The sequence below is a fragment of the Primulina huaijiensis genome, chromosome 5, assembly GCF_012295235.1.
Source record: "Primulina huaijiensis isolate GDHJ02 chromosome 5, ASM1229523v2, whole genome shotgun sequence".
In the NCBI taxonomy this organism is placed as follows: Eukaryota; Viridiplantae; Streptophyta; class Magnoliopsida; order Lamiales; family Gesneriaceae; genus Primulina; species Primulina huaijiensis.
In genome coordinates this window covers 17,300,827-17,372,915 of record NC_133310.1, presented here as the reverse complement: position 1 = coordinate 17,372,915, position 72,089 = coordinate 17,300,827, and the positions used below count along the sequence as shown (strand labels likewise).

Genomic DNA, 72,089 nt, shown 5'->3' with positions numbered 1-72,089 from the left:
TTTAATATATTTTATACACTAATTAACTACTAACTAGGCTTTGGCCTATTAAGCCAATTAAATTAAGCCCGTTAGTCTAATTAGGTTTTAAATAAAATATTAACAAGCTTTTGGTAAAAATAAATTTTTGAATTTATTAGCCGGATTGCTAAAAAGCTCGTATTTTATTTGAAAACCAATAACGATAAAATTTACGTCTCGGCGTATAAAATCACCTCAAAACCCCATATTTTCAAAAATACTAAAAAGCAACACTCATATTTTAAAGAATTAAAAACAATTATTTAATAAAAACATTTTACGTTTTTCAGCCTTCGGTCCCCGTTCCTCGATCGTCACTTGAATAATCCTTAAAAATTAAATTTTTATGCATGATGATAATAAAATCATAATTAGCATATAAGCATGCATGACACATAATTAATTAAGCAATTAAAATAATTAATTACTCATTTTTCCTATTTCCTAGATTCGCATGCAGTTGGATTACGTCGTCTTAATTTTTGGACCTTACAATTCCTCCCCCCCTTAAACAAAATTCCGTCCTCGAAATTAGAACTTACCGAATAGTTCTGGATAGCGACCCTTCAAGTCCCTCTCGGTTTCCCAAGTAGCTTCCTCTTCCGAGTGATTTAGCCACTTGACCTTGACCATTGGAATGACTTTGTTTCGCAACACTCTATAAGCTAGTGTACCAATCCTCTCAAACGGACCAATAAATCTTGGACTAAGCTTGCCTTTCTTGTCAAAGCGCATAACACCCTTTATAGGTGCTATTTTCTCAAATACATGGTTGCCCACTGCAAACTCCAAGTCCCTTCGTCGTTTGTCTGCATAACTCTTTTGTCGGCTCTGTGCCGTCTTCATTCTATTGCGAATTTTGACTATAAGCTCGGTAGTCTCTTCAATCACGTCTGGGCCAATCTCTCTTCTTTCACCAACTTCGTCCCAATGAATAGGAGATCTACATTTCCTTCCGTAAAATGCCTCAAAAGGAGCCATCCTGATTGATGATTGATAGCTATTATTGTAAGTGAACTCTACTAGAGGTAATTTTGGTTCCCATCTGCCTTGGAAATCAATAACACATGCTCGAAGTAGATCTTCCAAAATCTGTATAACTCTTTCTGACTGTCCATCGGTTTGAGGATGAAATGCTGTACTGAATAATAACTTGGTCCCCATCGCTGCATATAGACTTTTCCAGAAAGATGACGTGAACCTCGGATCTCTGTCAGAAACAATGGATACAGGAATTCCATGCAGACGAACTATCTCTCGAATATACAACTCGGCGTATTGAATCATGATGAAAGTCGTCTTGATAGGTAGAAAATGCGCTGATTTAGTAAGACGATCGACTATCACCCATATAGCATTGAATCCCTTAACTGTCTTTAGCAATCCAACAAAAAAGTCCATGGTGACATTTTCCCATTTCCGCTCGGGAATAGGGAATGGCTTCAATTTCCTTGCTGGTCTTTGATGCTCTGCTTTCACTTGTTGGCAAGTCAAACACTCAGATACAAACTTCAGAATGTCTCTCTTCATGCCTGGCCACCAATATAGCAACTGCAAATCTTTGTACATTTTCGTGCTCCCCGGGTGAATGGAATAAGGTGTGTTATGAGCTTCTTTCATAATAAGGCCTCTCAAAGAATCGTCACTAGGAACCCATAACCGATTTCGATAACGAACTATACCATCCACCTCTGAATATAATTTCCGACCCTTGGCTTCATCTCTAGCTCTCCACTTTGTAACTGTTCATCAGTGGACTGCCCATCATGAATTCTATCTCTCAAGTTCGACTGTACCGATAATGTGGCAAGATTAGGGGCCTCGCCCCTAGCGTACACTGTCAGCTCAAACCGCTGTATCTCGGACTGCAACGGTCTTTAGAGTGATAGATGAGTGATAACTGCTGCTTTTCTACTCAGTGCGTCTGCCACTACATTAGCTTTTCCCGGATGGTAGCTAATGTCACAATCATAATCTTTTACTAGCTCAAGCCATCTGCGTTGTCTCATATTCAGCTCCTTTTGGGTGAAGAAGTATTTCAAACTTTTATGATCGGTGAATATCTTACATTTCTCCCCATAAAGGTAATGTCTCCAAATTTTCAAAGCAAAAACTACTGCTGCAAGCTCAAGATCATGAGTGGGGTAGTTTTTCTCGTGAGTCTTCAACTGTCTCGACGCATAGGCTATAACTCGGTCATTTTGCATCAGAACTGCGCCCAATCCAAGTTTAGAAGCGTCGGTATAAAGAACATAATCCCCTTGCCCCGACGGCATAGATAACACTGGTGCTGAAATCAAGGCTTGCTTTAACTTGTCAAAACTGTCTTGACACTCGGATCCCCAAATAAATTTTGCATTCTTCTTAGTCAAGGATGTCAATGGTACTGCAATGGATGAGAATCCCTTGATGAATTTGCGATAATAGCCGGCAAGTCCCAATAACTGCGAATCTCGGTGACACTCTTCGGTACTGGCCACTCTTTTACTGCCTCGACTTTGCTTGGATCAACTTCAACGCCATTACGAGAAATGATGTGGCCTAAGAATGCCACTCTATCGAGTCAAAACTCGCACTTGTTGAATTTTGCATATAGCTTCCTGTCTTGTAGTACTTGCAGTGCTGTCCTCAAATGCCGACTATGCTCCTCTTTGTTCTTCGAATAAATCAATATATCATCAATGAAGACAATAATAAACTGATCCAGATACGACTGAAATACGCGATTCATGAGATCCATGAAGATCGCTGGTGCATTAGTCAGACCGAATGGCATGACCATAAACTCGTAGTGCCCATATATAGTAAGGAATGCTGTCTTGTGCACATCAGACTCTTTCACTTTTAATTGATGGTATCCAGATCGCAGGTCAATCTTAGAAAATATCGATGCTCCTTGCAACTGATCAAATAAATCTTCGATTCTTGTCAGTGGATACTTATTTTTTATGGTAACCCGATTAAGCTCACGATAATCGATACAAAGACGCATACTACCATCTTTCTTTTTCACAAATAATACCGGAGCGCCCCATGGAGAGTAACTAGGGCGAATGAAACCCTTGTCTAGCAATTCTTGGATTGATCTTTTAGCTCTTTCATTTCGGCGGGTGGTAGACGATAAGGTGCTTCAGATATAGGAACAGTGCCCGACATAAGATCAATAGAAAATTCCACTTCACGATCAGGCGGGATGCCAGAAACGTCCTCGGGAAAGACGCTAGGGAAATCTCTCACAACATCAACATCTTCTAACTTTTGACTGGTAGATGCATGCATAGTAGTGACACATGCTAGATAAGCTTGGCATCCACGCTTAATAAGCTTCCTCGCACATAGACAAGAGATAACGTTCGGCATTTTCTTGTTTCTCGCCGCCTCAAAGACAAAAGATTTACCACTAGGTGGTCTAATAGATACTGATCGCTGACGAAAATCAATCGAAGCTCCATTCGCTGATAACCAATCCATCCCAAGTATAATATCACATTCGGGCATAGGAAGGACAATAAGATATGCCCGGACAACATTTTTGAATAAACGAAGCTCCAGATTCTTGACAATCTTGGACGTGAGCATTTGATCATCGGATGGAATTGAAACTTTGAAACCCAGACCCATATCTTGAGGAATAATATTCAGTCTTTTGATGAAGGTTTCAGATATGAATGAATGTGTAGCTCCCAAGTCTAAAAGTGCATAGGTTGCTACGCCTTGAATGATAATCCTCCCTGCTGCGAAAATGTCCTTTAAATCTTTTCATGTTGAAGCTTAAGGGTTTACTATCATTAATTTCCCAAAGGTATAAGAAGATTACGCGTTGAACTTAAGAATTTCTGGAAAAATTGCATTTTAGCCCTCCAATTTCTCGAAATTTGCATATTAAACCCCAAAATTTTCGGATATTTGCCTTAAGGCCCTTATATTTTCGAATTATTGTAATTAATTCCTTATTTTATTGCGAAAATTCTGATTTAGTCCTTTAGAGTTTCGAAAATTTCATTTTGGTCCTTAAGAATTTGGTAATTGCATTAAAGCCTCTTCTCTTTTGGTTAATTGCGTTTTGGTCCCTTAATTATCGAAAATTACAATTTAGTTCTCAATTTTCGAAAATTTGCCCAATTAGCCCCAATAGATTCGATACCTTCATTCAACCCCTTAGTTATGATTTCCTTAAATTTTTGGCCCTAGAACTTTTTATTTGGAATTCTTTCGTCCTTCACATAAAATAAGGCACAAAATTCAAGTCATTTTCTATGGTTTCTAAAATTATAACTTAAGTCCAACTAAATAGAACATGCAACCTAAATTTCACTAGGTTAATTCTTGTTCTCTAATCAGTTCTAATAACCAATTTAACATTTCATGCAATAGTAAGCAATATAAAAATGTTAAATGACTAGGTTACCCGTGATGCATGTAGTGTCTGCCTCTTCCTCAGCTTCCTCGGCATTCATAACATAAGCTCGGGCCGTAGTAGCTGCTTTCCTCTTTGGGCAATCATTGGCTTTGTGTCCATCCTCCTTGCAGTAGAAGCATTTAAATGATCCCCATTCACATTTGCCAAGATGTAGGCGGTTGCACTGTTTGCATAGTTGCCTCTCAGCAGGCTTTGGTGCTCCAGGATTTTGTGGCTTTGGTGGCACTGGCTTCTTGACTTGACCTTGGGGCTTTTGGGGCCCTTGAGGTCTAGGAGGACCAGTATTCGGCTTCTTGTTGGGTTGATTGTTATTCTGATAGTGCTGCCTCTTTCGCTGAATCTCAAAGTCAATGTCTTTCAAGGACTGCTCAGCCTGATATGCATAAGTAACTGCCATAGCATAATTCTCCGGACTCATCATCATAACTTTATCCCGAATGGTAGGTCGTAGGCCATCCATGAAATGCCTAAGCTTTTCTTCCACGTCCCCGGCAATAAGGGGTACAAAGTGGGCAACCCCTATCAAACTTCTTCACAAAATCAGCAACAGGTATGTCTCCTTGACGGAGCGTCATAAATTCCCTCTTTTCCGGCCTCTGACATCAGCAGTCAAGTATTTTTCATAGAATTTTGTCTTGAACTATGCCCAAGTGAGTGTAGTAAGGTCAACACCATGCTCGGCTCTTTACCACCATAAAGAAGCGTCGTCCCTAAGTAGATAAGTAGTACACCTCACCCGGTCAGCATCTCCCATGTCCAGATAGCGAAAATGTACCTCGAGTGAACGAATCCAACCCTCAGCAGCAAATGGATCGGTGGTGCCAGAAAACTCCTTCGGCCCTAGCCTCCGGAACTGCTCATAAACATCCTGCTGTGGCCTAGGTGGCTGCTGTAGCTGCTGTTGCTGCATCTGCTGTAACTGCTGCTGTTGTAACTGCTGCTGCTGTAACTGTTGCTCGAAGAGACGAGCCATACCCTCTAATGCACGAGTAGCAGGATCTCCCGGTGGGGGTTGTGGTGCATTTCCTTGAGTATTCCCTCGGCGATTAACATTGTTCTCTTCCTGATTCTCAATAACGGGTGCACGTCTAGGAGGCATTATATCTGAATGTTTTCCAAATTCTAACGTAACCAACATGCATTTAAATCTAAGTTCTCTAATCATGTGACTTATCCTAACTTAATTAGCATTTTAAGCATGAAAAGCAATAATACTCAAAAAGCTAATAAACATGTAGCATAAACATAATATTCATAACGTCATGCAGGTAACATCATACTGAATCACATAAAGCATGTAAAACTTACAACTTTGAGGCTTGACGACTGATCTTCCAGCGCTGATGGTGGCACAACCCTTTACAGGACCTTTGCTCTGATACCAACTGAAACGTCCTGCCCTTTTTATTGCTTTAAAAGTACTAGGAAATTTTTTTTTTTTTATAAACACTCAATTTTCGGCCATGTACTCAAACCTCATGAAAATATTAAAATACTTTACACTTTTAAAAATAAAATACCAACCACCTAGTATTTTAAAAATCAAGTGCAATAGTCATAAAATGAAATCGTCGCATGTTTACCAAACCTAAAAGCAATAAGTTTGAAAAGTATAGCCCATACTAAACCTCTAAAAAATCTCTCAAAAGCATAAGTAAATAGTCTTAAAAATCTTTAATCGTAAATCATGAGTCAAAAGTCATATTGCGGAATAATAGAAGCGTTGGTCCTCGGGTTGTGTGCACCGACAGTCCAGTAGAATCACCCGTCGAGACCTCCCTCATACCCACCTGCATCCATCACACCTAGTGAGTCTAAAGACTCAACACACCATAATCTGGATAACAAATAATACATATAAAATCGCATGCAACAGTGAAAATACTTTTAGGTAAAAATAACATTTCATGATATGCATAAATAAACCTTAACCTTTTTCCTTATCCTGACATAAAATATTTTAACGTGATCATAAACATTTTCCTTTTTCCTTTGTTGAATTCAAATCGTTAATTGTGACTTTCCTCAAACCTCAAAAGTCGATGGATCCATCTACATGTAACCATAGTACTGGGCGGCGGGGGACACCAGCGACACTCTCACCGGTCAACTGGGCCCTGACCTATCATGATCGAATAGAAATACGATCGTCAGGGCTCCCTCTAGGGCCTTCTCCCATAAATGCGCTCCCTCTGGGGGCTTCTCACCTCACGATATTCTCATCCTTACCTCAAACCTCATATCCTCATAACCTCATATTCGCCATAATGGAAACACGATCGTCAGGCTCCCACTGGGACCATCACCCTCACGACATCGCCATCATTAACGAATTAGTCACAATTACTTCACTTCCTTCAATGTTGTACATTTTCATCACTTTATAAAATCATACATAACATAACATTTTGATTTGTGAAACCAAGCATGCAACATATCTTTTAAATGTCAACTTTAAATCATAAAAATCCATTGGACATTTAAAAAAAATCATAACTTAATCCTGAACATTTCATAAACAATTAAAAATATTCATAATATCGTAAAAACAGCATTTAGGGTACTGCCATGACGCTTACTAATTTCTCTGTGTAAAAAGATCGTTTTACCCCTAGACGTAAAATTCCTCGATTTTGACTTTTTCTTGAATTCATTGACTCTAACATGTCCCAAATAATTATTTAAGCCTAAATTAATTTTCCCATAATTTTATTTAGTTTAAATATTAGACTTTTTTATTTATCATTAATTAATTGTTTTGACGGTGTTTTAATCTCGAAAAATCTCAAACTTTAATATAAAATTCCTAAATTCTAAATTTAGTCTTTTTATATTATTTTAGCCCTTATGGACCATGACTCGACCCCCGTGAGCCGTTTTCCAATTTTTTTGTTAGTTAAAAACCCGATTTTGACACTTAAACTTCGACCCCGAGCCAACTTTCGATTTTCACGAGTTGCCCCCGAACCATGTTGATCCAAAAGTTGACTAACATCCTAAAGTACCCTACTGGAATCTTAAACCACTAAGAACTCATGCCAAAACCCAAAACGTGAGCCCCCTTCCCAGACCCATAAGCTGGCCTAGAGTCCAGCTGTGCATGGACTCTAAGTTTCGGTGCTTGTGGCCCTAACCGGCGCTCCAGACCCTGAACCCCCATCAAGTACACCTACCTAGGACCCTAAGGACTCACCCTAGCCCAGCCCCTGAGCCCTGGACCGAGCCCTTCCCTCCCAGCAAGCTGCGCACCCCTGCACACAATCTGCCAAGATTCTCGGTAGAGTCCTAGCATGGCTAGGACTCTTTTCCCAGCCCGTAACTCGAGTCCTAGCTTGGCTAGGACTCTCCCCCTGACCCATGACTGACCCTAGCCGAGCCCTAACCCAAGCCAAGACCAAGCCAACCCCTTATCCATTGAACCCGATCACCCCAAACCCTTGACAGCAACTTACAGTTTTCGCATTGCTTATTTCCTTCGACTTTCTGGTGGTTTAGGCGTGTATGTGTGACTTTAAAACATTGAAAAACCTCTCTTGATCTTACCTTAGGTCATGGGAGCCCCTTAACCAATTAATATACAAGTTTTTGGATTCAAAAATCATGTTTCCTCATGTGTGCATGCAATATTTCGAAAATACTGAAAAATAAATCATGTTCTTCATGCATCCAATAATTAAAACATTAATATGATATGATGGATGAGAAAAGGAGATGTATGGCGTGCTTTTGCGTTAAATACACTCGAATATCCGTTGACGACGAAGAACGGAGGGACACCTTGGCTAGCTTTCTACGTGAAACTTGAAAAAACCCTCTTGGAAGCTATGTATGTGTGCCGTGTGTGTAGGGTGGTGAGGAGAGAATTTTCAGATTTTGAAATAGGGTGGCCGATTGTTTGTGGTGAGTAGGGTAGGGTTTAATATATTTTATACACTAATTAACTACTAACTAGGCTTTGGCCTATTAAGCCAATTAAATTAAGCCCATTAGTCTAATTAGGTTTTAAATAAAATATTAACAAGGTTTTGGTAAAAATAAATTTGTGAATTTATTAGCCTGATTGCTAAAAAGCTAGTATTTTATTTGAAAACCAATACCGATAAAATTTATGTCCCAGCGTATAAAATCACCTCAAAACCCCATATTTTCAAAAATACTAAAAAGCAACACTCATATTTTAAAGAATTAAAAACAATTATTTAATAAAAACATTTTACGTTTTTTAGCCTTCGGTCCCCGTTCCTCGATCGTCACTTGAATAATCCTTAAAAATTACATTTTTATGCATGATGATAATAAAATCATAATTAGCATATAAGCATGCATGACACATAATTAATTAAGCAATTAAAATAATTAATTACTCATTTTTCCTATTTTCTAGATTCACATGCAGTTGGATTACGTCGTCTTAATTTTTGGACCTTACACATCTCATCGTTATCAAATGCATATGCAACACTAGATATACCGATGGTTACATATTCAATCGATACATTTAAGATGAAGGGACTGTATTGTACTCTAACCGCAATCTAATGGTTCTTGCAGACAATACCAGTGATACATAGGTATTTATGAGCGATGCTACTAGGCGCTCTCACCATGATTCGTTAAGTGTAATCAGAAATGAATTCTGACATTCTTATGATCAATGATTTGATGCATAAAATGGTGGTCATTATAGTAAGCTCATATAAGAGGCACATATTTTCTCAAATCACATGATTTGTGAACTTACAATTAGTTGTATCTCTGAACTATCGAGGATCACATATGTATTGGTTTTTGTGTTCTCGTTGAGATAGTCTGAATTTGATAATTGAAGTTTGATGGAGATCAAATGTTTGGTTTGTAAAAGAATTTATAAGTGAATTTCATATTCGAAAGTTTTGAGAGTTAGAACGACTTTTATAACTTCGAAGGGAGTGAAATTGCATGAATTTTGTAAAAATGTTCCAAAATTGACAGCTACCAAAATTTGAGTCAGTTGATAGTTGACTTTGATTAAGTTTTCTTTTGATTGGTAAAAGATTGATTAAGTTTTCTTTTGATTGGTTGACTTTTACCAGTTAACTTTGGATAATTGACTATGACCAATTTTCTTTTGAGGTTTCGACAAGTTGTTCTCTACATCATTATAACAAGCTATTTACATTTTTCACATCGATGATATCTGATATTTGACCGGGATTGTGATGGAACCACGATCATGGATTGTTTGATTAATAGGCTTGGTGTATCCTATTGAACAATGAGACTTATTGCAACTACTTTGTATTCGTTCTCTTCTGTGAAATTGGTTAACACAAGTTGCTATAAAAACCCATTATATTCCATTATAAACTTCTAATTTTATTCACGTGGAATGTGGTATCACAATCATCCTTCATTCAGAACAAGTCGTCCTCATCTTGGTCTACCCCTTGATCCACCAGAACTGAAAATCAAGATATGACTAATGTCCATTCAAATCTTAGGTTGAATCAAAGATATTTTTTGATACTTTATAGTTGTACATTATGCTTTAATTCTTGTACATAATAGAATTCCATGAAGTTATTAAAACTCTGTAGATATTTTGAATACATCTAGGACCTAGGAGTATATCCTTTAGCCACTAGTCTAGCTTTTAAGATCAATACATTCTCATCCACCCCAAGTTTTTTCTTGTAGATAAAATTTGAATCATATCGGAACGATTCCCTCAGGTGGATCCACTAAGGTCCAAACTTGGTTTGAATACATAAAGTCTATCTCAGACTATATGGCTTCAAGCCATTTTGACGAACCAACATGAGATATTTCTTCTTCTAAGTTCATTGGATCACATCTAGGGTCAGGCTCATTATTGGCTTCTTCAAGAAGCAAACCATACCCAAAGATGATCTCGAGTTTCTCTCAGATCTTCTAGGAGCTTGTACCTCTTCAAGTGGAAGTTGGTGTGTGAGTTCTACAATCTCAGTTGTGGTATATCATTGCCTTCTTCAAGAAGCAAACCATACCCCAATATAAACTTTTTCTCCAAAAAATTAGCTTTTATTGAAACAAATTCTTTTGTTTCCTAGGAATTATAGAAAGAGTATCCAATAGATTTTTTTAGATATCCCACAAAGTAATACAAAATGGATCTACTATCCAATTTGTCTCTCTTTGTCTGCTTCACATAAGCAGGGCATACCATATGCTTAGATAAGAAAATTTTGGAAATTTTCACATACGTATCTCATGTAGTGTTTTATTCACTGCTTTTGGGTGAACATTGTTCAACAACATTGGCATCGTTTCAGGTTCATATCACTAAAAAGATAGATGCAGTTCAGTGAATTTAATCATAGATCAAACTATATCAATCAATGTTCGATTACGGGTTTCTGACATACCATTCAGTTATGGTGTGGTGAGAGAAGTTCACTGTGAGAGAATCTCGTTCTCTTTTAGATAGTCTTGGAATTCAGTACTTAAATGTTGCCCACCTCGATCAGATTGAAGTGGCTTGATACTTTTTCTCAATTGTTTCTTTACTTTATCCCTGAATTCTTTGAACCTTTCAAAGACTTCAGACTCGTATTTAATCAAATGCGCATACTCATACCTCGAGTAGTTATCAGTAAAGGTATTGAAGTAGAGTGTCCATATCTTGTGCTAACATTTAACGGTTCACACACATCAGTATGAATCAAATCCAATAGTTCATGTAAATGTTCCACTTTCCTTAGAAATGGACCTTGGTCATTTTTCCTTTCAAACATAACTCGCAATTAGTTAGATATTTTATGTTTGATAAGTCAAGCATGTCATATTCTCCTAGCTTGTGCATCCTTATTTAAGAAATCTGACATAGTCTAACGAGCCATACGTGTTCTTGTTTAAGAATATCTTGTTTTATTTTACTCGTTAATTATTATGTTTGGGCATTCACTAACAATATCTAGAACACTTTTGGCCCTGATACTTCTCCAACATCCAAGTTGATTGCAGTTCAAACATTTTGTCAAATTTGGTTGACTTTTTATTGGGCTTTTTTTCTTCATATGTAAAACACTTCTTTCCATTGCCATTGGGGATTTTCTTCGACCTAGAAGACGAGCCCACATGAAAACATGTATTTCCATCTTGTGGTGGCTTTATATGTTGCAAGAAAGTTGGTCAACTCTTTGAGGTTAGCTTCAAGCTTGTTCACATGAAAGTTCAACAAAAATTCGTCGAACGAGGAAGAAGTGACATCAAGATGATTTTAACATGGAACTCGTGCAGAATCACAAATTTCAAAGCCCACCACCATCTCAATAACAGGTACGTCATGCTCATGGATCGAGGCTCCATCTAGCATACGTGTAGTCATGAGCTCCTTTATAGTAGTTACTGTACGAGTTTGAACATCATACAACTCTTGCATGTGAAAATGAATGTTAGCAACATGAATTATTTCCTCAAACCATCTTTGCAATTTTTTTGACAAAGAAACTAGTACATAAAACTTAGCTTGCAGATTATGATCTCACCATCTCCCAAGCTTCGCCAATTCATCAGGACCAACATTTCAAGCACCTCTTTCGGAAGATACTTTAGTAAGTTTGTGACATCCATTTCTGATACCATAACAACCTTCAGATTTTTTAGCCAGCAATTATAGTTAGGTCTGGTTAGTTTGTTTTGGTTGACAATCGTGGATAATGGATTACAAGATATATATACATATACATACATACATATATATATATATATATATATTGAGTATGAAATAATAAATATTACTAACTTTTTTTAAAAAAATATATATTTTATTAAACATAAAATACAATATTTAATGTTATGAATTTATCTCCCACTATTTTGACATTTTCACAATTTTATGATGAAAACGAAAAATCTTATTTTGACGTCGTTTATCTTTACGTGTCAAACCGACCGACTTATGTCGAACCATAACGGACAGCCTTCACGAGTTTTTCCAATAATATGAGCCGAAGACATGATAGTTCTACCCAATTCACATAACTTTTGTAAGTGGAAGTCACAGTTTTCCAGCGTCCAGACCCTCTAATGATATGAGTCAGACACTGACAGGAGGTACCATTCATTATCCAATTACTATCAAAGGAAGGAAGAAAAATTTAAACGAATTATAATTTTTCTTCAATAGCTTGATATAAATTTTGAATCATATTCGAAAAGAAAGATTTTAATTTTAAAATGTGTCTCAATATTTAATTTAAAAATCACGTCATGTTTGTCTGTATGTTTCTCAGATTCATTAAATTTGTTATAATAATAATAATAATAATAAGAAAACGCACATACTGATGAGGTTTAATTTACTTTACAAAATAATGATGAGCTAGAGAAGAAAACGTAAATAAAAATACGTAAAAATAAAAAAGTAAAACTGGGATTTATGAAATATTGGAAAAGAACGATTCAAAAATTAAATTTAAAAGGATTATTTTAAGTCACTGAAAAGAAAATGGACTAATTTAGAAATTATCTGAAACTATGAGGGCCAAATCAGGTATTATTCTTTCGAATTGTATCCAAAAATCATAAATCAATAATGTTTTACGGTTCACATGTTTTAAGTATGCCCTCGCATGGAATTATCCCACTAGAGTAATCAAAAACGAGAAATTTTCATTTGAAAGCTTTCAATTTTTTTTCCCCCTTTCATCGCACTTTCTTTATTAATATATTTTTTTGAAGCTTTTAGAATATTAAAAAATGTGAAAAAATTATTTTTAAATTCAAAATGATATTTATAACTTCACAAAAGCTCCTGTGAAACGGTCTCATGGGTCAATTTTGTGAAACATATATTCTATATCACGAAAAAGTATTACTTTTTATGTCAAATATATTAATTTTTATTGTAAATATGGACATGATTGATATGTCTCACGAATAAAGATCCGTGAGACCATTTTATGAAAGACCTACTCTTATAACTTTAAGGATTCTCACCTCATTCCAAATTTATTATATGTATTATATCTACCTTTCATGATCTAAAAATAACATCTCATTTACCGGATTTTGGGCCTTCTTCAGTACGCGAGTTGGAGAGAGGCCCATCAGTTATTAGGAAGTAGGTTCGTTAATCCAAATGCAGTTGGCCCAAACATTTTTAACCTTAGAATTCCCGCAAGATTTGATGTAATAACCTGTCAATAAAATTATAATATTTTTAGAATTAATTTCATATTTCCAGGAATTTAAAAGAAAATTTCATTTAGTTTCTCATATAAATATTTATATATATAATTGAGTAAAATGTCAAACAAAGCCCATCTCTATGTTGCTTTAAAAAAAAAATTATTATTACATCAAACTCGTTTTAGTACCGAAAGGTAGAAGGCAAAAACTTGTGTGAGACGGTCTCACGGGTCGTATTTTGTGAGACATGTTTCTTATTTGGATCATCCATGAAAAAGTATTACTTTTTATGCTAAGAGTATTACTTTTTATTGTGAATATCGGTAGGGTTGACCCGTCTCATAGATAAAGATTCGTGAGACCGTCTCATCTCACAAGAGACCTACTCAAGGTAGAAAGCTGGTAAGTTACATTATTTACCTCGAAAGAAGGGAAGAACATTACAAGATTATTATTAATTACCTTTATACTTGACTTGTTTTGGGGTTAAAGACACCAAAAAAGTAACACTAATCTCACTATACATTAATTAGTGAATAGTGGTACCTTAAACGCTAATTAAATCACGAGGTCATATAATAATAATAATAATAATAATAATAATAATAATGTAATGTGGGAATTAATATATAATACGTATTATTAAAACTCCTTGTCTTAAAAGCTAAAGTTTACCAAAAGAGTCATAAATAATATATAGTTTATATTTTAATATTTTTTTATAAAAAAAATTAAAAGTAAAGCAATCTGTTTTGGAGTCTTTAATATAATGCATAATGACGTGTAATTAGATTATATAATGTAACGTACCGTACCGAAAATTACGGTATAAGCAATTTCATACCTATAGCATACCGATTATATCGAAATTGTACGGTATACCGAGATTTTGGTATGATATTGATATATACCGTTTTATGTCGAAAAAAATTTCATTTTTAAAATTTTATAAATTTATTGTTTTAAAATATTATATATTTTAAAAATCTATATATTTTTTCGGTATTCCGGCATATATACCGAAATTTTCAAATTGCATATCGTTATGGTACCGAAAAATTAAGTATTGTTACCGTACTGTATCGAAATATTTGATATATCGAAAATTCGGTATTTTTTTCGGTACGATAATATCAGTATACCGAAAATTCGTATTTTTTCTCACCCTTAAATTAGATGATTTAAAAGTGATACTAAAATTACTGTAAGTGACAGAAGGTGAGTCACCAGCATTTGTGAATCGGTTTCATTTGGTAAATGTTATAAATAATATCAAAATGTAGCAAAGAACTTGAAATAAAAAAAAATTAGCAATGAATTTTAGTAATTATTTGATGAAAGTATTAGCAATTTTAGATTCTTATACATGTTAACCATGTCATATTAGATTAAACTATTATTTTTTATTAAGTTTATATAAAGCCATTGGTTATTTAATTTCAAGGACAATTTTTCCGTTCTCAATGTCTGACTATCTGCGATTTCAATCCGTTGTTTTGAAATTTTAGATCTTTTTAAAATAAACCAACACTAAAGATCGAAGTTTCGATTTTTCATTAACTTATCGGCGATTCGTTTCTTTATAATATGAATTAATCCCTAAATTTTTTTAATACATTTTCAACTATGTTTTGTTTGTTATTTATTCAATTTTCATGTAACTATCTTTAAGCTTTTCAAGAGAATATGAACTTGCATGCACTGTTGAAGTCAAAAATGTTATCGGGGGGTTCTAAATATTTATTATATTCCATGTTAAATTAATTTCTCTGGGTGACAATAATTTAATGCTATCTTTATTGATGCACTTATCTCTTCATTTCTTTTCAACCAAGAAATAATCAATGCATACACTTTAATATTCCACCCAATTCTATTTTTAAATTCTGTGGCCAACCATAGTGTTTTGTGGCGAAGAACATGAAGACAAGGCCTTTCTCTTGAAATTTTGCAAAATATTTTTTATTTTATATAAAATAAAAACAACATATTTTTGTTCTTTATAATTTATATATAAAAAATCAATTTTTCAATTTCGTCCTACTATTTAGTTTTTCCAATCCCAAATCCATCACGAATTTGGTTATCAAAAAAAACTATAGCCTCCGTCAAAAACAATTAATTGGATAGAAATAATGACTTACTCAAACATTATTATTTGGTATTTAATGTGAGATGCAATGTCAGAAAATGTGTGTTAGTGCGAACAAACGAATATCATTAAAATTTGTTTAAAATGAACGGAGGAAATTAAATTTTTTGTCTTGTAACTTGCAATTTTTCTATTTTTTGTCATATTGTCGTTAAATATAAGGTTTTATTCCATTAATTTGTATTTTTTTTTAATTTTCGGATTTTTTCATGAGAGTGCCGATGTGGAACAGTAAAATGATGACGAGTGGATCTCAAGTGAAACCGTCTCATGGATTTTAATCTGTGAGACGGGTCAACCCTATCGATATTCAAAATAAAAAACAATACTCTTAGCATAAAGTAATACTTTTTCATGGATGATCCAAATAAGATATCTGTCTCACAAAATACGATCCGTGAAACCGTCTCACACAAGTTTTTGCTGATGATGACTTGACATCGAACATTGCTGATATTGTCTTATGCCATATCAATACTGTTGAATAAGTGTCACCGATACAAAAAAGATTACTAATGTGCAGCAACCATGTGAAAGTATCTTGGAAGAACACTGGTTGTTAATGACAGTTGGCAAGGGTTGTTATGTTAGTTCTAGAAAACAACTAGAACGGTTGGAACATTTATTAAAGGAAGCTTTCTGGAGATCAAGGGCAAAGGCTATACATGTTAGAGTTCATTTAGCCTTGGAAATACAAGTGTGAACAAATGAGATAATAGAGTTGCTTTGAGGAGAGTCGAGAATTTATTTCTCTGTTTTGTACTTGAAAAGCTTTGTGATTGTTCACTTGGTGAATCAATAATATTGGTTGTGTTTCTCCCGTGAATGTAGGTCGATTGACTGAATCACGTAATTCGTTCTTGTTGCTTCGTTTGTGTATTTCTGAGTTTTGCTTGCATATTGTTTCTTGAAAATCTTAATTGGATCCATTGCTTGATTAATCAAGTGGCGCTATATGTGGGAAACACGAATTACGCTAAATGGGTTCAATGTAGTATGATGTGGAAAATTTTATTGGCAAAAATGATTTCTATTTGTGGAGAATCAAGATACAAGCCATTCTGTTGCAACAAAGGTTGATCAAAGCAATGCAAACGAAGGAAGAAAGGTCAGGTACAATCAAAGATGATATCCTCGCAAAAGCTCAGAGTGCTATCAGCTTGTGCCTCGATGACAAACCATTGAGAGAAGTGGCCAAGGAGAATATTTCACAAGTATGTGGTTGAAACTCGATGAAGGATCGTGTGTACACCTGCGAAGGTGCTTCAAACATAATATTCTCCGTGTGCTTCAATAGCTCGTGTTCTAAGAATGTTTGCGTCGATATTAATCGAGTTTGATTAATAATCAAGCGGAAAATACTCGAAGTAATCCTTCGTTAAGAAAAACTGATATATTTTATATACTGTGCAACTGAATAACCGAAGATTATATAGGATCAGTTCTGGCACATAGCAGCTACATCAACCCTTCTACCTCATCGGGTAGGATACACTAGAAGACTTTGATTTATACAACACCTTGTATAAACTCATTCAGCTTAGGACTTACTCTACTGCCTTAACTGAACTCCTAGTCTAGACTAGAGCCAGCACCTTTCAGTCAACACTTGTTTAACGTTTGTGTGTCAAAGACTACATACACAAGTTTATTGTCTTTGTGCAAGACTCACTCAGCTTTTCAATAAGCTCAACTCTCAGATATATGTGAGTGATTGTGTGTGTGTGTGTGTGTGTGAGAACTGAACAATGAATACCGCACGAAGGTGTTCTCACACACTGAGGGAAATAAGCTTCTAAACTAAGCCGCTATAGCTTTGTAGTGATCCCTCTGGCCTTGAATGCTTCTAGTAAGTTGATATGAATTCAGCGTGCCCTTTTTTCTTCACACACTTATGTTCTTGATTATATTGGTCTTCACTGATCTTCTTATTTATAGGCGGGAAACTGATAGTACAGTGAGACTCACTAATTGTATCCGTTGCAGCTTGAATTTGTTCATTGAAATATGTGTCTCGACTTTTCCGACATCTATGCTGGAACATTTTGTCTTTAAGTGTTGCTGCAACGTCCATTATTGTACCTTGATAGTACAGTTGCTTTTGTATCATTGTACGTAGCTGGAATCCACTGAGGTAAGCTTGTCTTGATCTGCAACTGATTGATTCCTAACTGATGCACCTAACTGGTCATCTGAACTGATATTCAGTTGGGCTGGTGAAATCAGTTGACTCGTCAGTTGAATTGATTTCACTCTTTCAGTTGAACTGGTCAGCTGAGCTCTTTATCAGTTGAGTATTTCATCAGCTGACCGGGCTTTTGAAGGTCTTCTGCTAAACTGCCTGTCAGCTGGACAATCAGTTGAACTGGTCTTTGATACTTCAGTTTGACGGATTCAGTTTGGGCAATCAGTTGGCACTTTCAGTTTGCGTCTCGATAGCTTCAGGTTTGGCTAGGTAACTGATCAGTTCGAAGCTTGATCAGTTTCAGCATCCTGCGCACTTCAATAAATCATTAGCAACAAAATGACAAGTTTTGTTAACATCAAAATCAAGATTGCGAACATGAAATGTTTCAACACTCGAGAACTTGTACATGACATAGTCTCTAGCCAATCGTCTATATATGAAGCAACTATTATACTCATTCAAGATCAGGGAAGACAAAAATATTGGAGATCAAATTGATGAGTTCATCAAGATTCTTGATGATCTTGAAAATCTTGAGGTTAAATTGGACGATGAGGACAAGGCACTGATTTTATTGAATGCTCTACTGAAAACCCTTGAGAATTTCAAGGATGCACTGTTGTATGGAAGAGAACATCCAATCACCTTGGAAGAAGTCTGGTCTGCCATCAATGCCAAATAACTTTAGAAAAAGCTTCAAAGTGAAGAGACTCACGACGTAGGATTAACTGCTCAAGGAGACAAGAGAAAATAAACCAAAAGAATAATTGTAAGAGCGGGTCTCAATCCAAAATCCAAGGGAAATACAAGTAAGGACATTTAAGAGAAGGGTCCTAAAAGAAATAACTAACCACAGGAAAAACCAAAAGGTAATGGAAAGGCTACAATAGCACTTGATTACTATGATGTAGTCAAAGCCTTGGCTGTTGCAAACCATGATTCAGGTAATGAATGGATCTTAGACTCCAGTTGATCATTTCATATGTGTCCTACATGATCATGGTTTGAAAATTTCATTGAGTCAGATTATGGCTAGTTCATTTGGGCAGTAATAAATCTTGTAAGGTTAAAGGAATTGGCTCTATAAGATTGAGGATGTTTGATGGGGCAAACAAAATTTTACATCAAGTAAGATTGGTAACTGAACTCAAAGGAAACTAAATATCATTAGGTACTCTTGAAATACAAGGCTACACTTTCAAATATGATACAGAGTATAAAAGTCTCAAAGGGGAAGTGCGTAATAATAAATACAATAAGGAAGACTTTTTTGTACATCTTTTTAGGTAACACAATAATAAGAGCATCATCTGTTGTTCAAAGAGGTGGTGACTCAACAAAATTGTGGCATATGAGGTTAGGTCACGTGGGAAAAAAATGTTTAATTGAATTAGCAAAACAAAACCTCTTATGTGATAATAGAATCCAATCTTTGGACTAATGTGAATTATGTATTCTTGGCAAGTCAAAGATTGTACATTTTGATGTTGGAAAACATACCACTGGTAAGCCTTTCGAGTAAGTCCATTATGATATTTGGCGGCCGTCAAGAACTCTGACACATGGGCAGGTATTTTATGAGTATCATAAATAATCGTACCAGAATACTTTGGGTATTTGTGTTAAATTCTAAGGATGAAGCTTTCCAAAGGTTCAAAGAATTGCTTCAACAAGTGAAAATCATATTAGATAAGAAGCTCAAGTACTTAAGAACAGGTAATGGATTGGAATATCTTTCATACCAATTCAATCACTTATGCAAAAGCAAAGGCATCACAAGACATAATAGAGTCCTTGGAACCCCACAAGAAAATGGGACAGTTGAAATGATGAACCGCACTCTACTTGAAAGTGTAGGCCTGCTAAAGTCATTCTGGAGAGAATCTGCAGTGACAACTGCCTATCTCATTAATAGATGCCTTTCAAGCGTCCTAAGTCACAAAAATCCAATAGAGTTGTGGAATGGAACTTCATCAGATTATTCAAATATAAGAGTCTTTGGTTGTTTAGCTTATGCACACGTAAAGCAAGATAAGTTTGAACCTAGGGCCCAAGATGTATTTTCATAGGATAACCTGATGGAGTATAGGGGTATAAAGTTTGGAACCTTCAAGCCAGTGGACCAACATGTTTCAATACAAGAGATATCACATTTGAATAATTAAAGATGGGATATGACTTGAAGAAGTGAGCCTCTGAGAATAATGGTAATCCAATTCTCAGTTCACAAGTTGAGGTGGAGTATCAAAATGAAACTCTAAATTAAAGAAAGCATGGTACAGATCAAGTCACATATGAGACTGAAGAATCTAAGGACACCAGAACATATATGATTGCCACAGACAGGGAAAGAAGAATTATAATGGTACATGGCAGCTAGTCAATAAACCTCATCGACGTAAAATTGTGGGATGGAAATGGATATTTAAAATAAAAAAGAACAATTTTGATGATCTTGTCCCTAAATTCAAGGCAAGACTAGTTGCCAAAAGATTCACACAAGTAGAGGGAGTTTATTTTCATGAAATCTACTCACATGTTTTTAAACACACCTCCATAAGATTGATGTTGGCTCTAGTGGCTCAGTTTGATATGAACTAGAGAAATTTGATGTTAAATCCATCTTTCTCCATGGTGGGCTTGAGGAAACCATATTCATGGACCAGCCCCAAGGTTTTATAAAATCAAAAAAGGAGGACAAAATTTTTTTATTGAAAAGTCTCTCTATGGCCTAAAAAAAGTCCTCGACAATGGTGCAAAAGACTTGACTTGTTCATAGAAAAGATAAACTTTGCTAGGAATCTCTTTCATAGTTGTGTCTATATGAAGAAGATAGGAGATGAAGTCACTGCATTCTTGTTATTGTACGTTGATGATATACGGATAAAAAGCATAAAAAACAAGGAGCTTCAAGTTCTCAAGAAGATGTTAAATTCTGAATTTGATATGAAAGAACTATGGGAAGCGATACTAGTAATGGAAATAATCATGGACATGAAGTTTAAAAGGTTGTTATTGGATCAAAGATATATCAGAAAATTTTTGGAATGTTTTAGAATGCATGAATCCAAACAAGTTAATATACCAATAGGAGAACACTTCAAGATGTCAAATGACCAGTCTCCTGTCAGTTTTGAATAATAGAAATTCATGATAAACATGCCCTATGATAATGTGATAGGAAATGTGATATATGAAATGGTGTGTAGACGACCAGGACTTTCCCATTCCATGAGTGTGGTGTCAAGATTCATGGCTAATCTTGGAAGGGTTCAATGTTAAGAATTGAAGTGGAGCTTGAGGTATTTGAAGAGAACAATTGAGTTAGGCTTGATGTTTGAAAAACAAGGAGAAGTAAGATAGTCATTGAGAGGTTTTGTAGGAAATTATGTTGGGAACTTGGACACAAGAAAGTCCTTCACAGGTTATGTTTTTACCTTGTTTGGGACTGTTATGTTGGAACATCTCATGTTCTCAATCTTGATTTTGATGTTAACAAAACTTGTTGTTTTTTCCTAACGAATTTACCTAAGTGCGCAGAAAGCTGAAACTGATCAGTTACTGAACCAAAACTGAAGTTATCGAAATGCAAACTGAAAGTGCCAACTGATTGCTCAAATTGAACCAGTCCAACTGATATATCAAAGACCAGTTCAACTGGTTGTTCAGCTAATAGGTGGTTCAGCAGAATACCTTCAGAAGTCCGACCAGCTGAATGAAGAGTTCAACTGATGAAGAGCCCAGCTAACCAGTTCAACTGAATCAGTGAAATTAGTTCAGTTGACGAGCCAACTGATTTCACCATACCAGCTCAAGACCAGTTCAGAGCATCAGTTATAACTGATCAGTTTGCACATCAAGACAAGCTTATATAATGGAATTCAGCTAAGCACAGAAGTACAAGCTACTTCGCAGACGAAGGTACAATAATGAACATTGCAGCAGAGCTTAAAGTCAATACGTTCCAGAATTGCTGTCAGAAAGTACAAGACACAAATTTCGAGGAACGGATTTAAACTGCAACGAACATATTTGATGAGTCTTGATATATGGTTACATTGCCCCTATATATACAAGATCAAGACCATCAACAAACAAGAGAGAAAAAATAAATGTGTGGAATAAGATAGGGCACACTCAACTCATATCAGCTTACAAGAAGCAACCAGTCCAGATTTGAGGGACATTTCATAGTGTTATCAGCTTAGATAAGAAGCATAATTCTCTCAGTATGTGAGAACACTTTTGATTTGTATTCATAGATCAGTTCTCACACACGCACACACAATCACTCACATATATACATAGAATTGAGCTTATTGAGTAGCTGAATGAGTCTTGCACAAAGACATTAAACTTGTGTATATAAGTCTTGCACAAAGACGTTAAACTTGTGTATGTTGTCTTTGCATGTGAAACGTTAAACAATGTGCTGACTGAGAGGTGCGGCCTTCAGTCTATTAGTATATCCTACCCTTGAGGTAAAAATGGTGACGTAGGAGCAGTTGAAGTATCCGGACATTCATAAATATATCTTGTGTCTTTAACTATTTAACTATTGTTTTGAAACTGATTTGATCAGTTAAGCTGATATCAATTCAGTTCTCACCATAAATGAACTGATACAAGCTCGAACTGATCCCCCTTATTTCAGTTATTCAGTTTACACGTTAAAACTTTAAACTGATCAGCTTTCTTAACGAAGGATTATTTCGAGTATATTTTGCTTGATTTGAAAACCAAACTCGATTTAATTCATCAGTGTCTACATTCTTCGGGCTATCGCAGCTCATTGAGTGTATTGTGTTTGAAACACCCTTGCAGGTGTTTCAAAACCGATCCCATCATGTTATTAGTTGAAATTCTTCACAACAATTAGTGGTTGCTTTGTCTACTACAGAAGCAGAATACATAGCTCTCACAGAAGCTATTAAAGAGGCAATGTGGCTCAAAGGTGTATTGACAGAATTTGGTATAAAGTAGAAGCTAGTGGTGGTGCACTGTGACAATCAAAATGTCATACACCTTAAAAAACATCAGGTGTTTAATGAGAGATGCAAGCACATCGATGTTAAGTTGCATTTTGTGAGAGAGATAATTTCAAGAGGAGAAGTTGAAGTTCATAAAATCTCTACAAACGAAAATCCTGCATACCATGAACCAAGTTTAGGCATTGCTTAAACTTGGTGAACAATACAGAAAGGAGATAAGCCTCCTTTGGGAGGGAAATGGAGAAGCGGCCAATGGTTTTTTGTTTACAGACAAGGTGGAGATTGTTGAATAAGTGTTACCGATACAAAAAAGATTACTAATGTGCAGCAGTCGTGTGAAAGTATCTTAGAAGACAACCAGTTGTTAATGACAATTGGCAAGAGTTGGTATGCTAGTTCAAGAAAACAACTAGAACAGTTGGAACACTAATTAATGGAAGCTTTTTGGAGATCAAGGGCATAGGCTATATATGTTAGAGTTCATTCGGTGATCACGCTCTGATTAATTTAGTTCTCTTAGCCTTGGAAATACAAGTGTGAACAAAGGAGTGAATAGAGTTGCTCTGAAGAGAGTGGTCAATCTCTTTCTCTGTTTTGTACTTGAAAAGCTTTGTAATTGTACACTTGGTGAATCAATAATATTGGTTGTGTTTCTCCCGTGGATGTAGGTAGATCGACCGAACCCCGTAATTTGTTCTTGTTGCTTCCTTTGTGTATTTCTGAGTCTTGCTTGCATATTGTTTCTTGAAAATCTTAATTGAATTCATTGCTTGATTCGACAAACACTATATATGGCGAAAAAGAATACAACTGAAAAAAAATTGTAATTGATCAATAGATAAAAAAAAAATGGAAAACCTGCAAGTTGGATGACAAAAAATGTAATTTTACAAATAAAATACCAAAAGCGTGTTCAAATTGATGTTGAAACTCCAAATTTTTTTTATAAATATTTTACGATTTTTTTTGTACACATTTAGATTAATTTATACTTATCATGGATCAATAAGGATTATATAAGACCGATGTGAGCACATTCACAATGCACTTCATAAAATAGAGAACTTTCTTAGTCCAAAGGTAGAGTGGTTTGTTCAAAGGGTACTTTTCAATAAAGCACACGAATTACATTATAGTTTTTTTTAGTTAATGATCAATTATTTTCTGGAGATGTATATCTTTTCTCTACCTGAGAAGTCACAAAGGTGATAGATATTATACAAACATTGTTTCGTACTTTCATCAATCATATCAAATTTTGTAGTGAGCTTATTTTCACATTTATGTGAGAAACATTAGTTTATAATTAAAAATACAAATGAGTCATCTACGCACGTATATAAGACGTACCAATACTTGATTTTTTTTAGTGTGCTTATATTCTCACTTATAATCGTCCCGAGAACCTTGTTAGGGGTCGCCATTTTTCAAAATTGCTCTAAATCAATCACGATATCCAGGAGGTCACTCATCTCCGAATTTTTCCCCTTCACCTATAACTCTGCTAGAAGCCGCTCTTTGTCCGTGCTACCACTTGACACCGGCTAGTACTCCCCCTCCAGCCAGCCACGGGCATCACACAATGTACTTATGTAAAAAACACCACATACAAATCATGTGAGTGTGTAGATAAATTAAGGTTCAAATATATCATAACAATATCAAAGCATAGCAGTGATTAAAACAAAAAACTTTTTCTTGTCTTGAATTTACAAAATTATAAGTTAGAGCATAGTTGCTTTTATTAAACAAAACCAAACTTTTGTGTCCCTCCAAATCTTGACACAAGAAATTTCAACAAGTGATAGGAAAGAAAGATTTGATCATATGAAAAAAAAATCAAGTACTTGTCACAAATAGCTAACTAGTAGGAGAGATACCAAAATCTATGGTTAAAATTATAAAGATGTAAACAATTAATGTGCATATTTGGAAACAATCCCTTATCGAGTGAGGACAAATCTGGAATAAATGGAAGGGAAATAACAGAGTTAAGAAAAATAAAATAAAAAAATGTGCAGTGGTAGTATTTAATTATACACATGAATGATCATGTGGGTGCTCTCGCACATGCATACTTTTTCATAACCTGCACTCAAATGGTTCTGTTTCTGAAACTTTACGTATATTAATTAATTTGGATGAAAAGAAGTGAGTCCGAATGGGATATGTAAGGGTCAGAAAATTTATATTAGTTGATTTCACTTCGTGTTTAGGTTTCAATATTTGGGTTTTTAATTATCATATGAAAAAGTTCGAACATTTTCTTCGGTATGATTATTTTTCGTGCGATCGAATATGTCGAACAAATGAATATACGTGTTTTTGTTTTGGGATTATTTTGTTCATAAATTTACCAGTGTAATTTGTGTTGTACAACTAACTATAAAAGTCCTTAATTTGTTTAGGGTGTTTGATATTTGAGCATAACTCATAGGTTTGTTTGATTTTTATTTTTTATTTTTAAATCAAGATTGGTTTGATTGTATGTTCAATAAATCACAAAATTAATTTTTTTTTTCCTATTGCTTTTTTTTTTTTATGATCGAAAATCCGAAATGATTGGCAAAACAACCATAACTAAGATATGTCTGTTTCTTTTTATAATATGGCATACGTAAAATAAAATATTTTTAAAAACATAAAACGAAAACAAAAAAAACTCTTTCACACACAAACTTTGTCCGTGCTGCTAAGCATGAGTTAAAGTAGAAAATTATGAATGTATGTTACAAAGTCTGTATATTTATACGCGCGCACATACATACATACATATTTTAAAGAAAATTATATATGTATAAATTTTTTTGAGCGAGAAATTTAAATTTTCTCCACTTCCTGATTAAATAATGATTAGGAATGACACAAAAACTCTTTTGAGACGGTCTCATTAAGTCAATTTTGTGAGATAAAATAGATCTTCTATTTAGATCACCCATGAAAAATATTAATTTTTATATCAATAGCATGACTTTAATTATAAATATAAATATGGTTGGCTCGTCTCACGAATAAATATTCGTGGGATCGTCTAACAAGAGACTTATTATAAAAATAATGCATATGAATTATATATTTTTTTTTGTTTTATCAAGTTACGATCTTCTTCGATAATAAATATTATGACATGCGTGGTATATATTGTTAATAATCAATACATGTGTATGGATTCCCACGATGAATTCTGTTATAATATTTGTGAACTTGCCCATTCTTTCTTGTTCCATGTATATAATTTGCAAGTGAAACCCCATCAAACATTATTACTCGTGCTTCGTTTCCTAATCCATATTCCTGTAACATATTCTAAATTAAATTATATGATTTCAATTGCATGCCAAAGTCACGAGACAATCAAATTTAAATGATCCTGCATGTGGGTCGAATCTACATAGTTTTTTCAATTAACGTTTAATTTCTCTCAATTTTTAATATGTATATATAATATAGTGAGGTTTATATATATATATATAAAGAAGGTAATTAAAAAAGGTAATTAAATTTGTACTATTTATGATAATTTTTTAACTCATTAAAAGCCTAAGACAAGTCCAAATGATTCTCTAACACAGCTTGTTGTCACGCGACATCACGTGATTCTTGGACATTTAAACATGGGTGACGGTAATGTTATTTTGTGGACTTTATTGTGCCTCACAGTTAAGTCAAAATGGGCATTTCATTTCTCATTTTAGGGGGAAAAATAATAGATGATTACTCGATTAATTTTATATATTATCGTAGATCTAGATTTGGATCTAGATCCAAACTTAAGTTTGTACTTTTTACCATGCCTATTACACTAAATTATTCCCTACAATTTATTATGTCAAATTAAATCGTCGCTATATATATATATATATATATATAAAATTCTCTTGTTGCTATTATCTCCAACTTAATTTAGATCATTAATGACCAAGATTAGGGCTCGAAAGTTTACCTGAAAGCTCAAGAAATATACTTTTTCTGCTTTAATTTTACTTGACCTAGAGTTCGAGTTCGAGTTCGAGTTTGAGTCCGATTAATTTTGTCATCAGTTGTTAGAGTTTGTACACTCATGAGCTACAAGAAGATATAGGTATATTAGGAGTAAGACGAAAAACTGAATATGGTTACAACTACTAGCACTATTTATAGGCTTGTGTTTACACCTAGAAGCGCTAATACGCTTTCTGATTTTAATATTCTCAACATCCCCCCTTCAAGGTTGCAACTAAACTGACAAAGCAACCTTGAAAGAAAGGAAAGAAAACAATCACAAAACAAACAGTACATTAACTACTACTTCTAGATTGATGAAGATCACGCACACCAACTTTGGATACCAAATAAGAATGTTGTGGACTTCCAAGTGCTTTAGTAAAGATGTCACCCAGTTGCTCGGTGGAAGGAATTTGTGAAGTGACTATTGTTCCATCTTTAATTCTCTCACGCACCAAATGACAATCAATTTCAATGTGCTTTGTACGTTCATGATACATTGGGTTCGCCGCAATGTGTATAGCAGCCGTGTTGTCACAATAAAGGGTCTTTGGAACTGATAATTTCAGACCCATATCTTCTAATAATCCTGAAATCCACACAACCTCACAGGTAGTTGAAGCCATTGAACAATATCCAGCTTCTGCCGAAGACCTGGAAACGGTGTGTTGCTTTTGGTCTTCCAAGATAACAAAGAGTCCCCTAATTTGACACAATAGCCTGTGAGAGAACGACGTGTCATCGGGCATGAGGACCAATCTGAATCACAATAAGCAGAAAGAGATGAGAATGCATTCACAAATAACATGACACCTAAACCAGGCGATTTCTTGAGGTATTTGACTATACGAATGGCTGCATCCATATGTGACTATTTCTGTGCGTGCATAAATTGCGTTAAATGTTGTACCGCATAACAAATATCCGGTCTTGTAATTGTCAGATATAACAGTCTGCCTACTAATCGTTTATATACACTTGCATCCTCCAACAATACATCTTTAGAACTATCACTACCAGATTTATGCATGATAATATCCAATTCATGACTTGTGAACTTCTTATTCTTCTCCATCGGAGTATCATACGGCCGAGCTCCTGCTACCCCTGTTTCCGCAATTAGTTCCAGCATACTTGCGTTGATTTAAGTAAATTCCTTCCTTGGATCTTGCAACTTCAATTCCCAAAAAATATCTCAGATTGCCAAGATCTTTAATTTGCAGCTTGGAGTGCAGAAAACATTGAAGGTCTTGAATTGCCTTTGAACTACTTCCAGTGATGATGATATCATCTACATAAACAAGAAGAAGAGTGATACAGCTTGGTTCATCTTTGACAAATAATGAATAATCATGCTGAGATTGACGGAAGCCTGCTTCAAACATAACAGCCCCAAACTTAGTATTCCATTGTCGAGAGGCTTGTCGTAATCCATACAAGGACTTTCTTAGCTTGCAAACTTTGTGCTTTCCTTGCACTTTGTATCCTTCTAGAAGAGTCATATATATATCTTCGTCCAAGGCCCCTTGTAAGAATGCATTAGTGACATCCATCTGTAACAGTGGCCAACGATTGATGGCTGCCACTTTTAAGAAACATCTAATAGTCACAATCTTTGCCGTTGACGAATATGTGTCATGAAAATCGATTCCTGGCTGCGTATAGCCCTTAGCCACAAGTCTTGCCTTTAATCGATCCACCGTCCCATCAGACTTAAATTTAATTTTATACACTCATCTACATCCAATAGGTTTGACAGCCAATGACAAATCAACCACATCCCAAGTATGATTCTATTCCAATGCTGCCAATTCTAGGTTCATAGCATCTTGCCACCTAGGATCTGTGATAGCCTCATGATAAGAGTTTGGCTCTGTAACTGAAGACATAGCAGCAAGATAGTCTTGATACGAGGGAGAAAAGTTAGCATATGTCAAGTACTTAGATATGGGGTAAGAACAAACAGTTGAATTGGCTTTGGGTAGTTGTGAACAAGTTAAATCCTTTAACCAAGTAGGAGGAGCAGTGGTCCTTGAAGACCTTCGTAATGGTGGATCAGTAGAAGTCTCAAAACGAGTGATAGGAGCTGAAGCAACAACTTCAGTATTGACAGAAGTAGAGCCATCTTCCATGAAAGGAGTAGTACACGGAAAAATTGGAGCTTGTGAATGTTCAGTCAAAAAAAGGAATACATTATCAAGGAATGTCACATCCTTAGAAACAAATACTCGTTTGGTCTGCAAGTCTAGAACTTTATATCCCTTTTGTACATTCGAATAACCCAAGAAAGCACAACGAGCAGCTCTAGGAGCAAAATTGTGTCCTACTGGTAGGATAGACACATAACATAAACATCCAAATGTCCGTAGATGCTCAAATGCAGGGGGCTTATGAAAAAGTACTTCAAATGGTGTCTTATGGTTCAAAATAGGGGTAGGAGTTCGATTGATAAGATAAACCGCTGTCAAAACACAGTCTCCCCAGTATTTTAATGGAATGGAGGACTGAAATTTCAATGATCTAACCACATTAAGAATGTGTCTATGTTTTCTCTGTACCAATCCATTTTGCTGAGGAGTGTATGGACAAGAGCTTTGGTGCACTGTCCCAAGAGATTGAAAAAGGTTTTTGCAACCAGAGTTGAAGAAATCTGTTGCATTACCATTCATAATGATTTTAATCGTGGTCGAAAATTGAGTGTCAACCATGGCAAGAAAAAAACGAATCATTTCCAGTGTATCTAGTTTAGAATGCATAAGGAACACCCATGTTCCTCTAGAGAATTCATCCACAATGGTCAAGAAGCATTTTTCTCCATTATATGTGAGAGTGTTGAATGGACCCCATATATCCATGTGCACTAACTGAAATACCCAAGAAGTTTGAGTGTGACTTTCAGATGGTAAACTTAGCCTAGATTGCTTACATAGGACAAACAGAACAATGTGGCAATGCATCAAAATTGGATATAAATGGCAGTAGTTTCATTCTAAGAAAAGACATATGACCCAATCGTTTATGCCAATCATGCAAACTAACAGAAGATTGTGCAATAAAAGGCTTGTCTACTGTCAAAGTATTACATCTTGTTTCAAAAGGTGTTTAAAAAAAACCTAGTTTCTGTGTTGGTAGACAATTTGGAGCAAAATGATATAGTCCACCCTCTTCTCTACCAATCCCCATTATCATCCCAGATTTGAGGTCCTGAAACAAACAAAAACAGGGATAAAAGGTAACAAAGCAGTGGTGATGCTTGGTGAATTTGGAAATGGACAAGAGATTGAATCTGAAATTGAGAATATAAAGCACATTATCGAGTGTAAGGGCATTGGTTATAGGTACTTTCCCTATCTTGCTTATGTATGCTTGACTACCATTTGGCATTCTCACATATTTTGTGGAATCTGCTATGTACTTTGAATTTTGCAACAAAGAGATATCTCCAAACATGTGCTCATTTGCTCCTGTATCCACCATCCAAGCATGTGAAACATGATGTAAATGTGAGTTGTTACTTGCCATATTCACCACTGGCTGTGTGTTCGATTAAAGACTCGAACTCTGAAGATTCGAACTTCCAAGAAATTTCATGATTTCTACATATTGTGCAGCTGTAAAAATTTGGCCACCAATTGGTGTGCTTGATTGTGGTGATTCAGCAAATCCTTCCTCCACCAAATTGACTTCTCTCTGCACCTTTTTTGACTTTGGAAGGTCTCTTCCAAACTTCATAGTGTAAGACTTCCCTTGCTGAGGTTTATACAATTTATGCCCCGGTGGATAACCATTGAGACGAAAGCAGTAATCTATCGTGTGTCCAGTCTAGTGACAATATTCACATTTCATATCTCTTTTGGACTCGGAATTCTTATCCTTATTTTGCATTGAATAAAAAACTAATGTTTGAGTTTCATTCGATGTAAGCGATCGATGCAATTCTTCTTGTGACATCATGGAAAATGCCTGCCCAACAGATGGTAAATGATTCATCATAAGTATTTGGCTCCTAATGTGGGCATGGCTTTCATTCAGTCCCATCAAAAACTGAAGTAAACGTTGTTGTTGATCATGCTCAACATATTGCCTCGCCGTAGCACATTCACAAGATGGCAGAGTGACTAGTGACGCATATTCATCCCACAAATGTTTCAATTTGCAGTAATAAGCCGAGACAGTGTTACTACCTTGTACCAACCGACCTATATCACGATGTAGTACAAAAATTCTGTAACCATTCACCTTATCAAATTGATCCTTAAGATCTATCCACACAACCGAAGCCTCGGTGGAATACACTATCCCGCCAAAAATCTCATTCGATACTGAATTCATAATCCAGGACAACACTAATGCATTGCAACGTTCCCATTGTTGCAACGTGAGATTCCTTGTAACTGGAACCTTACATGTACCATCAATGAACGCAACTTTGTTCTTCGCACGCAATGCAATTAGCATAGCCCTACTCCAAATGCCGTAATTCTCAACTCCAGTTAATTGCTCATTAATTAAATTCAAACCTGGAGTGTCCGAAGCATGAATTGTCATCGGATCGTTGAAATTGTTAGCATTTGCCATGTCTGTATGAGCAGAGCAGAGAAATCAGCGTGAATCTTCAAATCGAATCCTCAATTGCAGCTCAGAAAAGAAACGCGATCTATGGCAATCACCAGTAACGTGAAATTCAGCTGGATCTCTAGCTCAAACTCCTTGCTCTGATACCATGTTAGAGTTTGTACACTGAGCTACCAGAAGATATAGGTATATTAGGAGTAAGATGAAAAACTGAATATGGTTACAACTACTAGCACTATTTATAGGCTTGTGTTTACACCTAGAAGCGCTAATACGCTTTCTGATTCTAATATTCTCAACAGTTTCTATTAATTAAGTTTATGCCCATACTTTTTGAATAAGATTGTGTGATCATATATATGTTCAACTATTGATCTAGTTTTTTTTGGGAGATGAAATGCTACCCTTAGAATATATTATCTAAAGTATATCTAAGAGTGAATATTTATGAATGCATGTTAATTGATAGATATAATGCGGGATCATGGATCCGCCGCATAGTATCCATAGAGAGAATAATCCGATTATTTTTTAATTTTTACATAGTTTCATATAAATTTTTATTTATTTTTTAATTTTAATCTCAATTCATCATGTAAATTAAACTTTTTAATTCGATGACAATTAGTTGGGTGGCTTGTGACATTAATTACAATTCACGTCCGCGTAAAACGTTCACGTACGAAGTAACAATATAATGGAAAATTCGGCTCTTGCCTTAACCCTAACTTCATATTCAACGACTTTAATTGATTTGGGGTTATGAGTTTCGATTGGCGTCACGATTCTACAACTAGGGCAGTTCCCTTATTGTAGGGTTGAATTTTTCCAATATAGTTATAATTATGTTGGAGGCAATAATTATCTTTGATACTTGAGCAACCGAAACATGATGTTTGAGTTGCTATAGGATTTTCGTTACCATCAGTTATAACTTTTGATAAAGCGATAATCGCTCGGTAACATAGCCAAGATCACATGTTCTATTCTCATTGATTGCAAGTAATACAATTATTAACAGTAGATTGTTGAGTGTAATAATTATTCTTTCTGGATAAAACAATCGAACCGTGGTGATTGAGTTGTTGTACAATTTAAAAGATTTGAATCGCACAGTTACCACTAACTATAACTTTTGGTAAAACAGCAAGCGCTCGATCCTGCAAATTATGTCCTTCACATTTATATAATCATCACTATATTGTAATCGACCAATAGTTTAGAATGTCATGGTTCGGTGACAAAAAAATTTAAAAATCCAAAGGATTATTATAAAAATAATAAAATTTAAAATAACAAATTTTACTTAGATAATTATGCTGATTAACTATCAATTTTTTTTAAAGAAAAAATAGTATCTCTAAAATTTAAATTTTACATATTTTGTAAATTTTTTTAGACAAAAACTACTTGATATTATATATAAACGAATACTAATTCGTACACGTAAAACATAACATGAAGATATTCTAAAAATAAATAAATAACATGAATAAAAATAAAAATTACTAATATATATTTGAAAAATTGAAGTGGCTACTCACATTTCTCCCCCATCATTTTCTTTATAAAACAAACACAGAAACAGCCATTTCTCTTCCCACATAACATAAAACCTCCGTTTCAACAAATCCAAGAAAAAAGCGCTCCGAAAATTCCATCTCACTGCGCAAACATTGTGGCCTAGCTGTTGTTCTTGGATCCTGAGATTCTGGCTTTGTGAATAATATTATATCCCCTATAAACCACCTTTATTATCTAAAATCATATAGCCCACAAAACATGATCTCGTGTTCCTCCCAATACTGTTTCGCGTAATCTGTGCGTGGCAGCATAGTTTTGTTTATCTGTAATGCCTGTTCGTCCATGGCGGCCCCGCCCTCTCTTCTTTTTCTTCTGTTCTTTTCTCTCATTCTTCTCTTTTTCGCCATCTTTTGCAATCAATCCACAGGGTGAATCCCTTCTTTATTGGAAGAGAAGGTTGAATGCATCGGCGGAGGCGTTGAGTGATTGGGATTCGATAGATGAAACTTCATGTCGATGGTCTGGTGTAACCTGCAATTTCAAGAATGAAGTTGTGGAGATAAACTTGAGTTACATTGATTTGCATGGATATGTTCCTGATAATTTCACTTCTTTGGAGTTCTCTTTAGCTAAACTTGTCCTGTCGGGGACGAATCTAACCGGCTCGATCCCTGAGGGAATCGGCAATCTTCAAGAATTAAGGGTTCTGGATTTGGGTGACAATAAGATAAATGGCGAAATACCGGGTTTTATCTGTCACTTGCCTAAACTGGAGCAGCTTTATCTCAACACAAATCTGTTGGCAGGCTCAATTCCAGGCGAAATCGGGAACCTGACAGCTCTGGTTGAGTTGATCATATATGATAATCAGCTCAGCGGGGAGATTCCAGGCAGCATCGGAAATTTGAAGAATCTTGAAGTGATTAGAGCTGGTGGGAACAAGAATCTTGGAGGTTCTATCCCTCAAGAAATCGGAAACTGCACAAATTTAATATTGGTAGGCCTGGCTGAAACCAGCATTTCTGGGTTTCTTCCTACTTCCATTGGCATGTTGAAAGAGCTCCAGACTCTTGCCGTGTATACAGCTCTTCTTTCAGGACAAATTCCTCCAGAACTCGGTGATTGTGCTGCGCTGCGGAATGTTTATCTCTATCAAAACACACTCACCGGCTCGATCCCGACTAAACTTGGAAGGCTGCAGAATTTGGAGAATCTCTTGCTGTGGCAGAACAATTTGGTCGGTACAATTCCTCCGGAGCTTGGAAACTGTAATAAATTACAAGTAATTGATGCTTCGATGAATTCTTTAACCGGGGGGATTCCAGAATCTTTTGGGAATTTGACCCTGTTGCAGGAGTTGCAGCTGAGCGTGAATCAAATTTCCGGCAAGATACCGGTTGGGCTTGGGAATTGCCGAGCTCTGACTCATATTGAGCTCGATAACAATGAAGTAACTGGAACAATTCCTGCAGAACTCGGAAATCTGATAAATTTGACTATTTTGTTTCTATGGCAAAATCGTTTGGAGGGGAATATTCCTCCATCTTTATCTTCTTGTAAGAACCTGGAAGCTATTGACTTGTCGCAGAATGGATTGACAGGTCCGCTACCGAGAAATGTTTTTGGATTACCGAATCTTAACAAGTTTTTACTGCTGTCAAATAATCTTTCTGGTTCTATACCTCCTGAGATTGGGAATTGTTCTTCGCTGATTCGGTTCCGAGCGAGTAACAATATGCTGAGCGGGAATGTGCCCCCGGATATTGGGAGGTTGAAGAATTTGAATTTCTTGGATCTTGGAATCAATATGCTTTCCGGGATTGTGCCAGTTGAGATTTCTGGTTGCCAAAATCTCACTTTTCTTGATTTACATTCTAATTCGATAACTGGGAACTTGCCGGATGATTTGAATCGGCTTGTTACTCTACAATTTCTTGATGTTTCTGATAATCTCATTGAAGGTACTTTGAATCCAAGTCTTGGTTCATTGATTTCACTCACCAAGCTCATTCTCGGAAAGAACAGGCTATCTGGTTCGATCCCAAGTGAACTTGGTTCGTGTTCTAAGCTTCAGATGCTTGATTTAAGCAGCAATGAGTTAGAGGGTAAGATTCCGGGGAGTCTAGGGAAGATTCCTGCTTTGGAAATTGCTTTAAATTTGAGCTGTAATAAACTTTCGGGTGGGATCCCGAAGGAGTTCGCCGAGTTGGACAGGCTTGGAGTTTTGGACATTTCTCACAACCAACTCTCCGGGGACCTACGTTATCTGGCCGCTCTTCAGAATCTAGTGGTTCTAAATGTATCATACAACAATTTCTCCGGACAGTTGCCAAACAAACCGTTTTTCACCAAGCTGCCACTCAGCGTCCTAGCTGGCAACCCCGACTTGTGCTTTTCCGGCAACAAACAGTGCTCGGGTAATGAGGGTGCTGCTGCCAGGCACAAGAAGTCCGCAAGGGTGGCGATGGTGGTGTTGATTTGTACGGCCTGCTTGTTGATGTTGGCCGCTCTCTACATCATCCTCGGGGGCAGGATGCGCGGTCACGGGTCCCACGAGTGCGATTTGGACAAGAAGGAAGATGTAGAGTTAGAGGGTCCGTGGGAGGTCACATTGTATCAAAAGCTCAATTTATCTATCAACGACGTTGTAAAATCTTTAACATCTATTAACCTAATTGGTCATGGTCAATCAGCCATAGTATATCGAGCAGTAACCCAGTCTGGAACCATCATCGCGGTTAAAAGATTTCGAGCATCCGAGAAGTACTCATCATCAACATTCTCATCCGAGATCACGACACTAGCTCGTATTCGACACAGAAACATAGTTAGACTTCTAGGTTGGGCGTCCAACAGGAAGACCAAACTTTTGTTCTACGACTACTTGCATAACGGTACATTAGGCAACTTGTTACATGAGGGGCAAGGGGACAAGATCGAATGGGAGATCCGATTCAAGATAGCGTTAGGAGTTGCCGAGGGCTTGGCCTACTTGCATTGCGATTGCAGGCCGCCTATCCTACATCGAGATGTGAAGACACAAAACATACTGTTGGGGGAAAGATATGAGCCATGCTTAGCTGATTTTGGACTAGCAAGATTTGTTGAAGATGAAAATGCTGCGTTAGCAGCATATCCCCAACTAGCTGGATCATATGGATATTTTGCTCCTGGTAAATTTCTCTATCCCTGTTCCCTATTTTGCTCAAAAAACCATGCACTTATTATTTGTGATTTTACACTTTATGAATTATTGAAATACATTTTATTTTTCACAGTATAATCTGTCAGTTTCATATAGTACTGAACTTATAATTGGCAGCAGAGATCATTTCAGTTAGAATAATTGCTTAATAATAAAATGTGGGTGGAAACTTCTTTGGATATTACATGTAACTGTGTTTGCATCTTATGCTTGCTAATTGTGGGGACTTATGCATGTGAAGTCATGTGATTGCTTCAACTTTATCCTAATTAATTTGTCTTCATATATTTGTCCCCTACTATGATGTCCCAATTAGTTCACCAAGAAATTTTATTTCAAACCATGTCAGATTAATAAGTTGTGTCCTTTTGAACTTTGCAGAGTATGCTTCCATGGTAAAAATCACAGAAAAGAGCGACGTATATAGTTACGGTGTCGTGCTGTTGGAGATTATAACCGGGAAAAAACCGACCGACCCCTCGTTGGGAGAGGGGCAGCACTTGATTCAATGGGTAAGAAACCACTTAAGGGATAAAAAGGACCCAGTCGATCTCGTTGATCAAAACCTCCAAGGCCATCCGGACACACAAATACAAGAAATGCTCCAAGCCCTCGGGATCGCGCTCCTATGCACGAGTAATCGTCAAGGGGATCGTCCCACAATGAAAGATGTTGTGGCGTTGTTGAAGGAGATCAAGCACGAGCAAGTAATGGGAGGCGATCAAACTCAGAAGCCCGCGAGTAAATCGTCGAACAATTGCGAGGTTTCTTCATTTTCTTCCTCGTCTGTGACACCGGCTCAATTGTTGCTTCTCCAAGGGTCATCTAATTGCTCCCTGGCTTACTCCTCTTCCTCCACAAATTACAATGGGAATCAATAAAATACTGTTAGATGCAATGCATTAATGAATTAATGAATAGTGGTGACAGTTTGTGTTTGAACTTGTATAGAGTAATTAGGATAATTGATTTGGTTAAAGGAAAAATTTATCCTTCTTTGTATCCCAAAACAGTGCAAAATCAGAAGGATGTTACTAACTTCAAAGTCAATATTTGCTCCTTAAGACTTGTATTTGATCAGAAACTACGGTGATTATATATATGAATAATTCATTAATTTCTGATAATTTTTTTTAAAAAAAATGTTTATCTTAAATTTTAGAATTTTGTTTTTGAAAATTATAATCTCACTCCTGAATGTCTCGAATCATTCATTCTATCAATTTTCGATCCATATCCAACTCAGTTAAAAAAAAAAAAGATGTAATTGTCTCAAGGGTAGCTTGAATTGTAGGGTACGATGAGCCCCTAACAAAATGCCAGAGGGTCAATCCATCTCTACTTCTGTCATCCTAATTTTGGTTGTCACACTATCAAAAAATCAGGAGTTTAATCCATATTTGTCTCTGTCATCCCAGTTTTGAGCTGCTACACAGGGGTTTATCGGCTCAGCGTGATTTACAAAGTACTGCGTTGACCATTTGAGTTTACTCAGAGCGCAACAAAATTGCTTAGCCTGATTTACAAATTATTGATTTGATCTTTTGAATTTACTCAGCGGTTGTGGAATAAATAAGATGCTATACATATATGTATATATTGTTTGGTGGAATAAGCTATGTTCAATCATTTCATCATAGAGATGCTTGATGTGACGGATAAATGCCTCATATTTGTACTTACTATCGAATTAAATGCATCTCGTTATAATATATAATGAATTTCTTTGATGAAAATTTATCCATTGAAGACTATTTATAATGAAGTTAAATGTGGTAGTTCGAGTGGGGAATCAAGGCGATGATAGATCTTATGAGATGCAACCAAATTTAAAAAATTTGTGGCCACAATTTTTATATGGTCTCAAAGTTTCAATACCATAAATGTCACATTCCAACTTCTCGGTCATCGCCTAAATGCAATACAAGTACAATAACTGTATCTCGATTGTAGAAATAATTAACATAAATTTCTTGGTGATAAATTTATATAAGAGTGTGCAATCATCCCAATCGTGCACGACCTGATGTACCATTCTTCGTAGATGAAACCCATCACTTGTCTCAAGACATCGATGTTAGAGTAGGTATCTTACGAGCTAATTTGTGGTTTGGATTTTATCGACTCTTATATAAAAATAATATTTATTTTAATAATATTTTACGGTTTATCCAATTATGACATTTATTTTATCTGTATACTCATTTAAGCTGCATAACCTTGAATATGTAAATAGTACCATGAGGTATGCCTCTCAATGTAAGATCATGAAACTCATTAAGAAGTGTATTGCATATTCTAAACAGGTTCATAGTCAAATGAGACGCCTAAAATAAACAGGTTCACAAAAACCGTTGTCGTATGTTTTTTAACAACGATTTTATCGAAAACCGTTGTCTTTTGGGGCTTAAGACAACGGTTTTTAAAAACCGTTGTCTTTGGGGGGTCAAAGACAACAGTTTTTAAAAACCGGTGTCGTTTTGGGGTTAAAGACAACGGTTTTTGGAGTGAATGACAACGGTTTTACAAAACCGTTGTATATGAGCGTTTTTTAGGGTCAACGACAACGATTCATAGAACCGTTGTCTATTAGCGTGTTATTTTGGACAATCGACAACGGTTTGAAGAAACCGTTGTCGATTAGCGAGGTTTTTGCACAAACAACAACGGTTTTGGAAAACGTTGCAATATTTAACGACGGTTTTTCACAAACCGTCGCTAAATTTAGCGACCGTTTGTAAAAACCGTCGCTAATTTTAACTTTACGACGGCTTTGAAATACCCTTCGCTAATTTTAGCGACGGTTTTTGAAAAACCCATCGCATGTTTAAATTTAGCGACGATTAAATAAAACATGTCGCTAAAATTAGCGACATTGTTTTAAAACCGTCGCTAATTTTAGCGACGGTTTAAGTCCAAACCGTTGCCAAATAAAATAAATGCGACGGTTTATTATTTACAGTCGCCAATAGCGACGGTTTAACAAAAACCCGTCGCAAAATGTCTATAAATATCTCCATTTTCGATTCATTTTCCTACACAACACTTCACAACACTCAAAATTTTTCTCTTTTACACCATTTTATCACTTCACACAATACTTAAAATTTTTCTCACCACTTCATAACACTTAAAATTTTTTTCTCTTACAACATTTTATCATTTCACACAACACTTAAATTTTTCTCTTTTACACAATTTTATCACTTTCACACAACACGTTAAATTTTTCTAACCACTTCATAACACTTAAAATTTTTCTCTTTTACACGATTTTACTACTTCACAACACTTAAAATTTTTTCTTTTACACGCTTTTAGTTTTAATTATTAGTTTTTTTAGATTTATTAAATTATTAAAAGTATTTTTTTTATTTTTCGAAACAAATCAGCGACGAAAAAGTTGATTACTGACCGTCGCTAAAATTAGCGACGGACGTGATTGCTACCCGTCACTAATTTAAACTAGCGACGGTTTAAATAATCGTCGCTAATTTTGATTTAGCGACGGTTTTATTCATACCCGTCGCTATATTTTTTAGCGACAGTCAAATTCAATCTACCACAACGGATAAAAACCGTTGTCGTTGAACGGACTTTCAACAACACCCTCAGTTACAACAGTTTTAAAATGGCTAACGACAACTGATAAAATCCGTTGTCGTTTGCCGTTTTTGTAGTAGTGTCTATTTACTGACTTCATTGATAGTCATCAGTTGACAAGGTTGGGTGTAGTTTCAAAATAATTAGGAGCCAATACATTATAGCCTGTGATTCACCATTTGCCCATAAATGAAGATATCATATGTGATCTGATTAGTTAATAGTGCAAAGAGTCTGTGGCTAGAGAAAGAAATGTGTTTTAGAGAAAAGTGTTTTCTTAGTTGCACATACGATGTCACTATTATTACTCAAATACACATCACACTGTTATCGAATTCATATACAACTCTCAATATACCAATGATTGCAGATTCGATCGAGATATATAAGTTGAAGAGACCATACTGTATGTTAACCATCACTTAAGGTTCTTGCAGTTACTATCAGTGATACCTAAAGGATTATGGAGCGATTCTACTTGACGCTCTTACCGTAATTCTATAAGTGCAATCATACTTGAGTTCTGATATTTTTGATCAAGGGATTGATGAAAATAACGGGTATAATCAAGATAAGCTCGAATAAGAATAAATATTATTCTGAATTACATGAAATTGTCAACTCGGGGATAGTTGTATTCCTGAACCATTGAGGGTCACACAAAGATCGGATTATGTGTTCCCGTCGAGATAATCGAGTTCAAAGAGTTGAATTCGACGAATGTAGTTTTATGGAGATCAAACAGATTGCTTATAAAGAAGCTTATAAGTGGATTTCATGTATGAAAGTTGTGGAAGTTAGCTCAACTGCTAATTAAGTGATGAGAGTGAAACTACTTGTTTTGGTATAAGAGTTCACAAAACTGGCAGCTGCATAAAATAAATTAATAGAAATTTTGATCTTCGAAATTTTCAATTTTCATTATATGAACAATATTTGTATCATCTGTACATCAGCTCTATCTTATCGTTGATTAATGTTATAATAATTTCACAATTATTTATTTAGTAAATTTAGAATCTATTGATTAATAATAATGTTAGTACTTGTGAGTACTTTACGCAAATGATTTTCATTGAATATTCTAGAAGACATTAGAATTGATTGATTAATTTATTAATAATTAATTTAAAAATTAAATAATGGTTATTTAATTTTTACATATATGTCTTTACATGTACGTATGTGTATATGCATGTATATATATATCCCATCAGGAATCTCACTTATATTAGGATTCATAATCCTAATCCAATTAGGAATCATATTTTCAGTAAGAGTCACATGAAATAACATAAGATATATATAAATATATCTTGTATTATCAAGAGTTGACTTTGTATGATATATAAAACATGAAAATTTTAATTATAAATTAATGAAAATAGGATTCCTAATTGGATGAGGATTATGAATCCTAATATGAGTGAGATTTCTGATGGGATCAAGAATCAAAACTTATAAATATTTCATCATGAATCACATGAAATAACATAATTTTTACACAAAATTGCAAAAGTTTGTCAACCAATATTTTTTTCTCGTCTCTTCCACTCAAAATTTTGGCCACCTTGAATTTTCACAGGAAAAATTCCACAGCCATTTTTACGGCCACATTGCCGCAGAATCTCTGAAATTCCGGCGATCGAGTCTTAAAGAAAATTTTTTAAAGATCTCTAGTATGATTTAAACAAGGAATTCAATATCCGATCGTGGACTCGATTAGGCGATCAAAAGGAGAAAGATCTGTTCGTAGGGATTTTTAAGAAAGATCAACTCCATTAATCCTGAACTGGTTTGGTGTCCAGTGTTAAATACGCAAAAGTAAACAATTCTAAACATCTATGGATCTTTTAATCATATGAAATCCAAGGAATGTTTTGAATGTCATAACTAAAATTTTAAACTCCTGCTGGATGCGAGAAACGGTACTCCTTCGGTGATATTCGAGCCAAGGCTTTTGAATCGTATGAATTTTATATGTTGAGTATTTTATTTCTAACAGCGTTTGAAATTCTCTATGAAAATATTTTTGAAAAAAAAATTACGGCTGCTCAGAACTATTCCAAGCAGTGCACGTGTGAGCGGGCAGCGAGCTTGTGAGCAGGCAGAGCCTACCTGCCTAGTTTTTTTAAAAGTAAAATTAAAAGGTCTGGCAGATCTGTGCACATCCCTGCTCCCGAAATGGGCTACCCGAACTATTCGAGCATTGGGCAATCAGGTTGTCCGAGCATTTCGAGAAGTACGGTACATGATGGGGCACGAGCAGGTGCCCGAGATACTATCATTGCCCCAACATGGACTCTTTTTGGGGTCCCTATGCAATTTTCTGATTTTTTTCAAAATTTTGGGTATAAATTGATATTTTATGAAATAATCAAATTAACCCTCAAAAATAAATTTTGATTAAATGGTGGAATTTTCTCACAAATTAAATAATTAGAATTAGATTTTAATTTGTCGTAAAAAATGTTTTACAAGAAATTTTATTAATTGAAATTAAATAAAAGTGTCTATTTAACTTTTTAATTATGACGGTTATTGATAATTTACAAGATACATGGTTTTTTGATAATATGATATATTATGGATTTAATATAACTTTGATATTATATGGTAAAAGAATGATATAGAGTCATGACCAATTTACTAGTGTACGTTAGGATATTTTACATATTCTATTTTTAATTATTTGATAATTATTTAAAGTGTGTTTGGTTTATGGTCCATCTCCACTCCCTAAATTTGTATCTCAATGTGCCATGAAAATTTAATGAAAAATATTAGACTTAGTGGGAGATCAAGATTTGAATATGATGGACCCAAATCTTCATGAGTTTTGAATACCAAGAAATGTAAAATATTGAAAAGTTATGTAATATTTCATTTGCATCACTGCATTTACTTAGGTTTTGGACATTGATCAATATATGGCTCATATATCAATTAGCTCTCGCTTATCGATCATCCTTTATTATTCATAATCATGTGATATATTATAAATAATCGGTATGTGCGTTATTATTAATATAACAATAAAAGTTGTATGAATCCAGCAAGTATAAAAACAAACATGACACAAGATTTTAAAATTAACGGTGAAACAAATTTTCAAAATTAAAATCCATTATTTTGGATAAGATTCAAATTTTAAATCAAGCTCATTAAAAAAAATTAAATGAAAGTTTAATTTTCCATTGCCTCCATCAAAGGGGTTGCATGATGATCACTACCCGATCTCAGACCTTGGCCTAAATTATTGGGAAGCGTTGAACGCCAGGAAGCTATGATTTCCACTGACATATTTGATGTGAATTACTGGAACTCCCATGACTTTTGTCTAGATAATTGGGGATCTCATGACGTCCGTCTACTAAGATTCAACATTAATAGGCTGAGATTGACACATAAAAATAAACGACACTATATTATTGGGATCATAATTTAACAATTGGGCCTTGCGTACTCAGTAAGGAAATTGGATTTTCTGTTTTCATCATATGGTGATGAAAATGTCAAAATAGTGAGAGGAAATCAATAAAAACAAATTTTCATATTTTATGTCTTATAAAATATTTAAAATATCAGCAAGATTTATGTGTTTCACACTCAGTACATTTACGATTTTGTCACGTAATCTATTTATGTTATTCTCAATAAAAACAAGCTGACCGAACTCAAATTCTCGAGATTGGTCGAGAAAAATTGTTCTGTATTCGGAGAAAATGGCATACACACTAATGTCATTCTTGTTGAACTGTGAATCATGAGAGATGGTGGAACTATAGTATGCAAGCTAAGGTATAATATGATCGCTTCTATGTCAAACTAACTATGGAGACAGTTTGATATAATGATGAATGATGGTGATGTTGGAATGCACATGAAAGAGATGCATGGTGTTGAAACTCGTACATTGATGTGTACTGCTTTCAAAGATACCATGACCACACATATGCAAGATAGGGCCACGACCCATGAGCATGGCGTATAATGATTGAGCTTATTGAGAAGGTGGTGACTGTAATTGGTGATTCCTAACGAGTTACATGATGACATCATCTTATTTTCAATCTCTTACTCATTTGACTGGTTCGTAGTGAATTTCAACATCTGGTCATGGACGAAAAAATGGCTCACGAGATACGGGAACGAAATTTTCTGCCCCTTACATGAGAAACAAGCACAATAAGAAGTAAGCTCTAAATGATAATTAAAGGGCCCACAAAGTCCTATAAGTCAGAACATATTTGTTTCACTACAAGAAGTCTGGATATAAGAAATTATCTGGACTAGAAATATTTTGGCATGATAATGAATTTCCAAGTAAACACGATATCAACAACAACAAAAAACAAATAATATAGTCTAAATCAAGCACACTTGTGATACTTTAGGCTAGATATATTTCTCAAAGAATGATGCACAAGCTAGTAGGAGATGGCATATTTGACATGTCAGAAATTACCTCTCTTGAAGCATGCAGATCATGTCTGAAATGAAAGATGACCAAAGTCCATTTCCTTGGGAATGTGGAACGTGTACATGAGTATTTCGAATTTGATCCATATCCTACTTCATTACCGTTACTAATGATTTCTCGATATATGAATATGTATATTTAATGAAATACAAGTCTAGAACCTTTGAAAGATTCAAATAATTCAGAGTTGAAGTAGAAAAATAATAAGAAAAGAGTTTTAAATTAAAACAATTCGATCTGATCGAGATTGAGAATACTTAAATATTGAGTTTCAAAACTACATTAAAGAGAATGAGATTCTCTTACAGTGGAAACCCCATGCCACACCGTAGTTAAATGGTGTGTCCGAACATCGTAATCGGATATTGATGGACATTCACAGTTCTTTATGTTGATTTCATACTTCTCATTGAGAATGATGTAGAAATATTGCAGTCAACTAAATTATGATTAGCTCGTAAATTCTCTATGAAGGATATGAGTGAAGCATCCTACGTATTAAAAATACATATCTATATGGATAGATCGAAGAAGATGATATGGCTCACCCAATCTACTTATATTGATATCATACTGAGGAGATTATCTATGTGTTATAGTGTGACTCTATCCAAGTCTATGTATCATAAGACTGATGATGAGAGAGAAACTATGAGTCATGTTCCATATGTGTCTGCTATAGACAATATAATGTATGGTATGATATCTACTCAACTTGATATTGTATATGCACTGAGTGTTGAAATAAGATATCAATCAAATCCCGATCCATTGCAATGGAAAGCCATGAAGGACATTCTTATGTACTTGAGATTAATTAATTAAGAATTTGTTCCTGGTTTACGAGAGTGTGGAATTAAAAATTAGAAGGTTATAATGATTTTACCTTCCAATCATAAGCTTATGATTCGAAATCAACCTTTGGATTTGTATTCAATATCAATGGTGGTGCCATCTCTTGGAAGAGTTCGAAGCAAAACACCACATCATATTTAACCACTGAGGCCGAATACATAGCTGCATCGCCTGCAGCAAAGGATGTGATTTGGATGAGGAATTTCTTTCAAGATTTGGGTGGCATTTCTCAAATAGTTCCAGTCACGGTCTACTGCGACAAAACCAGTGTCGTTGCGCAAGTATAGGAACCGAGATCTCGTCAGCTATCCAAACATATACTGAAGAAGTTCCACATAATCTAGAAGATTGTAGAAAGATGAGATATATCATTAGAGAGAGTTGCATCTGTAGATAACGTTATTGATCCACTGACGAAGCCCCTGCCAGGACCATTGTTTGATAAGCAACGTCAAGCAATGAGCCTAAAATCTATGGATAGTTATCTATCGGGAATATGGACTAGAGTATGTGCCAAGTGAACCAACTCGTGGATTGGGCTTTATTGCTCTAATATAAAAACAATCTTTATTTTAATAATATTTTACGATTTTATCTAATTATTGCTTTTACTTTATCAGTATAGCAATGCAAGCTGCATATATAAATCCTAGAATATGCAAATGGTACCATAAAATATGTCTCTCAATGTAAGATCATGAAATTCGTTAGAAAGTGAAACGTCCATTACTCGTTTTCTTTAAAATATACTAATTTTTTTTTTAATTCATTCGGCCGAAACACTAACCATTTAAGTATAAATATTTTGCACTATTTAAAAATAAATCAACCAACCTAACATTTGAAAATCCAAAGGAAGCATTTAAAACATAAAATCGTAAACGTCAACCAACCTACACTAACATTATTTCAAAAATAAACTTAAATCTAACATCCTCTCAAAAACATCTCAAAAGCATCATAAGTCATGAAATCTTTAAAGTAGCCTAAATCTTAATCATAAGTGCTGAAAACTAGCGACAGTCCTCGAGTTATATACACCTTCAGTGCAGCTAGTTCAACCATCAAGACCTTCATCAATATCAAGTTCACCTGCATCGATCACACCTAGTGAGTTTATTGACTCAGCAAACCTTAATCATGATATCAAGTATTACATATACATTCACAAGCAACAGTGAAAATACTTTTAAGAAAATAGCTTATCATAAACATAAACTTTAAACATTTTGCTTTCATCATATACTTTTTTGTTCATCATATACGTATACGTTTCCCTTTTTATTGAATTCAGATCCTCAATTATGACTTTCGTATTAGTTGTAGGTCGATTAATCCATCTAGGTATTACCAAGGTACCGAAAGGCATGGACATCAGGGATACTCTCACCAGTCAACTGAGCCTTGGCCTTACATATCATCCTATCATCATATTAGTCGCAATCAATTCACTTCCTTCAACTTTTCATGTTTCCATCACTTATAAAAATTCGTGCACTCAAATCATTTTCATTTCAAACCAAGCATGCAACATGTCTTATAGCATTAACGTTTTGTCATAAAATCTCATAAACATTATTTGCAGCATTCAGGGCACTGCCAGGATGTCTAACATTTTTCAGGTGTAAAATGACCGTTTTACCCCTGAAACTCTAACTTTCCAAATTTGTTCTTAGATTTTAAAACAACGACCCAAATCAATCCAAACTTAACATATCACCTTAAAGTATACCCATAAATATTTCTTAGACGTAAACTTAAACTTCTCGACTAATTTCTCAACTCGTGTTTAAACTTAAACGTACATCCCGATTTTGACCCGAATGGACTCGAAACTTAACCAAAACTTATCAAAATTGAACCATGGCTTATTAACACCTACCCATACCATATACCACCCAATTCAAGATCCGATGATTATAATCAGACTTGAGTTCTGACATTCTTGATCAAGAGATTTATGAAAAAAAATGTGGTTAATTAAGGTAAGCCCGAATAAGAATAAATGTTATTCTAAATCACATGAATTTGTGAACTCACGGATAGTTGTATCCCTAAACCATTGAGGGTCATACAAGTATCGAATTTTGTGTTCACATCGAGATAGTCAAGTTCAAGGAGTTGAATTTGACGAATGTAGTTTGTGTTAGAGTAGATGCCATGTAAGCCAACTTTTGGCTAGGGAATTTATTGACTCAGTTGTAATAAACAATCTTTATTTTAATATAATTTACTTTTTAATGGTGTTGTTGTAATTTATCTGTATACCCATGCAAGCAGCATAGATAAAGTCCTTGATTATGCTTTAATACAAATGAATCGTAATTCGATGTTGAAGCTCATTTGTAAACACTGCATATTCTAAAATCGTTCATAGTCGATTCAGCCGCCTAAAACAGGGATAAAGGTCGCTCGAGCTCGAGACTAGCATCTGTGATGTTGTGTACTACGTTTCTTGAGAAGGGCATAGAGATGTCCAAACATACAGATGGGTAGTCATATGATGATTATACTGAACAACCCTCCCTCGGACTTTCCAAGTGGTTATCATTCATCGAGATGATAAGTCCTTGGTTATGATTGTACACCATTAGTCCTTACGACCCGGGACAACACTGAGGCTCTATATGCTAGGGCTGTGCTTTGACTCGTTTACCGGCTCCAGGCGAGTCATCAGGTGGCGAGGTTGGGTACAGTTGCGACACATATAGGCGCCATTGCATTGTAGTCGGGGATTCACCACTCACCTACGGGTGGGGATATCATATGTGATATGATGTAATAATAGTGCATGGAATCTCTGGCCAGAGTATGAGATGTACGTTAGAGAAAGAGTTCTCCAATAGTACACGCGATGCCACTAGTATAGTTGTCACATAGTTATCGAATTAATATGCAACACTCGATGAACCAATGGTTGCAGATTCGATCGGGATATATGAGATGAAGGGATCGTACTGTACGTTAATCATAATCGACTGGTTCTTGTAGGCACTATCAGCGATACCTAGGGGATCATGGGGCGATGCTACTAGACGCTCTTACCATGATCCGATGTGTGCAATCAGAAATGAGTTCTGACATTCTTGATCAAGAGATTTATGAAAAAAAATGTGGTTAATTAAGGTAAGCCCGAATAAGAATAAATGTTATTCTAAATCACATGAATTTGTGAACTCACGGATAGTTGTATCCCTAAACCAATGAGGGTCATACAAGTATCGAATTTTATGTTCACATCGAGATAGTCAAGTTCAAGGAGTTGAATTTATGAGATAATAAATTCAAGAAGTTGAATTTATGAAATATGGAGAGAATAAATTCAAGATGTTGAATTTATATTATGATATAGTAATTCAAGGAGTTGAATTTATTATAATTAAATTTTGAGAGAATAAATTCAAAGTGTTGAATTTATAAATGATTTAAATTAAATGTAATGGGTGTATGTATTATGGGCTTGTAAGAGGACAAGACCAACATACAAATTATTAAGGTTTTTAATTGAACTTTAAAAGATTAATTAATTAATTAAACTAGTTGGACTAGAATAATTAATTGATTAAGCTCATTAAGTAATTAATTTATTAATGGGCCCTAAGCTTATATATATGTGTATTAGGCTTAGGGTTGATAAGAATTCATTCATAATTTTTCTAAAAATCTCTCCTCTCCTCTCAAAAGAATTTCGACCACCTTGAAGTAAATAGTTTGAGCCGTCTCTCAAATATTTTCTCCTACGCAAAATCTCTTCCATATTTTCTAGTGCAAATTGGAAGAGGAATAAATCATCTAGTCGTGGATCCGAGTAGAAGGAAACAAGCTTTTGAAGAAAGTTCGTAGGGATTTCATCAAGAGCTATCTCCGCTAAACCCGGAATAGTTGGAGCCATGTGATTAATTCACCTAAGGTATGAAATTCCAACGCCCTATGAATGTTTATGATAAAACCATACGAGTGCCCAAATATAAACATATTTTGATTGTCAAAATAAAATAAAATTTTAAACTTCCGCTGCGTTTGGGCACATAGAAAACCGAGATCCAACAGTTTGATAGAGATCAAACAGATTTCTTATAAAGCAGTTTATAAGTGGATCCCATGTATTGAAAGTAGTGAAAGTTAGCTCAACTGGTAATTAATTGAGGAGAGTGGAAATACCTGTATTGGTGAAAAAGATCACAAAACTGAGAGCCAAAAACGGATCAGTGAAAACTTTGATTTTCCAAATTTTCAATTTTCATTATATAAACAAGATTTGTGACATCGATAAATAGTCGCTGTCTGATCGTCGATCAAGATTATAATGATTTCACATTTATTTATTTATTAAATTTAGAATCTACTAATTAAATAATAATATTATTAGCAGTGACTACTATATGTACATGATGCTATGGAATATTGTATAAGGGTATATAATTTATTAATTTATTTATTAATAATTAATTAAGAAATATATGTAAAATCATTATTTAATTTCTTAATTAATTATTAATAAATAAATTAATAAATTATATACCCTTATACAATATTCCATAGCATCATGTACATATAGTAGTCACTGCTAATAATATTATTATTTAATTAGTAGATTCTAAATTTAATAAATAAATAAATGTGAAATCATTATAATCTTGATCNTAAAAATACTAATGAGGTTAAAATTATGAATCCTAATATGAGCACAATTCTTGATGGGATCATAAATCAAAGCTTATAATTATTTCATTGAGGGTCATATGTAATAACACAAATTTTGCACACAAAATTTTGTCCACTCCTCCACTTAAAATTTCGGCCACCTTGAATTTCACAAGAAAATTTTCACGGCCACATCGTCGCAGAATCTCTGAAATTCCGACGATTTAGTCTCGACGCAAAATTGTTTAAGATCTCTAGTACAATCTAAACAAAGAATCCAGTCTCTGATCGTGGACTTGATTAGGCGATCAAAAGGAGGAAGATCCGTTTGTAGGGATTTACAAGAAAGACCAACTCCATAATCCCGTACTAGTATGATGTTCATTTTTAAATACACAAAGATAAACAATTCTAAATATCCTATGGATGGTTTAATCATATGACACCTAATGAATATTTTGAATATCATAACTTCAATTTTAAACTTTCAAAGGTGCGAGAAAATAGTATTCCAACAATCGACTGTCCACACTCATAGGCTTCTAGCATTTCGATATCGTTTCATAGCATCGATCGAGTCACGTTATCTCAATAGTATGAAGGTGGAGACCACGAAGCCAAAAGAATTGGGATGAAATTGAGAGAGAGGAACTTCATAAAGACGTGCTATAGATTCCATGTTTAAGATATAGATAGAGTCCAAGTTCTTGAATCATATGACAACGAGATCGTAAAAAGGACAAGAAATTTCCATCTCCTTAACCCTCTACCACAAACCCAAGTCCCAATCATTTTGGTGGGCAAAGATGAGAAGAATTGAACTTTGATGCAAATCACTAATGAACAAGTTAGGACCCCATGAACATGTGATGGAAAACAACGTAATATACAAAGATGGGTAAATGGCCAGTTTGGCCTCTTGCAAACTTTTGTTGACAGCCACATTGTGTCTTATTATGTAGCATTACATATGTCTTTATTACCTTGATTTCACATCACGAACTTCACATATATTTGGCCGCCCCATTTTTATACTTGAGGCTTAGATTTTGAGTAAGTTTGATACAGTGACTTTAAATGTGATTTTGAGTAAGTTTGATACAGTGACTTTAAATGTTTTTTTTTTTTGAACTTTAAATTAAATAAGTTAAGTTTTTTTTAAAAAAACCCAAATTTGTTTTTACATTTTAATAAATTTTAAAAAGTAATTTTGTTTTAATTTTTTTAAAAAAATTAGAAATAAAAGTAAAAAAAATCGTAAATTCCTTTAAATATTTTTTCAAAACAACTTTTGTAATCAAACATTATATTTTTTTCTGAAAAAAAAATATTTTTAATCTATTAGTTATTTTAAGGGAAAGTTGGTGAAAAATCCCCAATCAAAACATTTCTTTGGGTTCACTCCCTACCTACAAAATTGTGGTACTATGCCATACAAATTGTGGTATACTTCATGTGGAAATGTGGTACACTTCATGTGTAAATGTGGTACTAAAAAAGTACCCAAAGACTGAACACAAAAAAAAACGACGGGCGAAGGTCAATTTCCCGTTATTTTAACCAAAAGAACTTTTAATTTGCTGCAAATCTGGTTGACTTTGGGCCACCCAAATCAAACTCATTATCGGATCTAGTGCGTTAGTCGTATTTATTATTTTATAAAAAATATTATTAATTTATAAGTCTATTACATCAAAAGTTTTCTGGTTTCTGTAAAAACTTATTTGTGATTATATTAAGGACTTTGAATTATATTCCTAGAGTGAAAGCAAAAAATATTATTCTTCAATGATTATTTTTTATGTATTCCCAATTTAGACAAGAATTATCATTTTGTAATGTGTTGATCCATGCCACCTCGCGCTAGGGCTTGCGATAACACGAGAATATAATAAATTTTTTGAAGCTGAGAATATAATAAACCTTATGACAAAAACTTGTCTGAGATGGTTTCACGGGTCGTATTTTGTGAGACTGATTTCTTATTTGGGTCATCCATGAAAAAGTATTATTTTTTATGCTAATAACATTACTTTTTATTGTGAAAATCGGTAAGGTTGACCCGTCTCACAGATAAAAATTCGTGAGACGTCTCACAAAAGAGCTAATCTAAATTTACATTGTGTGAATAATTGTGTAATAAATTTAATATTTGGTTTGGGAATTTACCTTGATAATGAGACGACTCAAGATTTTAACTTCAATAATTTGGTAGATACGTTTGCACTGCTTGATGCGGACGTATCGGCAGTGTCAGTGACCATATTTTCAAACTCATAATTTGACCATCATAAGTTCCTTTTGAATATAAAAATCTTATCAATCTAAATTTCATGACCTTTCATTCTCAGAAAATCAATCTCTCTTTACGTATTCATCATTGATTCAACAGGGGTCGATTTAGCAAGAATTATATTTTTTATGTTAGAAATATAACAGTAAAACTAGATTCAATCTACTTACCTAGAAATATAATAGGTAAAGATCGATATTTAGAAATATAAACAAAAACGAATTATAACATCTAACTATTGATGTTGAATTTAAAACAAAAACTGGAGAGACCTCATGAACACTAGAAAATAGAATTCTAAATCTTTATGCATTTGTATTGATGACGTATTTTTAAATAATTGCATTTATTTAGGGATCATGTATGTCATTATTTATGGACGTTCTCTAACTACCATGAGAAACTCAAGATTTGGCAAATATTGATGATTTTTATCTGAGATATGGTAAATCAAATTTCAAGATATTTATCATCTTCATATAGATAATATTCTTAATTTACTTTCTTTTAAATATGAGATGTATATCATATTTATCTTAATGAGATATGTTGATCATAATTAAATTATTTTATGTACTTAAATAAAATAATCTAATATTCTCCTACTTGATCTATATATTTCAAATAACTGGATAATCAAGAAATCAATCATCCTTCAAAGTTGAGAAACAAATACATAAATCATGACCATAATTCCTCTTATACTGAGTATTGTCTTACATGTATTATATTCCTTAATATAATTTAATGAATAAAATCAATGTTTTATTATAAGTTTAACTTAATTGATATTTTCTCAAAATAACTAAATATGTACATAACTAAATATGATAAATATCATAACTGAATGAGTATTATAATCAAAGCCAAATGTATATGCCAAAAATCTTTTAGGAACCAAATTCATTATTAATTATCACATGATCTTTAAATATCTTAATTTGCATGCATTTAAGTTAAATGATCATTAATTCAATAATAACGTATTCATAGACCATTTTATTTTTCTTAACATGTTCTACAACGGCTAAAATATTTTATGTCGACATACTTAATTCGACTGTATTTAGTCACAAAAACTACAACTGATTTGTTGTAATATAATCTTAATGGATTGGACATAAAATTCACAATTCTAATATGGAAATGAAATTTTTTTAACATACACCATACGATAGTGCATCAAAATAAGAAACAAACTCATACTCTATAATGAAAGTAATAAATTACTTTTAAATTGTCAATTCATCTATAAATAAGCATATAATTTTTAGTGCCATGAAGGCATCTCATAAAATTGTGTAGCTTTCTAGTGGTCAACACCTTAATGACTCTGAAATTTCCCTAAAAATTTGGCTTCCACTAAATTACTGGTATGCATATTTGGCCACAATGTTCTCAACAAAAATTAATGAAGATATAATATTGTGAAACCTTAAATATCACTAAGGTGAGGTTTGTTTAATCTATATAGCTTTCATAATCTTGTAACATTAACTAATCACTGTCACTAGAGAAAAATCATCAAGATTAATTCATATAACCTTCTTACTCTAGATCACCATTGAGAAAAATTATTTTCACATTCATATAATGAAAAATTTAAATCAAATAGGCTATTAACGTCATAACACGTTAAGAGAACTTTCTTAAATACATAAGAAAATATTTTCATGTAATAAATTTCTTCATTTGAGTGAATTTCTTAGCAACGACTCTATCCATATGCCGTTCAATGTTGCCTAATTAGACTGTATTTGTCATAAAAGGAATTTATATGACAAGTTCCACAACACACACTATAACTTGAGGGATGTTATGAATAGAAATCCATATATATAACTTATGTGAATGAATTGGCACCATAATGATCATTATTCTGAATTTGATCGTTCTCATTAATCAATACATTCTCAAAAAAATTGGCATATATTGATTCGACAAATCTTATGATCCGTGATTGATAGTAAAATATATATCTTTAGACATTTGTTATATCCAATGAAATATTCATTAATTATCATCAGTCGTAACTTGTTTTCTTGTGGATTATCAACTATTTCATGCATACTCAAACATGCCCATGTCCCAAATTCGGTTTTCAACATTTCCATTGCTCGAATGTCGTCTTATGGAAAACCTCATTCGGAATCCGATTTAATATATACACAGTCATCTCAAGAATTTCAACTCATAAGAATTTAAGAAGTTTAGAGCCGCTAATCACATTCCACACAATGTTCCTCATCAATATATCTATCATACTACCTTCTTCCCTATCTCATCTCATAACATTACTTATTTACTTCTACTTTATAAGTTTTTGTCAAACATCCAATACTTCATAGTTATTATGAAGAAAGTAAAAATATATATTGTCATTAATCATAAATTAATGCAACAAAGTATTTTTGACCATATAAATCCATAAATATCCCTCTGGATGATCTTCAATATGCTTAAATCCCTCTTAACATCTTTTTTTGAAATATTGATCCACTTACTCTTAACGTAGTCCAAATAAGTGTCAAAAATAGTATAAAAAAAAAGCAAGATATCATATAATAAAGTAATATTAATTCATAACACATTTCTCAATACCAATATTTTCTTAAACATGCAATAGTTGATTACTTTTGTGAATTAATGCGAAAATAACATCATACAAAGTATCACTTCCACAAGATTTATACAATAAACTAATTGATAAATTTGAAAAATTAAGGAATATTTATTTGATACTAGTTTTGAAACTCTAGAAATTTGGAATAAAATATCTTTTTCAACTACAATTATAAAACCACAATGCAAGTCTCAATAGCCTCTACATATGAGATCATCTAGTTCACTGAATAGATGATTCATGAATCACTTCCAAATGACTTCCTTGAGTTTTTCAATCCTTGCATGGTATTGGAAACATGGACTGTATGATCATTATCAATCCACGAAATGTTATTACTAATATTAACCATATCGGGGCACGTCCAGGAGTCCTAAGAGGGTGGTCTTGTGGCCCTAGGTGAGAGGAAGTAGGCTTGGTATGGTACAGGAAGGAGAGCCGCTTGATTTGGGGGCTCATAGGGCTAGGGCTTACGTTTTGTTGGGAAAAAGATAAGGGATGTGTGGGGTACTTTTCAGGAAAGGGGCAGGGCTCACGAGGGTCCTAGCATCGAGCCATGGTGGTCCACGCAAGGCTGGAGGGGCTAAGAGTAAAAGGAGCACGACTAGGACACAACCTAGCCGTGGCCGCGGGTTGTAGGGACAAGACGTGCATGGCTCACTAGGGCTGGTCTAGGCAGGTCTAAGGGGCTCGGTCATGGTCTTAGGAAGGTGGCATAGGGGCTCGTTGGGTTGGCCAAGGGCTAGGAACGAGGGGATTAATGTTTGGGTCAAGTTAGGGTTTCGAACCTAGGGCAAGGGAAGTGCAGCAGCTGTCTAGGCATCTTTAAGGGTTCTGAAGGGCATGATTTGGGTTGCCTATGGTATGATTAGGTGTTGTTAAGCTATGGTTCAAGTTTGGTTAAGTTTCGAGTCAGTTCGGGTAAAAACCGAGATGCATGTCTAAGTTTGAAAAACGAATTGGAAAATTAGTCTATGAGCATAAGTTTACGTGTAAGAAATATTTATGGGTGTATTAGGTGTTATGCTAAGTTTGGAATTATTTGGGTAGTCGTTTTAAGGTCTAACGATAAATTGGGAAAGTTAAGGTTTCAGGGGCAAAACGGTCATTTTACACCTGAAAATATAAGATTTATGTTAATAAATGTTAATATGCTGTAATAAATGTTAATATGTTTATTTTGGAAAGTTTATGGAATTTTATGATTTATGTTAAAGCCGTAAGATTTTCCGATTAAAATGCTATTTTACGAAATTGGAAAAGACACGATATTTTATGAATAAAAAGAAAAATAAAATTATTTTGAAGGATGTGAATTGACTGTGACATAAAAATATGATATATGATTTTTGGGAATATCGTGAGGGAGCCCAGTGATCGTATTTCCATTTTATGTTGGTGCCTAGTGCCCATCCCCATGCGCAATGGTGAGCTAAAACTGATCAGTCGATCAAATGATAAAAGCTAGTCACTTTCAAGGATCAAACTTCACCAAAAAATGATATACGATGATGGAAAGTTTTACGATTTTAATGAATTATGATATGATGAAAGGAAATGCTTTTGGATGAAAGGAAAAAGATTTAAAGTTTATGCATATTCATGAAAAGCTACTTTTCACTGTTGCATGTGGATGCATATGTATTACTTGCTATCATGGTTAAGGTTTGCTCAGTCAATAGACTCACTAGGTGTGATCGATGCAGGTGATGATGATTTTTAAGGGAGAACTTGATGGTTGAACTAGCTGGACTGAAGGTGCACACAACCCGATGACCGTCGCTAGTTTTTCACAAATAAAAATATGTTTATGATTTATGATTACTTAAATATTTTTATGATTTATAATGCTTTTGAGAGGATGTTAGAGTTAAATTTATTTTTGAAATAGTGTTAGTTTAGGGTGGTTGATGTTTACGAATTTATTCTTTGAATTACTTTTTTTGGATTTTCAAATAATTAGCTGTTAGTTTATTTTAAAAAGGTGCAAAAGTAGTTTTAAAATATGTATGTATCTATGTTTATTAATTTTCTGCCAAAAGCAAGTTTGGAAAAAAAATTCGAGTATAGTTTAAAGAAAAACGAGTAGTGGACGTTTCAAAAGATTTTGAGTAGGTCATAATCTTGACCGAGAATGATTAAAATAATGTTAACTAGAAATATTTTAATATCTCAACCTCAATAGTTTTCCTTATGTGCATGAAATAGTTGCACACTCGAATATTGGTGAGCTTTAAAAGGAAAACTATATAATTAAGGTGCTTGTGATTATAAGAACATTATCATACTTTTCGATTGAACCCCTGATCTCAGTAGAAATAGCGATCTTTATGAAACTATCATATCTCTCGCACTTTTCATAAAGATAGTCATATGAATAGCTAGTTTCAGTTATGACAGGTGGTTCATCTTCCAAATAGTAAATCAGTGTTTATTAAGCATGAATGAAGCATAATATTCTCATTCCCCACCTTATATAATTATATCCTTGAATATTGTTAAAAAATTTCATGTTTGCAATCTTGATTTTGATGTTAACAAAACTTATTATTGTATTTATAACATATTTACTCATGTGTGAAGTTGCAAACACAAGAAGAAAACTGAAACTAAATTTAGCCAAACTGAATTTCCAGCGAGCTTCGGTTTTTTAATGATATCTATCAGCTGGATGATTCAAATGACAATCCGTCAACATTACTGATTAGAAAACTTAATTTGGAACAATTCGTATTTCACGTAAGTTGGGAAAAATCAGATGTTATCTAGGTCAAACTGTTCACGGAATGCCAAAACTGATTGCACGAAAACAGCAATCAATTGGGTATGAGCAGCTGTTGTATTTTCGCCATATCTCTCAGCTCACTTATTGGAATGGAGCGATTCAGTTTGTGTTGGAAAGATAATACAATGATCTACAAATCATCTTCAGAAGGCAAAGTCTCAATCGAAACTTAAGATGCTGATAAATAACGATGAAACTATTGGTTCTGCACAGCACACTAGTTGAGATGCTGACCAGATTGAACTGCTGACCAGTTCAACCGCTGACCAGTTCAACCACTGACCAGTTTCAACCGCTGAACTATTTTCAACCGCTGAACCGTTTTCAACCGCTGACCAGTTTCAACCGCTGATCAGTTTTAACCGTTGACCAGCCAGTTTAAGCTCAGGAAAATGTCCAGCAAGGTGAATTTGACCGTTACAATTTCAGAAACAGTACAGAAACTTTCCTAACGGTCATATTCTTGTGTCTAACATATATATCATTGTTGGAGTCTATAAATACAATATCTTGAAGATCAAACAAGAGCTTTTGAAGGGGATTCAAATCATGGGCAGTTAGCATGAAGAAATCTGCTAGTTGAGAGCACAAGTCCTTGTGTGAGGATATATTTGAGATGTACACTTTGAATGATAAATTTCTCACCCACAATCACTCATTCATATACAAGAGAGTTGAACTTCAAAGTTTAGTTGAGTGAGTTTTCACACAAAGACATTAAAGATTGTGTTTGTAGTTTTGGCATAAGAGACGTTAAACATTATGCGGATTGTGATGTTGTGGCCTACAATTGAGAGAGTGCTAGGAGTTTCAATTAGGCAAGAGATAAGTCCTAAGTTGAAATGGGTTTGTATAAGGTGTTGTATAAATCATAGTCTTATAGTGGATCCTTTCCAAAGGGAAGAAAGGGTGACATAGGAGTTGTTAATCTCCGAACATCCATAAACAAATTTGTGTCTATTTATTTATTGCATTTACTTATCATTTCCACTGTTTTTAAAGATGCATTGTTGAAGAATTTTATTTGTTTTTCAAATACCAAAATATTGCTTACAAAGCGTTTGATAAAATGCTTCAACCAAAATATTTTTACTCATTCAACTTGCATATATCTTTAAATGCTTTACAAAATTTTTAATCGATTTCTACGAAGGATTATTTTGAGTTTCTTTCACTTGGTTTGAAAACTAAACTCGATTTAATTCATTGGTGTTCAATATTTCAAGAACCGAGCTATCGTAGCTCAACGAAGATCTCCCTAATCAATCCTGTCAAGTGATATCAGAGCGGGTTGTTCTTGAAAGAACATTGAAACTGATTTCGATGTTTAAAATTCGAAAATTTCATATTTTTTAAACATATATATGCAAAAATGAATTTTCATGCATCTTGCAGCGACCGTGGGAAAAATGACATATCTTCTTGCTCGAGTGTCCAAATGACAAACCGCTTTTTAGGTTGCAAACTAGACTCGTAGAGGATTACAGCGGTATAAAATTTGCAGCCTATTTATGCTCGAGAAAAAGCAGTTTATTCATTGAAGGCAGAGCATATATGCTGCAACAGAAATGAGGTATGGAGAAAATTTGTTAGTCACCCCTCTAGTTTTATAAATTTCAAACTTTCAAAAATATAAAGGGAGAACTCATTATAATTTTAATGGAAAGATTATTTTTAAATATGGAGGGGGAGAAAATTTTGTGCTTAAAATATTTTGAAAATATGATTTTTTTTATTCACACAAAAAATGAGAGAAATATGTTAGTTGAATCGATTGTTTATCCAAATTTTGTGATCGTCAAAAAAGGAGAGATTGTTAGAACATTTCATGTTCGCAATATTTATTTTGATGTTAACAAAACTTGTTATTTTATTTCTAACATTTTTACTCATGTGTGAAGTTGTAAACATAAGAAGCAAACTGAAACTAAATTTAGCCAAACTGAATTTCTGGCGAGTTTCGGTGTTTTTATGATATCTCTCAGCTGGATGATTCAAATGACAATCCGCCAACATTATTGATCAGAAAACTCAATTTGGAACAATTTGTGTTTCACGTAAGTTGGGAAAAATCAGATGTTATCTAGGTCAAACTGTTCACGGAATTCAAAAACTGATTGCACGAAAACAGCAATCAGTTGGGTATGAGCAGCTGTGGTATTTTCACCATATCTTTCAGCTCACTTATTGGAATGAAACGATTCAGTTTGTGTTGAAAAGATAAGACAATGATCTACAAATCATCTTCAGAATGCAAAGCCTGAATCGAGGATTAAGATGCTGATAAATGGCAATGAAACTATTGGTTTTGCACAGCACACCAGTTGAGATGCTGACCAGATTGAATTGCTGACCAGTTTGAACCGCAGACCAGTTTCAACCGCTGACCAGTTTCAACCGCTGAACTGTTTTCAACCGCTGACCCGTTTTCAACCGCAGACCAGTTTTCAACCGCTGATCAGTTTGAACCGTTGACCAACCAGTTTAAGCTCTAGAAAATGTCCAGCAAGGCGAATTTGACCGTTGCAATTTCAGAAACAGTACAGAAACTTTCCCAACGGTCATATTCTTGTGGGGATATTTGAGGGAATAGACCTGGTCAACATTTTTTTTAAAAAAATAACCTTCCCATGTAGTGAACAAATACACTACATGATGCTATTTTTTTAAAAAAAAATTTGACTAGGGTTACAAAACAAAACAACCCATTCTTGTATCTAACTTATATATCATTGTTGGAGCCTATAAATACAACATATTGAATATCAAAAAAGAGCTTTTTAAAGGGATTCAAAGCATGAGCAGTTAACATGAAGAAATATGCTAGTTGAGAGCACAAGTCCTTGTGTCAGGATACATTTGAGATGTACACTTTAAAGGATAAATTCCTCACACACAATCACTCACACATATACAAGAGAGTTGAACTTCAAAGTTTAGTTGAGTGAGTTTTCACACAAAGACATTAAAGATTATGTTTGTTGTCTTGGCATAAGAGACGTTAAACATTATGCAGATTGTGAGGTTGCGACCTACAATCGAGAGTGTGCTAGGAGTTTCAATTAGGAAAGAGATAAGTAAGTTGAAATGAGTTTGTACAAGGTGTTGTATAAATCAAAGTCTTTTAGTGGATCCTTCCCGAAGGGAAGAAGAGGTGACGTAAGAGTTGTTAATCTCCGAACATCCATAAACAAATTTGTGTCTATTTATTTATTACATTTACTTATCATTTCCACTGTTTTTAAATATGCATTGTTGAAGCATTTTATGTGTTCTTAAATACTAAAATATTGCATACAAAGTGTTTGATAAAATGCTTCAACCAAAATATTTTTACTCATTCAACTTGAATATATTTTTAAATGCTTTACAAAATATTTAATAGGTTTTTACGAATGATTATTTTGTGTGTCTTTCGCTTGGTTTCAAAATCAAACTCGATTTAATTTATCGGTGTTCAATATTTCAAGAACCGAGCTATCGTAGCTCAATGAAGATCTCCCTAATTGATCCTGTCAAATATTAAAAAATTAATATCAGAGTAATTAACACGACAAATGCTTCAAAATAAATAAATAAATATAATACATGATAATATTACGAGACGAAACATTAAACCATGTGTCATGTTTACACATGTTAATCGTGAAATAAGTGTGTCACTTATATAAAAATTGTCTGTTAACTAAATTTTTAATTCAATTAAATTCATACAAATTAATGATATAACTATTGAATTATACTATATTCTTAATCTCAATGGATAAATTAAAAAAATAATTAAATATCACACCCTAATTAATTATGATTAAAATAATGAAATTTCAAGTAAGATAAATTTCAATATTTAAATATAGTTAGTTACAATTTATATTTCTTATGACCAAATGTGATTTTTAATAATCTATGTCTAATTTTAGTTTAGAAAAGATGTTTTGGATATTCTTTAATTAATTAAAATCATATGAATAACTAGGATATTGAATTCTTTATGCATAAAATATTTATTCTCCATAATTATTCATCTCCAATTAATACAAAAATAATGAAAATTTTTATTTAATTTATGTATGTTAAAACTAATGTGATTAAAAAATTAAGGTGTAATTTTAATTCAATTAAATATGTTGTGGCAATTCTTTAATAAATTAAAATTATATGAGTCACTGAGATATTAAATTACAAACATATAAATATTTATGCTCTTAATAATTTATCATAATAAATGTCTTTAATGTGATCCTCAACCACTTAATGTATAATTTCACATAATTAATGGTGTTGTAGCTAAACTTTAATTATTTAAAATCACATGGGTTCACTTGAATAATTTTTGCTTTACTTAATTCTTTGTAAAATAATTATTTAATAACACAATCAACATTGTTCAAGAACGCTCTCAGGAAAGATAGGTAGGTTAAGGCCTTTTAAATATCTAATTCCTAAACATAGCAACATTTCTAAGGGAAACCAGTGACAAGTTAAGGAAATTTAAATCGGTTTATGAAAAAAAATCCCCCAGATTATGTTTTCATATGTATTTCATAATTATTATCATTTAATTATCTATATTGTGGATCTTTATAAGCCAAAATTTAAATTTATTTGGTGACTTTATTATTTACATTTTAACTTAATTTGTTCGTGTAAATTATGAGAAATAAAATATATAATTAAAAATGAACAAGATATGAATTTTTCCAACTCTTAAATTTTATTTACATGTATGATTATAAAAATAAATATAATCATAATATTATATTTTCCATAATAGCCAAACAATAATTACATATAATTTTGTCATAATATATTTCATGCAATTAAATTAAAAATAGGCTAATAATCAGAACTTTGGAGTGTCAATATTTCTAAAACCAATTTTAGAATTTTCCTAATTTCCATAAATTAACAATCCAAACATGCCTATAAATCTTCCATAATTTTTAAAAAACTTTTAATTTGGAAATTCTAAAATGAAAATTGATAATTATATTCTCGAAAATTATTCTGGCTATCAAAATTAATTCTGAAATTTTTTTATATCGGGTCAAAATATTTAATTTTCAAAATTTTTAGATTCGGTCCAGAAAGCCAAAAAAGGTTTTAAATCAAAAACGTCTGAATTCAGAAAAATCCCCAATGGGAAACCCTAAATACGAAACTCTAACGCCCTTAACCATATCCCCAAATCCGATTGAGACTGCCACCACCTTCTCCGACCAAATCATCGAGATCAGACTGTCACCCATCGATGGGTGACCTATTGCAACCCTTCGCCTCTCCCTTGCCACCGTGATGTTGGTCGGAAAATGGAAAAAAAAATCAAATTGCGCAACAAGGTGAAGGCGATCATGATTCTTAATATGCCGGCCAAACAACGACGTGGAACATTCTGTTTCCATCTTCAACACATCAGTTACATCTTAATCGACCTTTTATCTCCATAGCCGCTACATGAATGGCCAAAAATGGAGATAGAACGCCGGAAACAGTAGCTAAACTTCGCGCTCAGAAAATCTCAAATGCTGGTTGTTTCTCTGATGTACTCTTCTGGCCAACGTTGTAGAAAGGGTAACCCGACGTGGGATGTCGGCCAACGGGTCCAATCGCCGGAGATGGGTTAGGTACGTCGACGAATTACACCAATTAGAAGGCTAGGGTTTCTTGTCCATTTTTGTTGATTTTCGAAATTTAAATTTTCAGATATTAATTTGGCGCTGATTTTTAATTTCGAAAGTCATTTAAAAATTCATGACACAAATTTAATTGCATCAATATAATTTTCAAATTTTATTGTCCAATTTAAAAATCTTGAAAATATCAAGATTGAGGTAAAATAGCTGTGATACCAACGGTTAGAAATATAACATATTGAAAAACTAGATTTGATCTACATAATACAAACATAATATGTAAAGATTGATATGCGGAATATGAGAAAACATGGATCTTCTAAATCTTTATGCAGTTATATATATGTTGTAATTCTGAATAACTGCATTGATTTAGAGACCATGTATGACTTTATTTCTCTATTCATCGTAGAGAGACGCAAGATTTGGCAAATCTTGATGATTTTTATCTGAGATATGGTAAATCAAATTTCAAAATATTTATCATCTTAATATATATAATATTCTTGAATTACTTTCTTAAATATGAGATGTCTCCCATATTTATCTTAATAAAATATATTGATCATAATTAAATTATTTTATGGACTTAAATAAATAATCTAACATTTTAAAATCTTATAATATCTCATCATCGCTTTTCAATCACTCTTACTCGTAACCGTAAATAAATTCCTTTTAATAGTTATATTATCTTATAATACATCAATACGAATTATAAGATCGAAAGCTAAATATTTTACTATCGTCCTATACATACTTTCATTGAATCAGCTCCCAAAAGATAGGCCCATTCCATGAAAGATTTTATAATCATTTAACCAAGTATTTTTTTGTCATTATAAAACTCTTAAATCTCCAAGAGGAAGTGTCATTTTTGCCGTGGAAATAGGTTCCTCATAATCATGCTTAATTTTGAGCACAAAGCAAAAGGCCAAAGGGTCCCCAGTATTTGATTTTGAAGTTAGGTTTGGCACACCGTATGAGTAAAATGGACTCTCACATGGCATTGAAAGGGATATTCTTACTACCAAGAAGCTAATTCAACTTTAATGTTCTACATTTTATCCTTAAGATTTTTTTTTAAAAAAAGTAATTGTCTTGATACATCGGTCGAGAAATTACAATATCTAAGGCGTTCGTTGATTGAAATGCAAATTCGGACCAACGATTGATAGAGAAAAAGATGAAAAGCATACAAGTCGCAAATTCAATTTCGAGATAGAGTTAAACGGAGTCATGCTAAAATTGATTGATATGATTCATGAACAATTTGTTACAGAAAAGCCATTTAAACTACTTTTGTATATACAAAATAAGATGTATAAAACGATGGCCATTGAAAATATAAATATAAAATATATTTTCTGATAACCTTTGGATTAGGAATTCGTAACATAGAATCAGGCAACTCAGGATTCAATTAATGTGCATTAAAAACTACTCTAAAATTGGTATAGAAAAAAAGCACTCAGATTCAAATGGTACATAAAGGACAAGGTATAGAAAGAAATGGTTGTTGCAAATATAAATGTGAACTTATATTCTTAGAAAAACTTATACAGATTCATTCGTTTATATCAAGTATTTAAAACCAAGAGTCAGTAGTTAGTCATACAAGTAGCAGAAACAACCACAGCTGGTGGTGGTAATATAACTAGTATTTGTAGATGTTATGAAGAAATTGTGGAAATGATATGAGATTCAAATATTTTCTTCGTTACGAAGGTTCTTTACATTCCTTTTTATTTGTTGATGTTACTCGAGAAAATTGAGTATAGTTGGTGTCAGATTCGCGAGATAATAGTCTATCGTCATGGAGGGTGCCCGAGATGTAATGACTAGGCTTTCAAAAATAGGTTTTGACAACAATTAAGCTCTAAAGACTGAGCTCGTGGAATTGGATTCCTCACATTCAAAAGTTCTGCCACGCTCTCTCTTTAAAACTCTTATAAATCAACCTTTGCTAAGTGGCCCTCACATTCTTCAAACCAAAAAACATGACTACATAACAAAAGGTTCCTCATGAGGTGATGAAACTTACATTGTCTTGATCCTCTCGAGTCAAGGGTATTTAATGGTACCTAGATAACCATCCATGAAGCACAAGAATTTGACCTCGAGGTGGAGTCAACTAGTTGATTAATGCACAAGAGCAGATGACAATAATTAGGGCAGACTTTGTTTAATTCCCGAAAGTCAACACACATTCTTCATTTCTCTGTAGAATTCTGGACAAGTACAACATTTGATAGTCAAGTTAGGAACTGCACTTCCTTAATATGGCCTGCCTTCACCATTGTTTGAACTTGATCTTCTTCTGCTTTACTGGCCAAGTTTCAGGAGCAATGTTAAGTTTATGCTTGGCCAATGGAGGTCATGAGATTCTGGTCAGCTCATCAGAAGTTCGTGCTAAAACATCCAAGTTCCCTGCTAAGCACTAAAAGAGCTCGGATTTTACCTCTTTCTCCAAATCCTTCGATACCCGTGTTACTTTCTCACGATGGTCTAGGACAATCCCCGCCTCTTCCTCTTCCTCTTCTCCTTCAATTATCTAATAGGTCCCCCCTTTCGTCCATATGTTGTTTCCATATTGCGCTGTGTTGGGACGAGCAAAAATCCCCGCCCTAGCGTGAGGTCCTTGAATTGTTTCCAAGCATGCGTGCTGAGGCGGGTGATTTGCCAAAGGCGTGTTGAGGCGGGTGATTTCGCCCGCTCTAGCGCTCGGTCCTCGTAGCTCGGTCTCTTGCATGCTGGGGCTGGCAGAAACACCCGCCGTGCTTGCACTTGTGCTAATAATTCCATTCTTTTTATCAAGTTCACATGCTAATCAACCGAAACGTGTGAGGAGCAAACAATATGCATAAATTACGACCAAAACAGAAAAATGCAGACTTGATATCTTAAACTTATGCGATAATGGATTAAAATTAACATGATAAAATATGCAAAAATGACACCTATCATGGTACGCAGAAGTAACGGCCATGACTACATTCAAGCAGGCTTTCCTATGAACCCACAACCCCTCGTGCTCATTTCCTCGGATTTTCCGAATTGGTACTTTTGAACTTGGCCATTAATGACTGCATACGAGGATAATTTTTGATCGTCCTCTCCAACTCCCTTCCGAACCTCTACCACTCGTCGGTACTATGCCCACATTCCCCATGAAATGAACGGTATTTTTCGGGAGTTGGTTTTGGAGTTCTTGCAGATCGAGAAGGTAGTTGGGAGTTTGGCTTATCCTTACATGCATGTACTCCTTTCCCTTTGAGTTTTTTAAAGGCTTATATTGAGTAAATGCCCCATGTCTCATTTCTCTCTTGACCTCTTCTCCTTGGGAAAAGGTGACCTCTCAATCTTAATCTTATCTTTCCGATCCTTCCTTCTTTGATTAAGAGCCTCCTCCACATTGATTTATTTTTCTACTGGGGTTAGCATATCGTCAAAGTTCAAGGGTAGTTTCTTCACTAAAAACCAGAAAAGATCACCACTTCGGAGCTCCTGAGTAAGGTCTGCTTCAAGATACAACAACAAACCGGCATATGTGATATCTCTAAACCGGCACATGTGATATCTCAAGGTTCATACATGCCTTGTTTGACATAAAAAACATTGAAAGTAGTTTTCTGATCTCTTTTGTTGTTGCTAAAATGGTGGATGAAACTGCTACTAAATTCATTAAAAGATGTGATTGTTCCTAGTTCGAGCTTATCAAACCATTGCTGAGTAGCTTCTCCTAAGGTCGTGAGGAAAACCTTACACTTATTACGGTCTAAATAACAATATAACATGGATGCATTTTCAAATTTCCTGAGGTGATCCTCCGGGTCAGTGCTTCTGTTGTATTTTCGAATTCGAGGTGGCTTATAATTTTGGGGCAGAGGTTTATCCACTATTTTTCTGAGTAAGGGCTGCCATTTTTTATGGTTGGTGTCGCCCCACCAACTCCTTCATTCTTCTAACCTATCCTTCATCTACTTTCATCAGGTCCATGTCCCTCGCAGTTATGGTTCGCGAGGCTTCACTTTCTTCTTTGTTCTCTTCCTCCTCCTTCTCACCCACTTTTCCCCCGAATTATTTGGTATTTCCTCCTCATGATAAGATTGTTCCTTCTTATTCATTTTCTCATCCACCACCTGTAAGACCGCAGATGTGATAAACTGTGTGAGTTGATCAAGAGTCAAATTTCCCAAAACCACCTCTCATCTCCGATTTGTGGCATAAGAGGTTTCCCGTATGTGATTTCCAATAACCGTTCTTCAAGTGACAATCTTTTTTTTCTTAGTTCTGGTTCTCACAGATGATACCAATGAAGTTGCTCAGGAAAATTGGGTAGAGTTGGTGTTAAATTCCCGAGATAAGAGTATCTTGGTGGAGGGTGCCCGAGATGGAATGATCGAGCTCCCAAAGATGAGTTTTAACAGCAACTAGGATCTAAAGATTGAGCTCTTGGAATTGGATTCCTGGCAGAGAGACTCCTACACACACTCAAACAACAAACTAGTGAATGATATGCCAAAAGAGTTTTCTTGCGTGGTCACTCTAACGCTCAATTCAATAATAGGCTCACGAAAAAAACTCTCAATATATAAATACACACATAATGCAATATGAACTGAATGAATCGAATGAATGCATTAACCTGAGTATTTATATGAGAAAAGTAATGATGACCTCGATTGTAAAACCCATAAACCTATCACGACTAGACATCAGACCATACTTTCCTTAAATGTCTCATTAAATATTGCATTAAAACCTATACTCTTTACTACAGCATAAGAAATCTAGATTTGTTAGGTCAACTTTAGCTCATTCGTGTGCATCTTGACACGACCATAATTACAAACTAGGTCGACCCCTATAACAGCGTTCAATCTTTCTCCTAATTATCTAGATAAAGCCTTTACCCTCAAGACAAGTACCCTTATTTGGGCCTAGTTCCCAACTTTTGGCACCAGCCCACTATCGTTCCAGCCATTAAACTCCTCAACTCATATCTGAGCTTACCACAACTCTGAATTCGGGGCCCGAGATTAGGAATTTTCCTTCAAGACATCGTCAACCACATTAAAGTTTGCTTTAGTACAATGGTATGTATTGTGAACCCAACCTCTACTACCATAGCATCGACTCAAAATCACTAACTCCTAGAACTCGATCCTCAGATATCCGAACTCGCCCCTTCATCTTGACGTACAAGTTTTCTAATCCTCTCCATCTTCGGACATCAATTAACTTGGTCGCCCTCTCATATAGCCTAAGAACTTGGTCTAGATCTTAGTCGGGCATGAAAGCTAGCCAGGGTATCATTGGAGCTGGGCAGGGTATCATTAGTCCTCATTTCTTTTTCCTAAATGCACATGATTATAGTGAATGATGCCCTGGAAAGGCACATATCATCCTTAGACTTAGGCAGGATGGGATGACCAAAGCATAACTGGATTTCAAGTTGCTCCCGGGAAACAAAATAGAGTAGTGTAGAATTTAACTAGAGTTCATATACCTCGACCAGGGTTCAAGTCATCCGACCAAGATCATCTCACCCGACCAGGGTTCATCTCGCCTGACCAAGGTTCATCTCGCCTGACCAAGGTTCATCTTCCTCGACCAGGGTTCGTCTCACCGGACCAGGGGCCAAGGGCGGAGTCAGGATCATTATTCAGTGTAGGCAATAATATACTATAATTAATAAAGCAAAAAAAAAAGAAGAAGAAGACTGGTTAAACAAAAACCATAAATAATGTGTTCTTAAGTTAGAACACAAGCTACACAAAGCCAGAAGCATCTTTAGTCGATGGAAAACGTCAGAAAAATGACAAAAAACATTGCGTACAAAACCAACAATCAAAACAAAAACTGATAGAAAATATAAATTTTACAGATGAAAAATATGCATGAATTCATTCCCGATTGAAAAAATAAAAATTAAAACAATTGAATGATCAAATAATATTGAATGAAAAAAGTGATCCTTAAATTTCATAAAATTCTGGATTTTATTTGTAATATGAAAAATGAGATATTATGTAATATGAATTGAAATGACTATTAATCAAATTATAAGAGGTATGGGGCTTATGTGGAAAAAATTGTATAGAATATTACATATTGTCAATCAGAATAGTACTATCAAGTAAAAATTCAAGATTTTGAGTCTAAAATTTAGGTCTATAAATTATTAAAGAAATATTTTTTATTTTTTTAAGTTAAGTTTGGGGAATTACGCAATATTAGAAGATCAAAATTTAAAATTTTTGATCTAAAAATTATAATATATATATATTTATATATATACACACTTAATTTTTTTCCTAAAAATTATAATATATGCATAGTTTTTTTGGTCCCAGTGTAGGCAAGTGCCCGCACTGGGCCTTAGCTGGCTCCGCCCATGCCAGGGGCATCTCGCCTGACCATGGTTTATCTTCCCAACCAGGGTTCAGATCACCCGACCAGGGTCATCTCGCCTGAGTAGGGTTCAGGTCACCCGACCAGGGTTTATATCCATCGACCAGGTTTCATGTCACCCGACGAGGGTCATCTTGCCCGACCAAGGTTCATCTTCCCTGACCAGGGTTGAGGTCGCTTGACCAAGGTTCATCTCACTTAATCGCCAGCAAAGATCTTTCTAGATTGGGTTCTTCCCCACTTGGGCCATTCGCAAAGAGATGGGCCCAACAGGATGGGTCACCATTTCTCGAAATCATTATCATGAAAATCAGTGACCATGACAAGACCAAAATGGTATGAGTCGTCATGCCTACTGACAAAGGACATGGCATGAGTAGTTGTCAGAGGATAAGGCATGGGTAGCTGTATAATTAGGAACAATGTCCATGTACAATAATCGAGATCATTTTCTCTCCTATAAATACCCAAGTTTAATCGTTCATTTGGGACATGAGATATTGCATTATACTACATTCAATAAATTCTATTTCTACTTAATGAATCTTGTACTGACTTGAGCATCAGAGTTGTCAAGCCAGAAACCCTTCGGCACCCCCATTGACATTTTCTTGTTGAGTGTGTGCATATCGTCTGACCTGAGCTCATCCTACCCTGTCAAGGGTACTCACAGGCCAGGCCACCCGGGCCCATCTCATCAGGCCAAGCCAGACCCATTCCATCAGGCCCGGCCACCCAGACTCATCCTATTAGGTCATGCTAGACTCATCCCATCAAGACAAAAATATTCATAGGAAAAGCTCACATCTCTGTTCAGTAGATTACTCACCCAACTCACCTGATCTACTCAACATTATCAGTGAAATTACTGTATTGATTCCATATTTATTTGTCCGTCTTTTAGATTTGTTCGTCTTTTATATATGTAATCAAACATTTATATATTAAAAAGTATATAACAAATTCATTGGCTACCCTTTCAATCTCTTACATGATCTTATTATATCGAATAAATTTGCTGAATTCTTCAAAACGAACAGTCAATATCCCTGATATTCTGTTAGGAATAAGAATCTTGCGACAGATGACTCAGAATTGACAGGTTCGATAAATAACATTATGGGTCATGGGGTATAGCAAACCGAAATAATTGTTCATCTATTAATTTTTAAAATTTATAAAGCTTTTTTTTCCCCAAAAAAATCATAACTTTATCATACATTTTATTAAATTGTTCCGTGTTCAGAGCATCCACAATGGGGCATCATTATAACACCATCCAACTCATCAAAAATCGTGGTGCTCACTGCCACATACTCATTATAACAACATATCTCTTTTACACACATTCCTTATAACATTATAACTCGTTATTCATTGGTCTCACAGTCCACTCATTCATCTTTAAATTTTTTCATATCAAATAAATATGTTTTAAATATATTTTACATTATTTAAATCATTAATCTAATTTTTAAAATAATCTAACTTCGTAATAAAATAATTTTATTAAATTTTAAAAAAATAATATTAATGTTTTTTAAAATATATTTGTTAAATAAAGTAGATATTCCAACGGCTACTTTGCAACGGCTAGTTCCAACGGGTACTTTGCAACGAGTACTTTGCAACGGCTAGTTTCCAACGGATATTTGACAATAACAATTTTGCAAAAATGATAATAAATTAAAATCACATTAATCGAAATGAAAAATATAATAATAATAATAATAATAATAATAATAATAATAATAATAATAATAATAAAAGAAAATGAACGTTGAGTAAATAGTTTAAATATTCCATCTCGACCTAATATCCTGGCATAGACATTCATGTATGATAAGGTGTTCCTCTGTCATCTACGAGGTGTCTTTGTTCAAGATTTCGTACTCCTTCAATTTCAAGCGTCGATTCTTAGCTTCAGATCTGGACAAGACAGCTTTTGCCTTAATCTCCTCTACTTCGAGTTGTTTGTGTTTCAGATCAACTTCTGACTTCTTCACGCTTGTGTACTCGGTGAACTTTGCGAAAATATTATTGTAGTTTACTGTAAGATCTTCTATGGTCGATTTGACTCTGTCTTTTCCCTTTCTTTTTGTTGCCTTTTGTGGCATTGGACGAGTATCTTCATCATCCAGGTCTATGCTCATCTCTTGGTTAGAGGAGGTGTTGCTTGCTCCCGACTCTGAAGTCTTCGTCTTCTTTGTGGCCACATAGTGATCAGCAGACTGTGGAGTAAACATTAGACGGTCTTTGATAATTCTCCACACATGCTCGAGATTGAATGCAACACCATTGTTTTCGGATCGATATTTTTCGTACGCAAACCTCAATATATCTTCATCACTGTGACCACTTCGATATGAACTGTAAACACTATTATAATTTGCGTTGAATCGATATACCTTCTTTTGGATTGTATTGTGCCAATGCGACCGTATAACATTTGAAGTTCTGGTGTTTCAACCTGGGGGACGATTCTCATTGTAGTAGCTTACAACACGTCCCCAAAAGCATCCGTCTTTTGATCATTGTCGATT

At 34.5% G+C, this 72,089-nt stretch overlaps 3 protein-coding genes across 3 annotated transcripts in view; 1 reads left to right on the top strand and 2 right to left on the bottom strand.

Annotated features, from left to right (window-relative positions):
• Positions 1-30,728: 30,728 nt before the first annotated feature.
• On the bottom strand, positions 30,729-31,484 carry LOC140977691 (uncharacterized). The gene has a single exon (XM_073442434.1). It carries the CDS (start codon positions 31,482-31,484, stop codon positions 30,729-30,731), a length of 756 nt encoding a protein of 251 aa, XP_073298535.1.
• Positions 31,485-33,038: 1,554 nt separating this feature from the next.
• Positions 33,039-37,319, top strand: LOC140976724 (uncharacterized). The gene is made up of 2 exons (XM_073440990.1): positions 33,039-36,178; positions 36,592-37,319. Exons 1-2 carry the CDS (start codon positions 33,334-33,336, stop codon positions 37,089-37,091), a joined length of 3,345 nt encoding a protein of 1,114 aa, XP_073297091.1. The 5' UTR covers positions 33,039-33,333; the 3' UTR covers positions 37,092-37,319.
• Positions 37,320-71,408: 34,089 nt separating this feature from the next.
• Positions 71,409-72,089, bottom strand: part of LOC140977689 (uncharacterized) — a 953-nt gene continuing 272 nt past the window's right edge. Inside the window, exons 1-2 of the mRNA XM_073442433.1 lie at positions 72,048-72,089; positions 71,409-71,916 (exon numbers count right to left, since the gene is read on the bottom strand). The exon at positions 72,048-72,089 is cut by the window's right edge and continues 272 nt beyond it. Coding sequence (XP_073298534.1) covers positions 71,409-71,916; positions 72,048-72,089 — 550 coding nt within the window. The remainder of the gene's footprint in view (positions 71,917-72,047) is intronic.

Bases quoted from the DNA above. Each gene is read 5' to 3' on its own strand.
- LOC140977691 (XM_073442434.1), bottom strand. From the start codon at position 31,484: ATGGCAAATGCTAACAATTTCAACGATCCGATGACAATTCATGCTTCG.
- LOC140976724 (XM_073440990.1), top strand. From the start codon at position 33,334: ATGCCTGTTCGTCCATGGCGGCCCCGCCCTCTCTTCTTTTTCTTCTGT. The intron at 36,179-36,591 runs GTAAATTTCTCT...TGAACTTTGCAG, and splicing joins ATATGGATATTTTGCTCCTG to AGTATGCTTCCATGGTAAAA.